This window comes from Ascidiella aspersa, chromosome 7, assembly GCF_963924565.1.
Source record: "Ascidiella aspersa chromosome 7, kaAscAspe10.2, whole genome shotgun sequence".
Taxonomy (NCBI): Eukaryota; Metazoa; Chordata; class Ascidiacea; order Phlebobranchia; family Ascidiidae; genus Ascidiella; species Ascidiella aspersa.
Window position 1 is genome coordinate 582,601 of NC_139453.1, and position 51,138 is coordinate 633,738.

Genomic DNA, 51,138 nt, shown 5'->3' on the forward strand with positions numbered 1-51,138 from the left:
CCTTTTACCAAACACTCGCTGTCACACTGAGAACAAAGCATTCGGCTGTTTCACATATGAATAATGTTATATCGTGACACATATTTTCGTTATAGATAAAAGTATTTCACCTGTGTGAACGCGTTATTGTTAAAGTTCCCGGCTGCCAAAAAGGCTTGGGTTATAAATCATTTCCGCTTTCTCGTGTCGCCTTCTATTTTTCATGCAAACTTTCAACTTGTATAAGCGAAACTTATATCAATATATATCCAGTCTTGTCTAGTCAATACAGTGAGTGGTTGTGCTTGCCGGCATTAGCCAGTTTGCCCATAATAGCCAACACAAACTGTGTGGAATTGTAATCAGACAACAGCAAAACTTATTGAAGCAATAGCGAGGTTGATTGCCGAGGCAAATTAGTTTAATGAGACTTACAATCAATCCGCATGCCTCAAATTGTTGACACGCGAGTGAGGAAAAAAAAAGAACTCTATTTCTTATGGCCAAGAAAAGTCGTCGAACAAAGCTCAAAAAGAAGATGTACCTTAATCTGTACGGACTACCTACAAACGACCGCCTGAAAGCTGCCATGTTTGGAACCTACAAGAAGCTAGCTGTTAGAAGAATTGATCTCGTCGAAGTATACGTCGAAAGACGCTCCATATCGTCAGCAAAGCATTTGCTTGGATTTCGAAATACTAAATACCAACAAGCGTTGCCGATAAGACATCACCACCGTTTGGAATCATGGAAAACGCAATTGCAAATGGATTTCACTATAACTGCGATTCTGCCTAGTTTATCAGGTGAAAAATCTATTATACTTTTAAAATAAAAAATATATTATATATATAATAAGTAAAAATATCGAATGAAAGGTCTGTAAATTGTTTTAATGCGACTTTTTATTAAACCATTATGTATCGCATTTCGCAAATTATGTATAGTCTATATCTATGAAGTCTAAGCTTAAACGTCGATCGCACGATCTTTTGATAAATGTTAAAAGAGCTTAATTTTTGTGCTTGGAGCTCAATAGTTTGAAATCAACGCGTTAAACTTGTGAATCACGACTTAATTTTGTTGTGCACGAAATAATTTCGTGTTAAATTTCCGAATTCTTTTAAACATTTGGTACGTTTTGGGTTTTTGTCTGTTTTTCTCTCATCACCCAGCCGCGCCGCGTTTACACACGAGTTTAAATACCTCGTATCAAAAAGCATAATGATTTATCCACACGTGAAACATTAGCTTTCAAATCACAACTTTAGGAACACCCCATTTCCTGCCTTTTGTTGAAAGCAATAGTGAATAAGCAACAACTTCAAAGCGTATTTTCTTGTGGTGCGTCGTTAGTTTAAAATTTACATTGAACGAATTGTGCAAACTAAAAAAAATGCAAATTTATAAGGAAATGTTGCTCAATGTTAAAAATCAATAGAATTTAATTCCGAACAAATAACTGCCTCTCCTTTATTTTGTTTTCACAGTTTCACGTTTTTTTTCATCATTTATGACGAAAGGACTGAACGAGACAAGGACAACAACAAAACGCCTGTCGTTCGTTGACTTATCGACAGAAGAAAACATCTTGTTGTTGAACGTGTTGCTAAAAGCTACAACTCGTGACTCATTGCCTTGTTCATGTTCATTTCGCTCAAATCGTATGAAGCACTTTCTAACAAACGTCAATTGTGTTAAAAAAATAGCAACCTTTCGGGTATATTGCGAAAAGCAGCCGCCGTGTTACATTCACGACGGCAATTCCTTTTGTGCTGGAGTGTCTGTAGCGTTATAAGTAATAATTAGTGGATAATTTGGAATTTATTGTATTGTGTATTTATCAAATATTTTATGATTTGTCCGTTTTCACGCCTTTTACCAAACACTCGCTGTCACACTGAGAACAAAGCATTCGGCTGTTTCACATATGAATAATGTTATATCGTGACACATATTTTCGTTATAGATAAAAGTATTTCACCAGTGTGAACGCGTTATTGTTAAAGTTCCCGGCTGCCAAAAAGGCTTGGGTTATAAATCATTTCCGCTTTCTCGTGTCGCCTTCTCTTTTTCATGCAAACTTTCAACTTGTATAAGCGAAACTTATATCAATATATATCCAGTCTTGTCTAGTCAATACAGTGAGTGGTTGTGCTTGCCGGCATTAGCCAGTTTGCCCATAATAGCCAACACAAACTGTGTGGAATTGTAATCAGACAACAGCAAAACTTATTGAAGCAATACCGAGGTTGATTGCCGAGGCAAATTAGTTTAATGAGACTTACAATCAATCCGCATGCCTCAAACTATATAGAATTCTGCTTTTGTTAAATAAAGTTGTTTTGGATCTTTTTTACAACCTTTGTGGTTTTGCTTGAATCTTACGATATAAAAAAGATCAACAACTAGAAATTTCGAAGCAGGCTTAGATCCCGATATTAACAAACAAATATTATTATTTCAACAAGAAATAACACATTCCAGATGGCGGAAATTAAATTTCGTAACCACGCGGCTTAAACACGAAACAAAAAACAGGAAATTTTGGACAAGTTTCAATTCGAAACACGATAAGCAAAATGCTGACAGTTTGAAAAATACATAGGCGGACGTTATGACGTCACGACCAGCCAGCCTGTTCGAACCGAATGACCTTGTCACAATTCCACATCGCTTCAGGAGTGACCCAAAAATAAACGTAAGCATAAGAGCGAAGATTTGGCGACTCAATTCTCCTACTGAAGGTTTGTAAGCAAACGAAACATAAGACATTGGCATGAAAGTTAAAATTTAAAATATGAGCCACTTCTTTGTATTTCTTTACAATTATCTTGACTTCATGGGTATTAGCAAAATCTTGCTCGTCGAAATCATCCTCAATAAAATGTAAAGTTCTTCAGTCGGCATCCATTGGAGAAACACTGGTTTAGTCCGAATGGAAATTTTTGCTTTTAGCACAATACGAAAGTGCACATTTAGGACGTGTATATCAATAGGGGAGACTGACCACCGTGCTATCTGACCATATTAAGCTAACCAGTTGCAAAATGGATAAGACATACCAGCTCAATGAGGGACGTTTATCGAAATAATGTCTAAATGGACAAAACAACGCCTGGAACTGTAGGGAGAGGGTATGGGTACGATCGGGGGATATGGTTATGGCATCGGCCGTTTTGGTGTTGATGTTCGGATGTGCGGCTGTTTTGGCAATATTTTTAGGCGACCCTGTTTGGGGTTAGTGGTGGGTAATTGTTGGGGCTGAAAATAAGATCGCGCTTTGCGTGGTTATTACACTTTTGAACAGTGACGTCACAATAAGGTAAATCGTGCCACCAAACGTCGCGCGCGGCTCAGATGTTTCCGCCAGTGCCTGGGTGGCCAGGATGTGAATGAATGAGGCGACTGGATTCTTGGAATAATTCGGTCAAATTAGTTGGAGTGAGGTTGAGTGGTGAATGTGGTTGAAGTTGTTGCTCACATGTTCCAACATGTTGTTGGTTGAGCTTCGAATCTTCTATCTATTACTCACCATAATCTTGTGGGTTACTAAAGTACATTCTGCAGGTAAGGGTTTTTTAACATATTTTTGTTGTGTTGTTTACTTTGGTTTAGTAAAATTTGCTTTGTGCCGCGATGAGGATAACAATGCAGTTTTGTTTTGTTAGATATTTTGTTTATTTATGCTTATACTTAAATTTGCAGTAAAGCGTAGTTTGAAACCAGGTGGATTTGATATGTATGCTCACGGGTGTATAGGTGGAACGTTTTTAAATAAACACTTCTACAATTTCAACATCATTTATGTTAAAAAGTTAAAAAACTTTTTCAAAACTTTCGCACAATATTACTGCCATATAACTTTAATATGTTATATTTATACAATGGCTAAGGCAAAGGTGAAACATTATAAAACATTCTACCGCAAATATAAATATATATGAAAGAAAATTAATTGATTTGACAAAGAAAATGGAAGAATGTGAATTGTGACGTCATATTAAATATACTTACTACTTAGCAATAAACCACAGGATAACGTCTTGTCAATGCCGTTTAGAAACCTCGTGTCCAACTGGCAAGGTCAAATGTTTGACCCCCGAACAAAGTGATGACTATAACACCTACAACCAACAGGGATACGATGCGAACAACTATAACACCGACACCGATTCTCGTTCCAATGACGGTTATTATGGCGACTACGCTTACAACTATAACACACCTACCGAAGGTGTAAGTGTCAAAGATCATGTTTAAAACTTTTGCACTAATATTCTAATGACGTAATATAAAATTCCAATGACGTCACATCTTTGTAACCGCCAATAAAAAATGGTGGATTTTCTTTTAATTTACAGCAAAAGTCATTTTTTCCACAGAACGCCAGCGTTCCGTCGAGTGACGTCACGTGCATACCGGTGACGTCATTGTGTGACGACGTAGTTGATTGCGTGGACGGTTGGGACGAGTGCGATTGCAATGGTTCGATGACGTGCAACCGATCGATCAACAATTGGTGAGTTTATTGATGTTTTTAGCGCGAAGATTAAGCTGATTGTCTAAAGTTAGAATGAATTTCAATTAATATGCTGGGAATGCCCGATAATATCGGATCGGAACCAATACTCGATGCCAAGTGGTATCGGTACTCGTCCGATACTAGGGTGGTATCGGTACTCGTCCGATACTTGGGTGGTATCGGTACTCGTCCGATACTAGGGTGGTATCGGTACTCGTCCGATACTAGGGTGGTATCGGTACTCGTCCGATACTAGGGTGGTATCGGTACTCGTCCGATACTAGGGTGGTATCGGTACTCGTCCGATACTTGGGTGGTATCGGTACTCGTCCGATACTAGGGTGGTATCGGTACTCGTCCGATACTTGGGTGGTATCGGTACTCGTCCGATACTTGGGTGGTATCGGTACTCGTCCGATACTTGGGTGGTATCGGTACTCGTCCGATACTTGGGTGGTATCGGTACTCGTCCGATACTAGGGTGGTATCGGTACTCGTCCGATACTAGGGTGGTATCGGTACTCGTCCGATACTAGGGTGGTATCGGTACTCGTCCGATACTTGGGTGGTATCGGTACTCGTCCGATACTAGGGTGGTATCGGTACTCGTCCGATACTTGGGTGGTATCGGTACTCGTCCGATACTTGGGTGGTATCGGTACTCGTCCGATACTAGGGTGGTATCGGTACTCGTCCGATACTAGGGTGGTATCGGTACTCGTCCGATACTTGGGTGGTATCGGTACTCGTCCGATACTTGGGTGGTATCGGTACTCGTCCGATACTAGGGTGGTATCGGTACTCGTCCGATACTTGGGTGGTATCGGTACTCGTCCGATACTAGGGTGGTATCGGTACTCGTCCGATACTAGGGTGGTATCGGTACTCGTCCGATACTAGGGTGGTATCGGTACTCGTCCGATACTTGGGTGGTATCGGTACTCGTCCGATACTTGGGTGGTATCGGTACTCGTCCGATACTAGGGTGGTATCGGTACTCGTCCGATACTTGGGTGGTATCGGTACTCGTCCGATACTAGGGTGGTATCGGTACTCGTCCGATACTTGGGTGGTATCGGTACTCGTCCGATACTTGGGTGGTATCGGTACTCGTCCGATACTAGGGTGGTATCGGTACTCGTCCGATACTTGGGTGGTATCGGTACTCGTCCGATACTAGGGTGGTATCGGTACTCGTCCGATACTAGGGTGGTATCGGTACTCGTCCGATACTAGGGTGGTATCGGTACTCGTCCGATACTTGGGTGGTATCGGTACTCGTCCGATACTTGGGTGGTATCGGTACTCGTCCGATACTTGGGTGGTATCGGTACTCGTCCGATACTAGGGTGGTATCGGTACTCGTCCGATACTTGGGTGGTATCGGTACTCGTCCGATACTTGGGTGGTATCGGTACTCGTCCGATACTAGGGTGGTATCGGTACTCGTCCGATACTTGGGTGGTATCGGTACTCGTCCGATACTAGGGTGGTATCGGTACTCGTCCGATACTAGGGTGGTATCGGTACTCGTCCGATACTAGGGTGGTATCGGTACTTGTCCGATACTAGGGTGGTATCGGTACTCGTCCGATACTAGGGTGGTATCGGTACTTGTCCGATACTAGGGTGGTATCGGTACTTGTCCGATACTAGGGTGGTATCGGTACTTGTCCGATACTAGGGTGGTATCGGTACTCGTCCGATACTTGGTTGGTATCGGTACTTGTCCGATACTAGGGTGGTATCGGTACTCGTCCGATACTAGGGTGGTATCGGTACTTGTCCGATACTAGGGTGGTATCGGTACTTGTCCGATACTAGGGTGGTATCGGTACTTGTCCGATACTAGGGTGGTATCGGTACTCGTCCGATACTAGGGTGGTATCGGTACTCGTCCGATACTTGGGTGGTATCGGTACTCGTCCGATACTTGGGTGGTATCGGTACTCGTCCGATACTAGGGTGGTATCGGTACTCGTCCGATACTTGGGTGGTATCGGTACTCGTCCGATACTAGGGTGGTATCGGTACTCGTCCGATACTAGGGTGGTATCGGTACTCGTCCGATACTAGGGTGGTATCGGTACTCGTCCGATACTTGGGTGGTATCGGTACTCGTCCGATACTTGGGTGGTATCGGTACTCGTCCGATACTTGGGTGGTATCGGTACTCGTCCGATACTAGGGTGGTATCGGTACTCGTCCGATACTTGGGTGGTATCGGTACTCGTCCGATACTTGGGTGGTATCGGTACTCGTCCGATACTAGGGTGGTATCGGTACTCGTCCGATACTTGGGTGGTATCGGTACTCGTCCGATACTAGGGTGGTATCGGTACTCGTCCGATACTAGGGTGGTATCGGTACTCGTCCGATACTAGGGTGGTATCGGTACTTGTCCGATACTAGGGTGGTATCGGTACTCGTCCGATACTAGGGTGGTATCGGTACTTGTCCGATACTAGGGTGGTATCGGTACTTGTCCGATACTAGGGTGGTATCGGTACTTGTCCGATACTAGGGTGGTATCGGTACTCGTCCGATACTTGGTTGGTATCGGTACTTGTCCGATACTAGGGTGGTATCGGTACTCGTCCGATACTAGGGTGGTATCGGTACTTGTCCGATACTAGGGTGGTATCGGTACTTGTCCGATACTAGGGTGGTATCGGTACTTGTCCGATACTAGGGTGGTATCGGTACTCGTCCGATACTAGGATGGTATCGGTACTTGTCCGATACTAGGGTGGTATCGGTACTCGTCCGATACTAGGGTGGTATCGGTACTCGTCCGATACTTGGTTGGTATCGGTACTTGTCCGATACTAGGGTGGTATCGGTACTCGTCCGATACTTGGTTGGTATCGGTACTTGTCCGATACTAGGATGGTATCGGTACTTGTCCGATACTAGGGTGGTATCGGTACTTGTCCGATACTAGGGTGGTATCGGTACTCGTCCGATACTTGGTTGGTATCGGTACTTGTCCGATATTAGGGTGGTATCGGTACTCGTCCGATACTAGGGTGGTATCGGTACTCGTCCGATACTTGGTTGGTATCGGTACTTGTCCGATACTAGGGTGGTATCGGTACTCGTCCGATACTAGGGTGGTATCGGTACTCGTCCGATACTTGGTTGGTATCGGTACTTGTCCGATACTAGGGTGGTATCGGTACTCGTCCGATACTTGGTTGGTATCGGTACTCGTCCGATACTTGGGTGGCATCGGTACTCGTCCGATACTAGGGTGGTATCGGTACTCGTCCGATACTAGGGTGGCATCGGTACTCGTCCGATACTAGGGTGGCATCGGTACTCGTCCGATACTAGGGTGGTATCGGTACTCGTCCGATACTAGGGTGGTATCGGTACTCGTCCGATACTAGGGTGGTATCGGTACTCGTCCGATACTAGGGTGGTATCGGTACTCGTCCGATACTAGGGTGGTATCGGTACTCGTCCGATACTAGGGTGGTATCGGTACTCGTCCGATACTAGGGTGGTATCGGTACTCGTCCGATACTAGGGTGGTATCGGTACTCGTCCGATACTAGGGTGGCATCGGTACTCGTCCGATACTAGGGTGGTATCGGTACTCGTCCGACACTTGGGTGGTATCGGTACTTGTCCGATACTTGGGTGGTATCGGTACTCGTCCGACACTTGGGTGGTATCGGTACTCGTCCGATACTAGGGTGGTATCGGTACTTGTCCGATACTAGGGTGGTATCGGTACTCGTCCGATACTAGGGTGGTATCGGTACTTGTCCGATACTAGGGTGGTATCGGTACTCGTCCGATACTAGGGTGGTATCGGTACTCGTCCGATACTAGGGTGGTATCGGTACTTGTCCGATACTAGGGTGGTATCGGTACTCGTCCGATACTAGGGTGGTATCGGTACTCGTCCGACACTTGGGTGGTATCGGTACTCGTCCGATACTAGGGTGGTATCGGTACTCGTCCGATACTAGGGTGGTATCGGTACTTGTCCGATACTAGGGTGGTATCGGTACTCGTCCGACACTTGGGTGGTATCGGTACTCGTCCGACACTTGGGTGGTATCGGTACTCGTCCGATACTAGGGTGGTATCGGTACTCGTCCGATACTAGGGTGGTATCGGTACTCGTCCGATACTAGGGTGGTATCGGTACTCGTCCGATACTAGGGTGGTATCGGTACTTGTCCGATACTTGGGTGGTATCGGTACTCGTCCGATACTTGGTTGGTATCGGTACTTGTCCGATACTAGGGTGGTATCGGTACTTGTCCGATACTAGGGTGGTATCGGAACTCGTCCGATACTTGGTTGGTATCGGTACTTATCCGATACTAGGGTGGTATCGGTACTTGTCCGATACTAGGGTGGTATCGGTACTTGTCCGATACTTGGTTGGTATCGGTACTTGTCCGATACTAGGGTGGTATCGGAACTCGTCCGATACTTGGTTGGTATCGGTACTTATCCGATACTAGGGTGGTATCGGTACTTGTCCGATACTAGGGTGGTATCGGTACTCGTCCGATACTAGGGTGGTATCGGTACTTATCCGATACTAGGGTGGTATCGGTACTTGTCCGATACTAGGGTGGTATCGGTACTTGTCCGATACTTGGTTGGTATCGGTACTTGTCCGATACTAGGGTGGTATCGGTACTTGTCCGATACTAGGGTGGTATCGGTACTCGTCCGATACTAGGGTGGAATCGGTACTCGTCCGATACTAGGGTGGTATCGGTACGTGTCCGATACTAGGGTGGTATCGGTACTCGTCCGATACTAGGGTGGTATCGGTACTCGTCCGATACTAGGGTGGTATCGGTACTCGTCCGATACTAGGGTGGTATCGGTACTCGTCCGATACTAGGGTGGTATCGGTACGTGTCCGATACTAGGGTGGTATCGGTACTCGTCCGATACTAGGGTGGTATCGGTACTCGTCCGATACTAGGGTGGTATCGGTACGTGTCCGATACTAGGGTGGTATCGGTACTCGTCCGATACTAGGGTGGTATCGGTACTTATCCGATACTAGGGTGGTATCGGTACTTGTCCGATACTAGGGTGGTATCGGTACTTGTCCGATACTAGGGTGGTATCGGTACTCGTCCGATACTAGGGTGGTATCGGTACTTGTCCGATACTAGGGTGGTATCGGTACTCGTCCGATACTAGGGTGGTATCGGTACTTGTCCGATACTAGGGTGGCATCGGTACTCGTCCGATACTAGGGTGGTATCGGTACTTGTCCGATACTAGGGTGGTATCGCTACTTGTCCGATACTAGGGTGGTATCGGTACTCGTCCGATACTAGGGTGGTATCGGTACTTGTCCGATACTAGGGTGGTATCGGTACTTGTCCGATACTTGGGTGGTATCGGTACTCGTCCGATAGTATCGGTACTTGTCCGATACTAGGGTGGTATCGGTACTCGTCCGATACTAGGGTGGTATCGGTACTTGTCCGATACTTGGTTGGTATCGGTACTTATCCGATACTAGGGTGGTATCGGTACTCGTCCGATACTAGGGTGGTATCGGTACTTGTCCGATACTAGGGTGGTATCGGTACTCGTCCGATACTAGGGTGGTATCGGTACTTGTCCGATACTAGGGTGGTATCGGTACTCGTCCGATACTAGGGTGGTATCGGTACTTGTCCGATACTAGGGTGGTATCGGTACTTGTCCGATACTAGGGTGGTATCGGTACTTGTCCGATACTAGGGTGGTATCGGTACTTGTCCGATACTAGGGTGGTATCGGTACTCGTCCGATACTAGGGTGGTATCGGTACTTGTCCGATACTAGGGTGGTATCGGTACTTGTCCGATACTAGGGTGGTATCGGTACTCGTCCGATACTAGGGTGGTATCGGTACTTGTCCGATACTAGGGTGGTATCGGTACTTGTCCGATACTAGGGTGGTATCGGTACTTGTCCGATACTAGGGTGGTATCGGTACTTGTCCGATACTAGGGTGGTATCGGTACTTGTCCGATACTAGGGTGGTATCGGTACTTGTCCGATACTAGGGTGGTATCGGTACTTGTCCGATACTAGGGTGGTATCGGTACTCGTCCGATACTAGGGTGGTATCGGTACTCGTCCGATACTAGGGTGGTATCGGTACTCGTCCGATACTAGGGTGGTATCGGTACTTGTCCGATACTAGGGTGGTATCGGTACTTGTCCGATACTAGGGTGGTATCGGTACTCGTCCGATACTAGGGTGGTATCGGTACTCGTCCGATACTAGGGTGGTATCGGTACTTGTCCGATACTAGGGTGGTTTTTGTACTTATCCGATACTAGGGTGGTATCGGTACTTATCCGATACTAGGGTGGTATCGGTACTCGTCCGATACTAGGGTGGTATCGGTACTCGTCCGATACTAGGGTGGTATCGGTACTCGTCCGATACTAGGGTGGTATCGGTACTCGTCCGATACTAGGGTGGTATCGGTACTCGTCCGATACTAGGGTGGTATCGGTACTCGTCCGATACTAGGGTGGTATCGGTACTCGTCCGATACTAGGGTGGTATCGGTACTCGTCCGATACTTGGGTGGTATCGGTACTTATCCGATACTAGGGTGGTATCGGTACTCGTCCGATACTAGGGTGGTATCGGTACTCGTCCGATACTTGGGTGGTATCGGTACTTGTCCGATACTAGGGTGGTATCGGTACTTGTCCGATACTAGGGTGGTTTTTGTACTTATCCGATACTAGGGTGGTATCGGTACTTGTCCGATACTAGGGTGGTATCGGTACTTGTCCGATACTAGGGTGGTTTTTGTACTTATCCGATACTAGGGTGGTATCGGTACTCGTCCGATACTAGGGTGGTATCGGTACTCGTCCGATACTAGGGTGGTATCGGTACTCGTCCGATACTAGGGTGGTATCGATACTTGTCCGATACTAGGGTGGTATCGGTACTTGTCCGATACTAGGGTGGTATCGGTACTCGTCCGATACTAGGGTGGTATCGGTACTCGTCCGATACTAGGGTGGTATCGGTACTCGTCCGATACTAGGGTGGTATCGGTACTCGTCCGATACTAGGGTGGTATCGGTACTCGTCCGATACTAGGGTGGTATCGGTACTCGTCCGATACTAGGGTGGTATCGGTACTCGTCCGATACTAGGGTGGTATCGATACTCGTCCAATACTAGGGTGGTATCGGTACTTGTCCGATACTAGGGTGGTATCGGTACTTGTCCGATACTAGGGTGGTATCGGTACTCGTCCGATACTAGGGTGGTATCGGTACTCGTCCGATACTAGGGTGGTATCGGTACTCGTCCGATACTAGGGTGGTATCGGTACTTGTCCGATACTAGGGTGGTATCGGTACTTGTCCGATACTAGGGTGGTATCGGTACTTGTCCGATACTAGGGTGGTATCGGTACTCGTCCGATACTAGGGTGGTATCGGTACTCGTCCGATACTAGGGTGGTATCGGTACTCGTCCGATACTAGGGTGGTATCGGTACTTGTCCGATACTAGGGTGGTATCGGTACTTGTCCGATACTAGGGTGGTATCGGTACTCGTCCGATACTAGGATGGTATCGGTACTCGTCCGATACTAGGATGGTATCGGTACTCGTCCGATACTAGGATGGTATCGGTACTCGTCCGATACTAGGGTGGTATCGGTACTCGTCCGATACTAGGGTGGTATCGGTACTCGTCCGATACTAGGGTGGTATCGGTACTCGTCCGATACTAGGGTGGTATCGGTACTCGTCCGATACTAGGATGGTATCGGTACTCGTCCGATACTAGGGTGGTATCGGTACTCGTCCGATACTAGGATGGTATCGGTACTCGTCCGATACTAGGGTGGTATCGGTACTCGTCCGATACTAGGGTGGTATCGGTACTCGTCCGATACTAGGGTGGTATCGGTACTCGTCCGATACTAGGGTGGTATCGGTACTCGTCCGATACTAGGGTGGTATCGGTACTCGTCCGATACTAGGGTGGTATCGGTACTCGTCCGATACTAGGGTGGTATCGGTACTTGTCCGATACTAGGGTGGTATCGGTACTTGTCCGATACTAGGGTGGTATCGGTACTTGTCCGATACTAGGGTGGTATCGGTACTCGTCCGATACTAGGGTGGTATCGGTACTCGTCCGATACTAGGGTGGTATCGGTACTTGTCCGATACTAGGGTGGTATCGGTACTCGTCCGATACTAGGGTGGTATCGGTACTCGTCCGATACTAGGGTGGTATCGGTACTCGTCCGATACTAGGGTGGTATCGGTACTTGTCCGATACTAGGGTGGTATCGGTACTTGTCCGATACTAGGGTGGTATCGGTACTTGTCCGATACTAGGGTGGTATCGGTACTCGTCCGATACTAGGGTGGTATCGGTACTCGTCCGATACTAGGGTGGTATCGGTACTCGTCCGATACTAGGGTGGTATCGGTACTCGTCCGATACTAGGGTGGTATCGGTACTTGTCCGATACTAGGGTGGTATCGGTACTTGTCCGATACTAGGGTGGTATCGGTACTCGTCCGATACTAGGGTGGTATCGGTACTCGTCCGATACTAGGGTGGTATCGGTACTCGTCCGATACTAGGGTGGTATCGGTACTCGTCCGATACTAGGGTGGTATCGGTACTTGTCCGATACTAGGGTGGTATCGGTACTTGTCCGATACTAGGGTGGTATCGGTACTTGTCCGATACTAGGGTGGTATCGGTACTCGTCCGATACTAGGGTGGTATCGGTACTCGTCCGATACTAGGGTGGTATCGGTACTCGTCCGATACTAGGGTGGTATCGGTACTTGTCCGATACTAGGGTGGTATCGGTACTTGTCCGATACTTGGGTGGTATCGGTACTTGTCCGATACTAGGGTGGTATCGGTACTCGTCCGATACTAGGGTGGTATCGGTACTCGTCCGATACTAGGGTGGTATCGGTACTTGTCCGATACTAGGGTGGTATCGGTACTTGTCCGATACTAGGGTGGTATCGGTACTCGTCCGATACTAGGATGGTATCGGTACTCGTCCGATACTAGGGTGGTATCGGTACTCGTCCGATACTAGGGTGGTATCGGTACTCGTCCGATACTAGGGTGGTATCGGTACTTGTCCGATACTAGGGTGGTATCGGTACTCGTCCGATACTAGGGTGGTATCGGTACTTATCATTTGTTTCGCGATACAGTTTGGTTAACAATGCATTTAGTTATCGGAATAAAATAATAAGGATGTCTAGACTGTGACGTCATATTCAGACGCATTATTTTATCGTCACAATAGGGGATTGAAATGCGTTCCACCGTCCAACATCTGTGACGACATAATACATTGCGCGGAAGGTGATGACGAGGTATGCGACTGGCATTTATGTCGTCATAATGGTAAAACGATCAAGAAATCGTCGCTTTGTGACGGAATAAACGATTGTCGTGATGCGACATCTAGCGACGAATGTGATTGTCCGAACACAGCTTTCTGCCGAGACAAAAGGTTGGGGGATAGTTTTAATTTTAAAGATTTTTTAATAATTTTTTACTAAAAATACCAAACAATTGTAATCATAAAAAAGTTGGCCAACTTTTTTTTCTGTTTTTCTTTTATTCTCTTCTTTTCCCTGCCGCAGAAGATTAAATAATAGAAAGTTGTTGTTGAAAACCACAAATTTGTTTCAGATGCATTCAACAAAGGCAGCTTTGTGACGGAACAAAGGATTGCAGCGACGGAAGTGACGAGTGTCATTGTGACGACATAGACACGGCTCTGATGTTTCATTGCGTGAAAACAAAGACGTGTGTCGACAAGGAGTTGATTTGCGACGGAAAAATCGATTGTGGGAGTTACGCAATAAAATCGAACGACAGGTGACAATTTCAACACCAAGTTTTAATTGAGTGACGTCATTTCTTATTTATTTATTTATGGAAGACTTAATTATTTCACGGTTGAGAAAATTGAATTCGGTAAAGCCAAAGCTTCGGCTCTCATGCTTTTTTTACATGATCAAGGATTTTTGTAAACAAGTCATTCGACAAAACGTGATGAAAGTGAAGTCTTAAAATATTTTTACAAAAATTAGTTAAATAGATTTCAGATGTAATAACCAGAGCAAACCAGACAACGCCCTGTTTGAAAACTAAAATGCTGTTAAATCCACTGCTAGTTTTCGGTGCTCGCCAAATCAGGGACGTCCTAAACATTTGGCAGGAAGTAAGCGCGATGTGCCGCTTCGTTTTCGATCGATAACGCGCGCGTTAATCGTCGGTTTCCCCTCCGCATCGAAAGCTAACGCGAATTATATGCGACTCCGCCGATTTTATGCTTGACTTACCTTACACGGGCAATAAATCACCTTTCATGAAAAGAAAGTTTCTTAAGTTAGAAAAACTAATGTTGGATCCAAATTTTTATATTAAGCAAAAACCTCTCTTCTGATAAATATTGCGCTCATTTCATCTTTTGTTTTTCCTTCGCCTTGGACAGGTTTCCGAAAAGTTGGTTGACAATGAAATTACCAGAGGAGATATTTTATCATTAATATAATGCCTGGAAACAACACTTTATAAAATTAAACTTATTTTTTTACCTTTCTAAAATTTTTTTAAATTATTTTGTTGTATTTTTTAACTTTTCAGTTTCATCTTAGCGCTTTTCCAACAAATCTTTCCAGAACCTTCTATGTGTTGGATTGCACCGACGAACAAATCCTCGGCTGCAACCGAACCTTCGCATGTGATGACGCAACACGACAGCTGCGAAGTGACGTCATCACTCGTGACGTCAAGACCTGCGTCATGGCGAGCGAGAGGTGCGACGGGAAGGCCGACTGCGCCGACGGGAGCGACGAGTGCGCATGCGCAGACTCCCTGCCTTGCCCCCCCAGACGCAGTGACGTCACCAGGAACGAGGAGAGGTTCTTCGATGATGACGTCATGCCAGGGGCGAGGATGGATCGATCTGCGCTCGAGATTTTCGGGATTGGTGAGAAATTGTTTTTTAAGTTTTGTTGATTTTATTAAGGAAGATATTTAAGGTGTTTTGCCGCTTCCAACCAACCACGGGTCACGTGTCAGTAAAATACGTCACAATACGTCACAAGGTAGATCGCTGTCGTCACAATGGCAACCACGATTTCTATTAAATTATTACACAAGTGGTCCCAGGGGTCCGAGAACCACGATTGGGAAACTCGGGATAAAATTGCATTTCCTCACCAAATGTTTCATTTCGTTATTTAACTGCGCAGCCATGTTTTATCTTGAATATTTCTATCTGCTCCCAATGGTTTTTATTGGTTATATAATCATTCCACAATGTTCTAATTGTCCTCCATTGTTTTAAGACAAACCACCGACCAAGTGTTTGTTACGTCACAACCTGTGTGACGGAGTGTCCCATTGTGACGGTGACAGTGACGAAAGAATATCGGGATTCGGCTTCAAATGTCACCTCAACGCTTCCAAGACTTCCGGTGATTGCGTCATTCCCCAGCTCATGGTGAATGATGACGTCATCGATTGCGTAGACAGCAGTGACTTATGCATGAGGGACGGCAAGTGGAGGTAGAATTAAGTTTGGTATTGTTGAGTAAAGCGTGAAGCGTGACGCTATTTTGTAAAAAATATATTTTTGTTTGAAACTTTTTGGGGTTATAACATTGCATTTTTTAGTCCCCAATGAAATTATTTTTTTTTTGTATTACAAAAACTATCTCATGTTTTTCACTGCTTCCAACTTAATTCCTTATTTTCTGCATTCTTTTGTATTCTTGTTTTTTTTTTTGTAAAATCGTAGTAAATAAATACTTCCGGGTAATCCCCTAAATACTCCCCAGGTGTTTCCGGTGCTTGGATGGTTCCATCACAATTTCAATTCACCAGGTTTGTGACGACATAATAGACTGCCCCGACCTGTCCGACGAATGCCTTTGTGACGAAACGAAACGACTTCCCATCTGTGACGTCATATGCGATCCTCATGACGTAACAACCAACTGTTCGCGAGGTAAGTAAGTTTCTTTCCAGGGATTTAACTTACGAATATTAAGTCAGACAATTGCCTGCGGTCGCAGAAAAACACAAAGACGGTTAAAACAAAATACTTGGTTTATAATAAATTAAAAGATTTGCAAACACAATAATTCACTCTGGGTCCGGACTAAGATGCGTTTTTAATGAATTCACATCAATAATTTGGCTTAAAATACTTTATTTGTTTTTGAAGAAGCTTTTAAAACAAAATATGCCTAGTTTTATTGATCCAAAATAGCTTTTAAACCAAAATCCTTTATGCTTTTATTTTAAAGCATTTTTTTACATTGTAATCCAGTGGTCTGAGAAACACTAAATATATGTTTTCAATATTTATCTTTTTTGCGAGACATATTATTTCTCACTCAACACAAAAAAACGATGTTTCAGGAACTATAAGCTGCAGCGACACCTTGTGGATTCCCTTCAGTCGAGTTTGCGATGGTCACGTGGATTGCGTCAACCACTCACAGGACGCCACGTATCAACACGCAGACGAGGATTACTGTGTCAAAGGTCATAGGGTCGACGACCACGTCATTTCCTGCCCGACCGGAAGCGGAACTGACGTGTTGAGGCCAAAGGTCGCCAACAAATGTGACCTCAGGTCAGCTGTTACATTCTTTAAGGAAATTCTTTACTATGGTCCGAAAGCTCATCAGCAAAATCTAGTTTTTATATTTATAAGGATTATTTAAATCTACAGACATGAAACAATTAGACTGAGGCAACCTGTTGTTTCCGGTGGAACTTGTGTGCAAATATAAAACTTAAATTGAGTCTAAAGTTTCTATTTTAAGTTATACACTAAGGTTTCTATTAGACCGTAAACCCCAAAACTAGTTTACGTCCCCCAAGTGGTTCACGCGTCCCAGTTTAAGGTAAACCGTACTTTCAACCACTTTATACTTGGGTGCTAAACCACAACGCGACAAGAAGGTTAAGTGTTGAAGCTGAGGTGTGACTTTTGTGCGTCCGACGCAGACCCGAGTGTTCAGACTTGTTCGATGAGTGTGAGGTTGTGTGTGACGTAACAGCTGGATATTGCCGTCACCTCGCCAAAGACTCGTCGTGGAGAGGGGAGAAGCGCTTCCACTGCTCGTCAGGTGTGTGACGTCATAATATCGCACAACATGACGTTATCAAGCAATACTGTATGACGTCATAGGAGGTGTGACTGGAATATTTCATAATCCATATCAGCGATATACCAGGAGCCTTAAGGAATATAGTCTTGCACTAAGCAAGCACGTGACGTCATCATGTAATCGGTATGACGTCATCACCCTACTGGGGTGTGATGTCAGTACTTAAATATGAATAATTTTTAAACCCAAAGTCATAATTAGTACTTTTTACTATATGTTGACTAACTAGGCGACTAAACTCGACGACTTAGTTTATTTTGTGGCCATGTGTATTTAAAGTTGTCAAGGTTTTAATATTTACTTTAGTTTAAGGTGTAACCTACTGCAATAATGCAGCCTCCTAATGATGACGTCACTCGCAGGTTTAAAGGAGGGTATGACGTCAGAAGGGATCGGATTGTTGGGGGGAGCGGTCTGCGATGGTAGGGAGGATTGCAACGAGGGGGAGGACGAAGCATTCTGTCCACACCGATTCAACTGCGATGCAGGTCGGTTTGGACGCCATTTTGTGTCACCAGCTGGAATGTTGAACTGATAAAATGCTGGTTTAAGCCGCAACTTGGATTGTAGTTAAACGAAACAACACAGATTGATGTTTGTGGTCCTAATTTAAAATATATTTATTTTCTTAACAATTCATTTGTTTGCAACAAAATAAATTTATTCACAACCTTTTGAGCAGTTTATTTACATTTTGTATTTGTGCTTGACAGACAATTTTATAATACATTGTACCAATGTGTTCGCTGTTTCGTTTATTTCCCAAGAATATTTAATTTTTTGTTTCATTACGTAGGTGATGACATCACCAGTGTTGACGTCAGACAGGTGTGTGACGGAACGTTGGATTGTTTGGACAGAAGTGACGAGCTGAACTGTTCTGAGGTTGATTTTTTGATGCTTTTTCTTTGTTTAAAAAAACATCAAAACTAAACAAGCATAAACACTTAACTATAATTGTTGTTGACCGATAATATCGCAGCAAGTGTACGATAACTGTTGTAATTATCGTTGCTCGTTCAGAACAACAATAATTTAAACTTTCCCAGGAAGCTATTTCGGCTTTGGAAAGTTAATTATTCAACTAAGGCCAACTGACTAGTACATAATTAATTTAATTAAGCCTTTTTTTATATGGAAGGAAGCAATGCTGAACAGCTGGGTTTTTAGTAATCATTTCTAACCTTATAACCATAATCTTCACATTAAAGGTGTTCAATTTTGGTTCCGCGTCACAACCTCTAAACACGACCGAATAAAATCCATTCGAATCGATTGTTACGTTGTTCCAGTACTTCTATTGTGAGGGCGGCGTGCCATTGTTCGTTCCGCGATCATCGATGCACGACGGCAAGGTCGATTGTGACGACATAAGCGACGAGTGTCCCAAAGAAGCGATGGCGACGATTTTCGCGTCAGCTCGTGAGATGATCGCGCTCCCGTTCTTCCGCGTCATGATCTGGATCATGGCCTTCCTCGCGCTTATTGGTGGGTTACAATGATGACGTCACGTCAGTGTTATAACGTCATACAAATTGTATGATTATATATAATATCATGAACTTATGTAAGTATGTTGGGCAAATATAAGAAATATGAGCTGATATAATAAAGTAAATGGCACTGGGATTTAATTAATAAGAAGTAAAAAGAAATAATTGAAAAAACATTCTTGTGTTCAATCGCAACAGCAATTGACCTCGTAATTGTACTTGAACTGGCTTATAATTAGGCAACTCGTCAGTGGCAACCCGACAGCTGTGGCTACTCTGGCAAGCGTCACAGAACCGGCACGTCAACAGCGTTGCTACTAGCAACCACCTCCTCATTCTAAATCTAGCGGTTGCTGATCTACTCACGGGGATTTACCTTCTCACGGTGGCTGTCCACTCGGTTAAGTTCTCCGGCATTTATTGTCAGATGGACAAAACATGGCGGACGTCGGACACCTGCCGAAATCTCGGCTACCTTAATTCGGTTGCCACGGAAACGTCGGTTGTTATTCTAACTATTATGACGTCAGTAAGGTAAAGAATGTTTTTTAATTTTTAAACAAACTAATATCCATTAATTATTCCTGTAAGTTCTTACTAAGAAACATAATACCGTTTCCTACGGCTTTCCAAAGACACCTTCTTAAAATTTTTCCTCTAAGGTTATTTAAATCTGAAAATGCTAAACCCTAATTAAAGCGTGTTTCAAAGTTAAATATTCATCACGTTTTTCGTTAATCTCACTTTCAAAAGGTGTACTGATCAAATATAACGGCACATGTTCTTAGTCAACCGGATGCATTGAGAAGGACAACCGGTAAAAGTCGATAGTAGCAATAAAAAGTAAACTCACAGTGAAAAGCTGCTTGAAATAAACTTGTGAGTGAATGTTTACAACTAACAGACTCCACTCAGTATATCTTCCCTTCAAACAATTCACATTTAAACAGACTCCACTCAGTATATCTCCCCTTCAAACAATTCACATTTAAACAGACTCCACTCAGTATATCTTCTCTTCAAACAATTCACATTTAAACAGACTCCACTCAGTATATCTCCCCTTCAAACAATTCATATTTAAACAGACTCCACTCAGTATATCTTCCCTTCAAACAATTCACATTTAAACAGACTCCACTCAGTATATCTTCTCTTCAAACAATTCACATTTAAACAGACTCCACTCAGTATATCTCCCCTTCAAACGATTCACATTTAAACAGACTCCACTCAGTATATCTCCCCTTCAAACGATTCACATTTAAACAGACTCCACTCTATATATCTCCCCTTCAAACGATTCACATTTAAACAGACTCCACTCTATATATCTCCCCTTCAAACGATTCACATTTAAACAGACTCCACTCAGTATATCTTCTCTTCAAACAATTCACATTTAAACAGACTCCACTCAGTATATCTCCCCTTCAAACAATTCACATTTAAACAGACTCCACTCAGTATATCTCCCCTTCAAACAATTCACATTAAAACAGACTCCACTCAGTATATCTCCCCTTCAAACGATTCACATTTAAACAGACTCCACTCAGTATATCTCCCCTATAAACAATTCACATTTAAACAGACTCCACTCAGTATATCTCCCCTTCAAACAATTCACATTTAAACAGACTCCACTCAGTATATCTCCCCTTCAAACAATTCACATTTGAACAGACTCCACTCAGTATATCTTCTCTTCAAACAATTCACATTTAAACAGACTCCACTCAGTATATCTCCCCTTCAAACAATTCACATTTGAACAGACTCCACTCAGTATATCTCCCCTTCAAACAATTCACATTTAAACAGACTCCACTCAGTATATCTTCTCTTCAAACAATTCACATTTAAACAGACTCCACTCAGTATATCTCCCCTTCAAACAATTCACATTTGAACAGACTCCACTCAGTATATCTCCCCTTCAAACAATTCACATTTGAACAGACTCCACTCAGTATATCTCCCCTTCAAACAATTCACATTTAAACAGACTCCACTCAGTATATCTTCCCTTCAAACAATTCACATTTGAACAGACTCCACTCAGTATATCTCCCCTTCAAACAATTCACATTTGAACAGACTCCACTCAGTATATCTCCCCTTCAAACAATTCACATTTGAACAGACTCCACTCAGTATATCTCCCCTTCAAACAATTCACATTTGAACAGACTCCACTCAGTATATCTCCCCTTCAAACAATTCACATTTGAACAGACTCCACTCAGTATATCTCCCCTTCAAACAATTCACATTTAAACAGACTCCACTCAGTATATCTTCTCTTCAAACAATTCACATTTAAACAGACTCCACTCAGTATATCTCCCCTTCAAACAATTCACATTTGAACAGACTCCACTCAGTATATCTCCCCTTCAAACAATTCACATTTAAACAGACTCCACTCAGTATATCTCCCCTTCAAACAATTCACATTTGAACAGACTCCACTCAGTATATCTCCCCTTCAAACAATTCACATTTAAACAGACTCCACTCAGTATATCTTCCCTTCAAACAATTCACATTTGAACAGACTCCACTCAGTATATCTCCCCTTCAAACAATTCACATTTGAACAGACTCCACTCAGTATATCTCCCCTTCAAACAATTCACATTTGAACAGACTCCACTCAGTATATCTCCCCTTCAAACAATTCACATTTAAACAGACTCCACTCAGTATATCTCCCCTTCAAACAATTCACATTTGAACAGACTCCACTCAGTATATCTCCCCTTCAAACAATTCACATTTGAACAGACTCCACTCAGTATATCTCCCCTTCAAACAATTCACATTTAAACAGACTCCACTCAGTATATCTCCCCTTCAAACAATTCACATTTGAACAGACTCCACTCAGTATATCTCCCCTTCAAACAATTCACATTTAAACAGACTCCACTCAGTATATCTCCCCTTCAAACAATTCACATTTAAACAGACTCCACTCAGTATATCTTCTCTTCAAACAATTCACATTTAAACAGACTCCACTCAGTATATCTTCTCTTCAAACAATTCACATTTAAACAGACTCCACTCAGTATATCTCCCCTTCAAACAATTCACATTTGAACAGACTCTACTCAGTATATCTCCCCTTCAAACAATTCACATTTAAACAGACTCCACTCAGTATATCTCCCCTTCAAACAATTCACATTTGAACAGACTCCACTCAGTATATCTCCCCTTCAAACAATTCACATTTAAACAGACTCCACTCAGTATATCTCCCCTTCAAACAATTCACATTTAAACAGACTCCACTCAGTATATCTTCTCTTCAAACATATCACATTTAAACAGACTCCACTCAGTATATCTTCTCTTCAAACAATTCACATTTAAACAGACTCCACTCAGTATATCTCCCCTTCAAACAATTCACATTTGAACAGACTCCACTCAGTATATCTTCCCTTCAAACAATTCACATTTAAACAGACTCCACTCAGTATATCTCCCCTTCAAACAATTCACATTTAAACAGACTCCACTCAGTATATCTCCCCTTCAAACAATTCACATTTAAACAGACTCCACTCAGTATATCTCCCTTTCAAACGATTCACATTTGAACAGACTCCACTCAGTATATCTCCCCTTCAAACAATTCACATTTAAACAGACTCCACTCAGTATATCTCCCCTTCAAACAATTCACATTTAAACAGACTCCACTCAGTATATCTTCTCTTCAAACAATTCACATTTAAACAGACTCCACTCAGTATATCTCCCTTTCAAACGATTCACATTTAAACAGACTCCACTCAGTATATCTTCCCTTCAAACAATTCACATTTAAACAGACTCCACTCAGTATATCTCCCCTTCAAACAATTCACATTTAAACAGACTCCACTCAGTATATCTTCTCTTCAAACAATTCACATTTAAACAGACTCCACTCAGTATATCTCCCTTTCAAACGATTCACATTTGAACAGACTCCACTCAGTATATCTCCCCTTCAAACAATTCACATTTAAACAGACTCCACTCAGTATATCTCCCCTTCAAACAATTCACATTTAAACAGACTCCACTCAGTATATCTTTTCTTCAAACAATTCACATTTAAACAGACTCCACTCAGTATATCTCCCTTTCAAACGATTCACATTTAAACAGACTCCACTCAGTATATCTTCCCTTCAAACAATTCACATTTAAACAGACTCCACTCAGTATATCTCCCCTTCAAACAATTCACATTTAAACAGACTCCACTCAGTATATCTCCCCTTCAAACAATTCACATTTAAACAGACTCCACTCAGTATATCTCCCCTTCAAACAATTCACATTTAAACAGACTCCACTCAGTATATCTCCCCTTCAAACAATTCACATTTAAACAGACTCCACTCAGTATATCTCCCCTTCAAACGATTCACATTTAAACAGACTCCACTCAGTATATCTCCCCTTCAAACAATTCACATTTAAACAGACTCCACTCAGTATATCTCCCCTTCAAACGATTCACATTAAAACAGACTCCACTCAGTATATCTCCCCTTCAAACGATTCACATTAAAACGGACTCCACTCAGTATATCTCCCCTTCAAACAATTCACATTAAAACAGACTCCACTCAGTATATCTCCCCTTCAAACAATTCACATTTAAACAGACTCCACTCAGTATATCTCCCCTTCAAACAATTCACATTTAAACAGACTCCACTCAGTATATCTCCCCTTCAAACGATTCACATTTAAACAGACTCCACTCAGTATATCTCCCCTTCAAACAATTCACATTTAAACAGACTCCACTCAGTATATCTCCCCTTCAAACGATTCACATTTAAACGGACTGCGCTCTGCTGCGCCATCGGGTGGGCTTTCTCCATCACAACAATGCTACCCCCAAGGTTGCACATGTAAGTAGAGCTGTGGCGTAACGTAGTTGTGGCGCTAAAGAGTTTTTGGATAATACAATAATTTGATTGTTTGGTGTTTAAGAGTAAATGTTTCACATCGTTGCTGAAGAAATCCAAATCCCGCGTAATATTATTTTGATTTCTAATATATATTTTTGAAGATCATTATTAAATGTTTCAAAGTTGTTTAATATGTTTTATGCTTTTTTACTCTAGTTTAAATGAGTGGAACAAATTAAATTTTCTTTTCCAAAAGCAAACTGAGCTTTCAAATGAATTTTTATCTTCAGGTTTTCCGACTATTTTTCCGGGTCTGTGTGGTATTTCTCTCCCTTCTATTCTTCCGACATTGTGACGAAACAATCGCTCGTTCAAACAATCCAGAGATTTCACGTTTTGGCCAACGACTCTGTTATGCCACCTAGAGGTAAGTTGAGAACACTTTAAACAACTTATTTGAATTGTGACGTCACAGACCAACGCTCGCAATTAACCGCATGCGATAATAACATGGGCATAGGGTCCGATAGAAGCGGGGGGCGATATTCTGGGGGAATTTAACTTAATTTATGAAATAGGGTTTGAAATAATTTAATGACAAGAAAAAAAATACTTTTTTAAGAAAGAAATGTTGCTGAGTCACCCTCACCTTTTCCTTTGACCGGATGACACAGCAAAACCAATTCGATTTTTACATCCCGGAACATTTTTTATCGATTTTTTCGTCAGATTGGAGCTGGGACTCAATCGAGCGGTTCCTGTCCCGGTACTTCCCCCCAAGTGATAGGTTCTCTAGGGTGGGTTATTACGGGAGCCACAGTGTGTGTATCCCCAACATGCTCCCCCGGCCAACTGACCCCGCTGTAGGGTTCTCCGCCGCCGTGAACCTTTTTAACCTCGCGGCCATGGCCTACGTCATAATAGCGTACGCGATGATCTACAAGAAAGCGACAAAAGCGAGTAAGCTGATGGCAGGACAAGGTAAGATTTGCACGCGCGCACACACAAGCACGCGTTTGTTGCGCATGCGCTTGTCACAGAAGTGTGTGTGTGTGTGGGTTTTGTTTTGTGTGTAACATGGAGAAAGGATAGTGTTGTGCCTCTGCCCTGATACCAAGATCCAATACAAAGGTAATTTCCACATTTCGGTCAAAGTTCACAAACCAACTGAACGTTTCCACTTTTGACCAATGCTAAAAGTAAAATATGTTTTACCGAAATCGCACGAAAATTTTCATGAAATTATATCATAATGTGCTTTTAGAATAAAACATGCAAACCACCGCGAACCACTCACACTATGTGTTCATCACAGAACGAGGAGGTCGCCAGTCCAAAGCTCGAGCGCTCGCCATGCAAAGACGAATATTCCGTCTAGTGGCAAGCAACCTCGCCTGCTGGCTACCTGTCACTGTCCTGGCACTTGTCAAGCTGGCAGGTGTCAGCATGTCACAGCAGGTCTACGCTGCCGCTGCCATCATCTTGTTGCCAGTCACCAGCGCGCTTGACCCGCTGCTCTACTCCGACTTGCCACAGCTGTGCAGTCGCACTTCGAGGACTTCCCCTGCCCTGAGCAAGTCGACAACGGCAACAAACACTTGAAGTTTATTGTTTGTGGGATTCTTCAGCAACGCCTTGTACAAATAAAAACCTCAGGGTGTAATGGCTGGAGGTTGTGGTTAAAGATGGAATAGATTACAGCTCTGTACATCCATTATGCGCCCAACTAACTACATGTTTTAGTCATTATCTTGAGATTAATGTAAACGTTAACAAAATGCTACCTACTTATGTATGAGCTTTGATATTTATTTAAACCATTTTGTCAAATATTTCAGCTTAACGCGAGTTAACCTTTAATTTTTCTGAACATTTCTGCGTGTTCTAGTAAATAAACATTATTTTGTTTGTGATGTTGTTTGTTTTTTGCTTTCTTTAATTATTTTGAAGCTTTTCAGTCTCTCACAAAGAAGCGTTTAATTTAAAGCTTGGTTAATGGTAAATGTCTTTAAAATTTCTGGAATTAGTTAAATATTTTCTATTATTGTTTTACCTTTGTGCGAATTAAACGCCTGCGCTCTGCCCAACACATGTGCATCAACGATTTGGAAACTTGAAATTTTAGCATAGATAAGCATAATACAGTTGTGTAAATTGGTTAAAAACATAGTTATATTAAGTTGCAAAGTATTTCGTTTTACATTTCTTAAATAAATTTTGTTCTCCAAATTGCCACAAATCTAGCGCCAACCAGTTAGAAGAGTTCTTGTAGGTTTCTAAAACCTTTATACCTATTTGACTGGTCTATTTACTACTCTACACCAAAGTGGTAGAATTAATTTATCCTTGGATTAAGACCTTTTATCTGCTTTGGTGATTACAAACCTCAAATTATGTTTAAGTTGTCACTTTATGTGGGCAATGGCTTTAAATTAGTTCAAATAAAAATAAAAAAACATTTTAAAAGTCACTTAATTACCTTCATTCATTATAACACTTACCGAATAGCAGGCAATTTATAAGTTTAGGGTGTGTTATATTTCTGTGTTCCCTTTGATGTTTCCTTACGTCGTTATTTTAAAAGTGAACTTCCAACGTGGGAAAAAAACGCAATTACTGACTTCCTGCCATTTCTAACGCTCAAGGAGGACAAATATTGAGAAAATTTGAACGTGTTAATAATACAAACACAAACAAAATATAAAAAAACTACAAAAGTGTAAAATCTGCAAAACACAAAGTGCAACACAAAATAAGGTAGATTCAAACACCGGAAAGCAAAATGATCTGGCAAAATTGCGTCTTTGCTGCTTCATTAAACTTTGCTTTGCATGAGGGAAAAACACATTGTTAAACAAAAAAAAACATTGTGGAGCATAATGTTAGGAGGTTGTAGTAACACGTGGAAGAATGGGTAACATTGTGTGAAATTTTTAAATAAAAAGTATTTAAACAAATTTAACAATATTTATGGATTCACACACACAAAAAAAAACTTTGTATGCTTTTAATCTATTTTCAAATCTCATTGTAGTTTAGGTTTAACTTTGAATATTGCATATTTTCGGGTCTGTTTCTGGTTCTGACGTTCATTTCGCAACTTCGTGTGAAGATTCGTATCCCGCACATTGCTGTAAATACAATTTGTAACAACAACTTAGAACCGGATTCACAAAGTGATTCACTTGCCTCACAGGGGAGCAACTATACCTAGGCGGGAAAGTGTAATTAAGGGGTCAAATAACCCCTCTGCTTTAGAATATGCGCCAAAACAAAAAATGCTCTCTACAATGTGCAGCAAGTTGTAATGAGATTTGAGTGTGAGTACTCATGTTTTTCTGGCCGTGGTGTGTAGTTCAGCGGGTCCACGCGTCAAACCACTACGACAACAGGAACGAGTGCAAGATTTTGGTTTCGGGCCATGAAACTTTTAGAATGACGTCACAATTTAGTCATAAATCAATTAATACTAAAAACATGACCCAAAATTAAAATTATTAGCCACACTTTTAAAATACTGTAGAATGAATGTACGGCTACTATACAACAGCTCGCGGCCCACTAAAAATAACTGCAAGGCCACTTTGGGGCCGCGACCACACTGTTTGCAACCACTGGTGTAGTGCAGTGGTCGGCAATCTGTGGGCCATGGCCCAAATGTGGGCGGCAGAGCCATTTTTAGTGGACGCAAGTTACTTTTAGATAGCTTGGTGTTGTCATGTAGTTGTGAGTCGCGTGATAGCCGTACATTCATTGCACTTTATTTTAAAAGTTGGTGTGGCATAAATTTTTAAATTGGCTCAGCTTGGAAAGGCCCACTTGTCAAATGTGGTCCTGAGAGCCCGTCGAACTATATTTTTTGCCACCTTTAACTGTGTGTAAACGCAAAATTTTTCGCGCCGCGCGTACAATTTTTATATTATGTTTTCCTAAATCATAACTTTTTAAGGTTATTATGATTTCTTTATTTATAGTTTAGGCCTTAAGGGGACTATTTAGTTTGGTAACAATTCTTATTTAAGTACAGATAGCGTTTCATTAAGAAAAATTTGTTATTACAACGACAAATATCTTATAGTCTAAGGTCCAACCGAATTGAACCTTCTGAAACTTACTAAAGTTCTGTTTGTTCACTTACAAAGTAAATGACTGGTTTACAATGGAAATGTGTTACGTCATAGTCAGTTAAACAAGTGAAATCGCGCGTATGTATTTGTCCCAACAAGATGCCACTTATATTTGTAAGCTACCTCGCGCAGAGAATCCACATCAGCTTCATCGATGCCGCATTCATCTAACCCCAGCTCTTGTACATTGTGGGCACAAGTCCGGAGGAAAGCGAGTCCTTGCGATCCCAACTCGTTGTCTGTCAGGTCCAACTTCCTCATCTACATAAGCACAACATAATGTTAGATACAAGCACGTGTTTGGCTGCATAAAGGTTTCGATACTAAAACAGATCGTGTAATATCAGCCCGTAATATCGGTACTTTCTACCGAGTCTAGGGTCCGATTCCGCAGCCCCTCTTTTAACGAACTCATTATCAGCCCGTAATATCTCCAGAAATTTTAAGATCTTTTTATTGTGTCTGATCTGAATTGCTAGCTTTGCTAGAGTATTTTGCTGTCATAGAGTTTAAATAAGCACAAATACAGTTTGTGGAAGGCCATGGCTACAAAGTTCCACTAGATCCGGCCCCTGGCCCAGGATTTCTCGCGAACAAACAGGAGTGCTTCTTAATGACTCATCCAATTGTCGCAGCGAGAAATCCCGCGAGAATGAAATAAGTACGAAGGATATGGATTGAGGCTCCACAAAAGCTAAGTAGTTTTTTTTTTTTGTTTTTTTTAAATATGGATTTCTACCGAGTCTAGGGTTCGATTCCGCAGCCCTGCTTTTAACGTACTTATTTTTTTTTAAATCTGTCGCCACTTGATGACGTAATTAACATGCAGTGACGTCACACTTCTATATTTTACCGGTCGATCCATTCGTGAGATGGCGTCAGTCAGAGGTTGCAGATCGGATCCAGCGATTTCGCAACTCACCAACCACAGCTTGTTTATGTTGCTTACACTTGTTGCCAGGCAACTCAACCCACGTGACCCCAACTTGTTTCCACCCAGGACCAAAAGCTCCATCTATAAAACAAGAAAGTTGAGTTATTACACACTCGCCCTCTACAGATGCGCCACGTTGTCTTAAAAATAAGAATATATTTTTTAAATTGTGAAGCGATATGAAAAAAATTATTAAATGTGTGAAATTCAATAAAAATGTTGATTTCCAAGTAAATGGTTTGGGCTGCCATCAGAGCCGCCGGAGTGGCGACAGGTACGGGGTCTGCTGGTCTGCCAAGTTTATGGAACCAACTAAATCACAATAAAATAATGTCATTGATTGTCCGCTGGTCGTCGGCATATGTTCCCATAAAAAGACAGATAGAGCAACATCGCTCACACTTCTCCGATAATGGAAAAACTGCTTGACAAGCGAGCGTCGTCGCAATACTCACAAACATGGTCACAGCAATTTTCACTTTTAAACGGTCACGGGTTGAAAGCTTATTTACTTCTTACAGTACAGTATGTTTGACCTCGCAAATTTGATAGAGTTCGCAAAATATGACGTTTGTTGAAGGAGTTTAGCAATTTTTACTTTTAAACACGACACGATTATTTTACGTTGTATGTCATTTTGTACTGAAATTACGTGTTTGCTTGAATATTATTTAAATTGAACAAAATAATTTAGTGGAATTATAAGGCGTAATCAGCAAATTTGCGGATTAGTTTGTTAATGATAAGCGGCTTTAAAAAAACTACTCTGCATTTGTGTTAAATTTCTGTTTGCCAAACGTGTATCGCCGTGTAGTGCAACTTTAAGGGCGATATATGTTGAAGGCTGTACATGAGTTACCGCATCTTTAATAAACCTATCCAACAATAACGCAATATACAATATTGAATAACAGCATAAAATATTGCTTCATTTTGTTTAACCACGAAAAATTTAGGTTTATTTCGCAAATTGTGTGTTTAATTGACTTAGCCGGTACAATAAATTAGTCCTTTATCAGTTAGAAATTCTATTTAACTTTGGCAAAACGCCAGGCATTTCATTTAGTAACAATAAAATATATTAAAAGAGTTACTTTATATTTTACGAAATATTTCACGAATTTGCGCAAATGTAAGAAGGTTAGTTACTGAGACGTAAACAAATGTGGGAACATTTTGAAGCCTTATAATAATTAATTAATTTGTGTTGATTTACGGGCCATGAACAGAGTTCCAAACTAGAAAAGACAATTTGGAAAAAGACACACATTCCATCTTTTAGCATAAAATACATTTCTTATTTACCATTTTGCATAATTTGTGCAAATTGTGTTATTTTAGTAAAAAGCTCCCGCGGCCAGACTTGGTGGTAATATTTACAAATCCTATTTATTGGATTTACGAAATTTTTAAATTAAAATCAGTTGGTTTGCATTGTGGTTGGAACGCGTGGAAACAACGTTACCACAACATTTTATTTCCCCATTCCTTAAACCAGAGCTTCCCATGCTGGGACCGCTAACGAGTTTTAGGGGTCGCGAGTAGGTACATCGGTTTAACACAAAGTGCAATTATTCTGTGCAATTGTTATTTGTCTAGAAAAGCAAATGTTAAAACGAATGTTTGCTTTAAGATAGACGTGCAGAAACAGACAACGAGAAATGTGTTTATCATTGTCGATGGGTCGCAAAATATTTAATAAATTATGAAAGAATCGCAGATTACAAAGTTTTGCAATAACAATAATGACTTAATTAACAGGTGGTGACGTCACACTTCCAACAACCGCAACTCTGTTTAATATTTTACCGGTCGATCCATTCGTGAGATGGCGTCAGTCAGAGGTTGCAGATCGGATCCAGCGATTTCGCGACCCTCCAACACCAGCTGGTTTATGTTGCTTACACTTGTTGCCAGGCAACTCAACCCACGTGACCCCAACTTGTTTCCACTCAGGCTCAAAAGCTCCATCTACAAAACAAGAAAGTTGAGTTATTACACACTCGCCCTCTACAGATGCGCCACGTTGTCTGAAAATAACCACGACATTTTGAGTTAATGACGTCATGATTTATTTTCCCTAATTAATGGAAATAAAGAGATTTATTGAATGCGTCGCTATTCACTTTTAACGGACACATTATATCTTGACATAAAGTTGAGAACAAATAATTTTCTTATTTTACGTATTATAGTTTTCCCATGTAACGAGTAACTAGAATAAGTTAATAACAGGATACAAAAGTAAAAGATGCATTTTTATACCTTACTGAAAACATAAGACATTTCACACATATACCGTCGTAAAATAAAATAACCTTAAAATGACTGCAAATGGTATACTAATAATTGTTTAATTGTAGGTTAGGAAAACAAAATGGTGGTGCCGAAATTCCAGCGATTAAATAAAACATTAAATGTGTGAAATTCATTATAAATTGTTGATTTCCAAGTAAATGTTTGGCTGCCATCAGAGCCACCGAGAGTGGCGACAGGTACGGGATCTGCTGGTCTGCCCAGTTTATGGAACCCAATCAAATCACAATAAAATAACTGGAGGTTTACGTTATATTTAATAAAAATATTTCATGAATTTGTTGCAAATGTAAGAACGTGCAGTTACTGAGACACTTTGGCTGAAGGGTGCACACAATTTGTAATTTAAACAAAAACGAAACATTTATAGATAATATACTTTTACTATTTTGTATGTTTAGGACCGATTATTATTATTTCTTATTTAAATGAACGCCAGCTGGTTTGTATTGCGGCGGGAACGCGCAGGAAAAACATTCCCATAGAATTTTGTTTACCTATTCCCTTAATGACGTAATTAACATGTAGTGACGTCACACTTCCAACAACCGCAACTCTGTTTAATATTTTACCGGTCGATCCATTCGTGAGATGGCGTCAGTCAGAGGTTGCAGATCGGATCCAGCGATTTCGCAATTCCCCAACCTCAGCTGGTTTATGTTGCTTACACTTGTTGCCAGGCAACTCAACCCACGTGACCCCAACTTGTTGTAACTCAGGTCCAAAAGCTGCATCTATAAAACAAGAGAGTTGAGTTATTACACGCTCGCCCTCTACAGATGCGCCACGTTGTCTGAAATATCAGAATATTTTTTTTTAATTGAAATATGATTTATTTTTTAGAATTGGAAAGAGTTATAAAAATATTTTTTAAATGGCATTTTAATATAAAATTGATGATTTTCAAGTAAATAATTTGGCTGCCATCATAGCGGCCGAGAGTGACGACAGGTACGGGGTCTGCTGGTCTGCCCAGTTTATGGAACTAACTAAATCACAATAAAAAATGTCATTGATTGTCCGCTAGTCGCCGGCATATGTTCACATAAAAAGACAGACAGAGCAACATCGCTCACACTTCTCCGATAATGAAAAAACTGCTCGACAAGAGAGCGTCGTCACAATACTCATAAACATGGTCACAGCAATTTTCACTTTTAAATGGACACGGGTTGAAAGCTTATTTACTTCTTACAGTACAGTATGTTTGACCTCGCAAATTTGATAGAGTTCGCAAAATATGACGTTTGTTGCAGGAGTTTAGCAATTTTTACTTTTAAACACGACATGATTATTTTACGTTTTATGTCATTTTGTACTGAAATTACGTGTTTGCTTGAATATTACCCAAATCGAACAAAATAATTTAGTGGAATTATAAGGCGTAATCAGCAAATTTGCGGATTAGTTTGTTAATGATAAGCGGCTTTAAAAAACTACTCAGCATTTGTGTTAAATTTCTATTTACCAAACGTGTATCGCCATGTAGTGCAACTTTAAGGGCGATATATGTTGAAGGCCGTACATGAGTTACCGCATCTTTAATAAACCTATCCAACAATAACGCAATATACAATATTGAATAACAGCATAAAATATTGCTTCATTTTGTTTAACCACGAAAAATTTAGGTTGATTTCGCAAATTGTGTGTTTAATTGACTTAGCCGGTACAAACAAGTTAGTTCTTTATCAGTTAACAACTCTATTTAACTTTGGCAAAACGCCAGGCATTTCATCTAGTTACAATAAAATAAATTAAAACATTTACTTTATATTTTATGAGACATCGCGAATTTGTCGCAATTGTGAGAAAGCGCAGTTATTAAAAGAAAACAAATGTTAGAAACATTTTGATGCCTTATGATAATTAATTAATTTGTGTTGATTTACGGGCCATGAACAGAGTTTCAAACTAGAAAAGACAATTTGGATAAACACACACATTCCATCTTTTAGCATAAAATATATTTCTTATTTACCATTTGCATAATTTGTGCAAATTCTGTCATTTTAGTAAAAAGCTCCCGCGGCCAGACTTGGGGGTAATATTTACAAATCCTATTTATTGAATTTACGAAATGTTTCCAATTGAAACAAGCTGGTTTTTATTGTGGTGGGAACGTGTGGAAACAACGTTACCAATGATTTTCCATATCTTAAACCAGAGCTTCCCAAACTGGGACCGCTAACGAGTTTTAGGGGTCGCGAGTAGGTACATCGGTTTAACACAAAGTATTACATCTGTGCAATTGTTATTTGTCTTAATAAGCAAATGTCAAAACGAATGTTGCTTTAAGATAGACGTGCAGAAACAGACAACGAGAAATGTGTTTATCATTGTCGATGGGTCGCAAAATATTTAATAAATTATAAAAGAATCGCAGATTACAAAGTTTTGGAAGCCTTGCCTTAATGACGTAATTAACAGGTCGTGACGTCACACTTCCAACAACCGCAAATACTCTGATTAATATTTTACCGGTCGATCCATTCGTGAGATGGCGTCAGTCAGAGGTTGCAGATCGGATCCAGCGATTTCGCATTCCACCAACAGCAGCTGGTTTATGTTGCTTACACTTGTTGCCAGGCAACTCAACCCACGTGACCCCAACTGGTTGTAATTCAGGTTCAAATACTCCATCTATAAAACAAGAAAGTTGAATTATTACACATTCGCCCTCTACAGATGCGCCACGTTGTCTTAAAATAACCACGACATTTTGAGTTGATGACGTCATGATTAATCTTCCTTAATTAATCGAAATAAAGAGATTTATTGAATGCGTCGCTATTCACTTTTAACGGACACATTATATCTTCACATAAAATTGTGAACAAATAATTTTCTTATTTTACGTATTCTAGTTTTCCCATGTAACGAGCAACTAGGATAAGCTAATAACAGGATACAAAAGTAAAAGATGCATTTTGAAACCTTACTGAAAACATAAGACATTTTACATATATAGCGACGTAAACATAAAATAACTTTAAAACGACTGCATATGGCAGACTAATAATTGTTTAATTGAAGGTTAGGAAAACAGAAAGGTGGTTACGAAATTCCAGCGATTAAATAAAACATTAAATGTGTGAAATTCAATAAAAATAGTTAATTTCCAAGTAAATGTTTGGCTGCCATCAGAGCCGCCGAGAGTGGCGACAGGTACGGAGTCTGCTGGTCTGTCCAGTTTATGGAACCAGCTAAATCACAATAAAATAACTGGAGGTTTACGTTATATTTTACTATTTTGTATTTTTGAACTGATTATTTGATTTTTTTCTCAATTTAAATGAACACCAACTGGTTTGTATTGTGGCGGGAACGCGTAGGAACAACACTCCCATAACGTTTTGTTTACCTAATGACGTAATAAATGTAGTGACGTCACACTTTCAACAACCACAACTCTGTTTAATATTTTACCTGTCGATCCAGTCGTGAGATGGCGTCAGTCAGAGGTTGCAGATCGGATCCAGCGATTTCGCAATCCCACAACCACAGCTGGTTTATGTTGCTTACACTTGTTGCCAGCCAACTCAACTCACGTGACCCCAACTTGTTTCCAAGCAGGAACAAAGCCTCAATCTATAAAACAAGAAAGTTGAGTTATTACACACTCGCCCTCTACAGATGCGCCACGTTGTCTTAAAATAACTACGACATTTTGAGTTAATGACGTCATGATTTATTTTCCTTAATTAATGGAAATAAAGAGATTTATTGAATGCGTCGCTATTCAGTTTTAACGGACACATTATATTCACATAAAATTATAAACAAACAGTTTTCTTATTTTACATATTATAGTTTTCCCATGTAACGAGTAACTAGGATAAGCTAATAACAGGATACAAAAGTAAAAGATGCATTTTTATACCTTACTGAAAACATGAGACATTTTACACATATACCGTCGTAAACATAAAATAACTTTAACATAAAATAACGACTGCATATGGCAGACTACTAATTGTTTAATTGTAGGTTAGGAAAACAAAATGGTGGTGCCGAAATTCCAGCGATTAAATAAAACATTAAATGTGTGAAATTCATTATAAATTGTTGATTTGCAAGTAAATGGTTGGCTGCCATTAGAGCGGCCGAGAGTGGTGACAGGTACGGGGTCTGCTGGTCTGCCAAGTTTATGGAACCAACTAAATCACAATAAAATAAATGCAGGTTTTTACGTTATATTTAAAAAAAATTCATGAATTTGTCACAATTGTAAGAATGTGCAGTTACTGAAATAAAAATGATATCTTTATAAAACAATCAGCAATAAATATACGTGTTCTACACGACCACCTTTCAAAGTATGAATCGTCGCGAATTAAGATTACTTTATTAATATCGTGCTCGCACAAGCAAAATATCATATTTATACGTAAAAGCTCGATTTTTTAAGTTATCTGGCCAAAAATTATCTTTAACCTTAGAAAATATATTTTTTACATTTCAAGATAGAATAACTGCATTTCCGCAAATACAAATACATTCCGATAGAAGAGTGAAGTCATTGCTAAGGCCAATTAAGCAAAAATAAATAAATTAATTAATAATTGCAATTAATTTTCGGTGCAGGCTATTACGCAAAAAAATATTTTGCGTTACAAAGTCTTATTATCTTGTTTTTTCAATGAACTTGTTTGTATATTTCTTTCTTTAAAAATAGAAACTCACGTTGAAAACACGGAAAAAGTTATTAGTTAAAAAAAACACCTTGTAAACATTGAGCTCTTTCAATAGAGGATAACAAAACATTGCTTGTACTACCCTTTAATAAGTCGAAAAGACGATTTAGTTTGGGAAACTATTTTTTTACATTATTAATATTTCAGATTACGTCACTGGAATTCATTCATGCGTAACTGGCACGTATTGCGTAGGACAAACCTTGTGATTGGTGTGCGTCATTGTATCCATCAACATTTCTAAACCGGTAAATGTGACATGGCAAAAGCTCATGACCATCTCCCTTTGTGTTGCTCGAAGCACGTGACAGAGACTTGACACTTCACTGGAACGATCGTTCCACCCTCTATATGAAGCTTTCCAGGGAAATAATCAGCCAGAGACCTCGTGATGTCTTCATCATTGGATTCCTGTGCTAAATTGCAAAGCTTAAACAATTGGGAGTTAAGGCTGTCATGATCACATGTTGAAAGTTGGGACCCAAGCGAAGTGATTAGATCTTTAAGCAAACTTTTCTTCCTGGCAACATCAGCAGAAGAGATTTTAAATATGGGCTTTAGCTTACGATGGATTTCAGTGTTCAGCAACCCGAAAAGAAATCGTAGAACCATCTCCCACTCATCACTTTTCATGCTTTGAAGCTGTTTAGAAAAAGTGTCAAGGTCTGTATCGAACATCAGATGGAGTGCTGCAAAAAATTCATGCCAAAGGAGGTGGATAAAGAAGAAAACTTTGTCCCCCTCCAGTATTTTGAGGTCAGGGTCTGTGGAAGAAACTTGCATGTTGATAAAATCTTCCAAACCAGCAGCATTAAGATTAGCTTTGGCAAAATCATCCATGTCAAAGTTAACCTTGTCATTGAGCATTCCGATAACAGCCAAATGCGAAAGTTTATGTAAAACATTTGGGTTATTTTCAAACTTTGGGGAGTGAATGCAATTGTTAACAAACGAGGCAAAAACATCAGTAAGAGTGAATGAGTTATCATTTGTGCAATATTTCATGATGTATGGTGCTATAGTTTTGGCAAACATTGGAATAAAACACAAAGCATTGGCTGATGGGTTTTGTTCAAGTGATTTTTTAATCTTGTCATAATCCTCTTGGTTTGGATAAATCTTTCTGAAGTACCAATCTTGGGAGATTTCATTAAAACCAATTACCCGTACTGGAAAGTGGGGCTTGCAACTTGGGTGTAGCTTGTGATAAGCCCCCGGTCGTGAAGCAAGCAGCTTGTGAGCATTTGGAAGAATGCCGCCTCGTAGAAAAAAAAAATTTTTTTTTGGACACATGTTGTTTTTATCCGAATTATTTTTTTTTTTTTTTTTTTTTTTTTTTCAGTCACTTTTTTATGGCTCACTTTTGACAAGGAAAAAAACGTAGTTGGAACATGAAATTTTCACAACTGTTAAATACCCTCCCAAAGTTGTTTCTAATATAAAAAAAAATTGCCTAGGTTCTAAGGGGTGGTTTTTAGGGGGGTAAAACTGTCATTTTCTGTTAATTTTGGTTTTCGGCACTTTTCAGAGATGAAAAAATGTAAAAAAAATCTGATATATTTATGGATGATGGATACATGACATATACAATGCTAAGTAACAAAATTTTAAACCTTACCCCTGAACTGTTTATCCGGGGGGTCAAAATGCACAACACTTTAGGAAATTTCAATGATATATTTACACAAGAAGGAAATGACATAAAAATCTGAAAATTTCACAAATGTTAGAGAACCATTTAAAGCTGATGTTAAAATAAACATTTTACCTCTTGAAAATAGGGGAGCATTTTAGGGGGGCAAAATTGAAATTCGGCCATTTTTGTGTTTAGAAGTGTCTAAAAAACTAAAGAAAACATTGTTAAATAGTTTTCAATTATAAACACAAATTATAGGTTGCTTCACAGCAAAATTTTGACCTTCAACTCAAAATAATTAACCCATGGGGGAAAATAATTAACCAAAAATATAGAAATTAAAGTGATTTTTTGATGGAAAAAAAATTGCAAATAAAGTGGTGTACACTGCCTGGCAGATTTTTTATTTAGACTTGCGGCGGTAAAATATGTTGTTTTGTAAGAGCAATAAGTTAATTCACTAAGACGAGACACTTTGCACAATGGATGTTGCACGCGCTGGACAAAAAAAGCACAGCAGGGAGCCAGCCGCTTCGCGGCCAGAATAAGGCAAGCGATATGAACAAATTCTGCATTGAAGGTTTTCTGCCGCTAGATTAGAGTAGATAGCTGTAAAGAACTAAATCGAACACATCACACTATTGATTTTTGTCCCCAATTAGAGGCGTATAGGGGTGCAAGAAAAAATTGTCAAATATTTTTCAATTATAAAGACAAGTTATAGGTTTGCTTCGCAGCCAAATTTATATTAAGACCACTGGCAATCAATCTTGTAAAAGTGCACCATGTCCAACCTATAACACGCAACTTCGGGCCACATCCGCTTTTGCCTGCTAAAGCACCGAAACTGGAAGCACAACATTGGGAGTATATGGACACTGACAAATAAGACCCGTTGAAAGAATATAGAATAACCAAGGAATAACACCCTGGTAAAGTATAGTAGAACTGCGCTGTACCCCCCTGGTATAATATAGTAGAACCGCACCATACCCCCTGATATAATATAGTAGAACCGCGCTATACCCCCTGGAAAAATATACAAAAACCGCACACCCTGTCTAGTTATTATTTTTTTTTTTCAGTCAATTTTTTATGGCTCACTTTTGAAAAGGAAAAAAACATAGTTGGAACATGAAATTTTCACAACTGTTAAATACTCTCCCAAAGTTGTTTCTAATATAAAAAAAAATTGCCTAGGTTCTAAGGGGTGGTTTTCAGGGGGGTAAAACTGTCATTTTTTGTTAATTTTGGTTTTCGGCACTTTTCAGAGATGAAAAAATGCAAAAAAAATCTGATATATTTATGGATGATGGATACATTACATATACAATGCTAAGTAACAAAATTTTAAACTTTACCCCTGAACTTTTCATCCGGGGGGTCAAAATGTAAAACACTTTAGGAAATTTCAATGATATATTTACACTAGAAGGAAATGACATAAACATCTGAAAATTTCACAAATGTTAGAGAACCATTTAAAGCTGATGTTAAAATAAACATTTTACCTCTTGAAAAAGGGGGAGTATTTTAGTGGGGTAAAATTAAAATTCGGCCGTTTTTGTGTTTGGAGGTATCTTAAAGACTAAAGAAAACATTGTTAAATAGTTTTTAATTATAAAGACAAATTATAAGTTGCTTCACTGCAAAATTTTGACGTTTAACTCAAAATAATTAACCCAAGGGGGAAAATAATTAACCAAAAATATAGAAATTAAAGTGATTTTTTGATGGAAAAAAAATTGCAAACAGAGTGGTGTACAGTGCCTCCACAATTTTTCATTTCAATCTGCGGCGGTAAAATATGTTGTTTTGTAAAAGCAATAAGTTAATTTACTAAGAGAAGCCTCTTTTTAAAAGGCAAGTCGCACGCGCTTAGTTTCACTGAGACGAGACACTTTGCACGATAAATGTTGCACGCGCTGGACAAAATAAGCACAGCAGGGAGCCAGCCGCTCGCGGCCAGAATAAGGCAAGCGATATGAACAAATTCTGTATTGAAGCTTTTCTGCCGCTAGATTGGAGTAGATAGCTGTAAAGAACTAAATCGATTACGTCACACTATTGACTTTTGTCCCCAATTAGAGGCGTATAGGGGTGCAAGAAAAAATTGTCAAATATTTTTTAATTATAAAGACAAGTTATAGGTTTGCTTCGCAGCCAAATTTATATTAAGACCACTGGCAATCAATCTTGTAAACGTGCACCATGTCCAACCTATAACACGCAACTTCGGGCCACATCCGCTTTTGCCTGCTAAAGCACCGAAACTGGAAGCGCAACATTGGGAGTATATGGACACTGACAAATAAGACCCGTTGAAAGAATATAGAATTACCAAGGAATAACACCCTGGTAAAGTATAGTGGAACTGCGCTATACCCCCCCTGGTATAATATAGTAGAACCGCACCATACCTCCTGATATAATATAGTAGAACCGCGCTATACCCCCTGGAAAAATATACAAAAACCACACACCCTGTCTAGTTTTTTTTTTTTTTTTTTTTTTTTTCAGTCAATTTTTTATGGCTCACTTTTGACAAGGAAAAAAACATAGTTGGAACATGAAATTTTCACAACTGTTAAATAACCTCCCAAAGTTGTTTCTAATATATAAAAAAATTGCCTAGGTTGTAAGGGGTGGTTTTTAGGATGGTAAAACTGTCATTTTTTGTTAATTTTGGTTTTAAGCACTTTTCAGAGATGAAAAAATGTAAAAAAAATCTGATATATTTATGGATGATGGATACATGACATATACAGTGCGAAGTAACAAAATTTTAAACATTAGACCTGAACTGCTTATCCGGGGGGTCAAAATGCACAACACTTTAGGAAATTTCAATGATATATTTACACTAGAAGGAAATGACATAAAAATCTGAAAATTTCACAAATGTTAGAGACCCATTTAAAGCTGAGGTTAAAATAAACATTTTACCTTTTGAAAATAGGGGAGTATTTTAGGGGGGCAAAATTAAAATTCGACCGTTTTTGTGTTTAGAGGTGTCTAAAAAACTAAAGAAAACATTGTTAAATAGTTTTCAATTATAAAGACAAATTATAGGTTGCTTCACAGCAAAATTTTGACCTTCAACTCAAAATAATTAACCCATGGGGGAAAATAATTAACCAAAAATATAGAAATTAAAGTGATTTTTGATGGAAAAAAAATTGCAAATAAAGTGGTGTACACTGCCTGGCAGATTTTTTATTTAGACTTGCGGCGGTAAAATATGTTGTTTTGTAAGAGCAATAAGTTAATTCACTAAGACGAGACACTTTGCACAATGGATGTTGCACGCGCTGGACAAAAAAGCACAGCAGGGAGTCAGCCGCTTCGCAGCCAGAATAAGGCAAGCGATATGAACAAAGTCAGCATTAAAGGTTTTCTGCCGCTAGATTAGAGTAGATAGCTGTAAAGAACTAAATCGAACACATCACACTATTGATTTTTGTCCCCAATTAGAGGCGTATAGGGGTGCAAGAAAAAATTGTCAAATATTTTTCAATTATAAAGACAAGTTATAGGTTTGCTTCGCAGCCAAATTTATATTAAGACCACTGGCAATCAATCTTGTAAAAGTGCACCATGTCCAACCTATAACACGCAACTTCGGGCCACATCCGCTTTTGCCTGCTAAAGCACCGAAACTGGAAGTACAACATTGGGAGTATATGGACACTGACAAATAAGACCCGTTGAAAGAATATAGAATAACCAAGGAATAACACCCTGGTAAAGTATAGTGGAACTGCGCTATACCCCCCCTGGTATAATATAGTAGAACCGCGCTATAACCCCCTAGCAAAATATACAAAAACCGCACACCCTGTCTAGTTTTTTTTTTTTTTTTCAGTCAATTTTTTATGGCTCACTTTTGACAAGGAAAAAATCATAGTTGGAACGTGAAATTTTTACAACTGTTAAATACCCTCCCAAAGTTGTTTCTAATATAAAAAAAAATTGCCTAGGTTCTAAGGGGTTGTTTTTAGGGGGGTAAAACTGTCATTTTTTGTTAATTTTGGTTTTCCGCACTTTTCCGAGATGAAAAAATGCAAAAAAAATCTGATATATTTAAGGAAGATGGATACAGGACATATACAATGCTAAGAAACAAAATTTTAAACATTAGCCCTGAACTGTTTATCCGGGGGGTAAAAATGCACAACACTTTAGGAAATTTCAATGATATATTTACACTAGAAGGAAATGACATAAAAATCTGAAAATTTCACAAATGTTAGAGAACCATTTAAAGCTGATGTTAAAATAAACATTTTACCTCTTGAAAATAGGGGAGTATTTTAGGGGGGGAAATTTAAAATTCGGCCATTTTTGTGTTTAGAGGTATCTAAAAAACTAAAGAAAACATTGTTAAATAGTTTTCAATAAAAGACTAATTATAGGTTGCTTCACAGCAAAATTTTGACCTTCAACTCAAAATAATTAACCCATGGGGGAAAATATTTAACCAAAAATATAGAAATTAAAGTGATTTTTTAATGGAAAAAAAATTGCTAACAAAGTGGTGTACACTGCCTGGCAGATTTTTTATTTAGACTTGCGGCGGTAAAATATGTTGTTTTGTAAGAGCAATAAGTTAATTCACTAAGACGAGACACTTTGCACAATGGATGTTGCACGCGCTGGACAAAAAAAGCACAGCAGGGAGCCAGCCGCTTCGCGGCCAGAATAAGGCAAGCGATATGAACAAATTCTGTATTGAAGTTTTTTTGCCGCTAGATTAGAGTAGATAGCTGTAAATAACTAAATCGAACACATCACACTATTGATTTTTGTCCCCAATTAGAGGCGTATAGGGGTGCAAGAAAAAATTGTCAAATATTTTTCAATTATAAAGACAAGTTATAGGTTTGCTTCGCAGCCAAATTTATATTAAGACCACTGGCAATCAATCTTGTAAAAGTGCACCATGTCCAACCTATAACACGCAACTTCGGGCCACATCCGCTTTTGCCTGCTAAAGCACCGAAACTGGAAGCACAACATTGGGAGTATATGGACACTGACAAATAAGACCCGTTGAAAGAATATAGAATAACCAAGGAATAACACCCTGGTAAAGTATAGTGGAACTGCGCTATACCCCCCTGGTATAATATAGTAGAACCGCGCTATAAACCCCTAGCAAAATACACAAAAACCGCACACCCTGTCTAGTTATGTTTGTTTTTTGCTTTCTTCCATTATTTAAAGGTTTCACAAAAGAAGCGTTTAATTTAAAGGTTGGTTAACGAAAAGGTGTTTCAAAAATTAGTTAAATATTTTCAATTATTGTTTTACGTTTGTGCGAATTAAACGCCTGCGGTCTGCCCAACCAATGTGCATCAACGATTTGAAAACTTTAAATTTTAGCATAGATAAGCATAATACAGTTGTGTAATTTGGTTAAAAAATCATAGTTATATTAAGTTGCAAGTATTTCGTTTTACATTTCTTAAATAAATTTTGTTCTCCAAATTGCCACAAATCTAGCTTCTTGTAGGTTTCTAAAACCTTTATATTTGACTGGTCTATTTACTACTCTACACCAAAGTGGTAGAATTAATTTATCCTTGGATTAAGACCTTTTATCTGCTTTGGTGATTACAAACCTCAAATTATGTTTAAGCATTTTATGTGGGCAATGGCTTTAAATTAGTTCAAATAAAAATAAAAAACATTTTAAAAGTCACTTAATTACCTTCATTCATTATAACACTTACCGAATAGCAGGCAATTTATACGTTTAGGGTGTGTTATATTTCTGTGTTCCCTTTGATGTTTTCTTACGTCGTTATTTTAAAAGTGAACTTCCAACGTGGGAAAAAAACGCAATTACTGACTTCCTGCCATTTCTAACGCTCAAGGAGGACAAATATTGAGAAAATTTGAACGTGTTAATAATACAAACACAAACAAAATATAAAAAACTACAAAGTGTAAAATCCGCAAAACATAAAGTGCAACACAAAATAAGCTAGATTCAAACACCGGAAAGCAAAATGATCTGGCGAAATTGCGTCTTTGCTGCTTCATTAAACTTTGCTTTGCATAAGTGAAAAACACATTGTTAAACAAAAAGAAACATTGTGGAGCATAATGTTAGGAGGTTGTAGTAACACGTGGAAGAATGGGTAACATTGTGTGAAATTTTTAAATAAAAAGTATTTAAACAAATTTAACAATATTTATGGATTCACACACACAAAAAAAAACTTTGTATGCTTTTAGTCTATTTTCAAATCTCTTTGTAGTTTAGGTTTAACCTAAAGGTAATTGCTGCAAATTAAAGCTGGACTTAAGCTGATTGCTGCAAATAACTTAAACTCTTGATTGGCTTGCGTGCGCCAGTGAGTGGATATTACGTTGAACGAGAACTTACAAATATTCTCACATGAATCGCCAGCTTAATCCAACCAGCTCAGAAGCTTGCTTTTGTCTTATTTCTGTGTTTTGGTTGTTGGCAATCTGGAAATGTGAATATGCGCGTGATGTCATAAGAGCAATATTGTTTCATTAATCCTCATTGAATATTGCATTTTTTGCGTCTCTGTTCCGGTTCTGGCGTTCATTCCGCAACTTCATCGGAAGATTCGTATCCCTCATATTGCTGTAAATACAATTTGTAACAACAACTTAGAACCGGATTCACAAAGTGATTTACTTGCCTCACAGGGGGCAATTATACCGAGGCGGGAAATTGTAATTAAGGGGTCAAACAACCCCTCTGCTTAAGGATATGCGCCAAAACAAAAAATGCTCTCTACAATGTGCAGCAAGTTGTAATGAGATTTGAGTGTGAGTACTCATGTGTTTCTGGCCGTGGTGTGTAGTTCAGCGGGTTCACACGTAAAACCACTACGACAACAGGAACGAGTGCAAGATTTTGGTTTCGGGCCATGAAACTTTTAGAATGACGTCACAATTGAGACATAAATCAATTAATACTAAAAACATGACCCAAAATAAAAATTAGTAGCCACACTTTTAAAATACTGTAGAATAAATGTACGGCTACTATACAACAGCTCGCGGCTCACTAAAAATAACTGCAAGGCCACTTTGGGGCCGCGACCACACTGTTTGGAACCACAGGTGTAGTGCAGTGGTCGGCAATCTGTGGGCCATGGCCCAAATGTGGGCGGCAGAGCCATTTTTAGTGGACGCAAGTTACTTTTAGATAGCTTGGTGTTGTCATGTAGTTGTGAGCCGCGTGATAGCCATACATTCATTGCACTTTGTTTTAAAAGTTGGTGTGGCATAAATTTTTAAATTGGCTCAGCTTGGAAAGGCCCACTTGTCAAATTAGGCCTGAGAGCCCGTCAAACTATATTTTTTGCCACCTTTAACTGTGTGTAAACGCAAAATTTTTCGCGCCGCGCGTACAATTTTTATATTATGTTTTACATTATGGCATGGTAGTGCTTTGGCATCAAGGCTCCGTAAAATATTTATCTAAAACCAAATATCCTGAATCCGCCACTGTTTTCGTGGTGGTTTTACGCAGTGGGCCTTCCATAACTTTGAAATAAGAACTTCGGGCCGCGACAAAAGAAAGTTTGCCGACCACTGGTGTAGTACATACACTGGGGTACAGAGGGAAAATACCCCGGGTATCCATCCCCAGGGGCATCCAATCACCACAAACGACTAGCGTTGTCATGAAACCAGTGTTTTCAACCCCAACGTTAGTTAAATTACAGTGAGAATACAAACAAAACACTTGATCGTTGTTTGTAATAAGAAGCAAAATGTATACCCATTCCTAAATATAACTTTTCAAGGTTATTATGATTTCTTTCTTTACTTTTAGTTTAGGCCTTAAGGGGACTAATTAGTTTGGTAACAATTCTTATTCAAGGGCAGATTGCGTTTCATTAAGAAAAATTTGTTATTACAACGACAAATATCTGAAAGTCTAAGGTCCAACCGAATTGAACCTGAGGCAACTTATTTAAGTTCTGTTTGTTCACTCACAAAGTAAATGATTGGTTTACAATGGAAATGTGTTACGTCATAGTCAGTTAAACAAGTGAAATCACGCGTATGTATTTGTTCCAACTACATGTCACTTATATTTATAAGCTACCTTGCACAGAGAATCCACATCAGCTTCATCGATGCCGCATCTATGTAGCCCCAGCTCTTGTACATTGTGGGCACAAGTTCGGAGGAAAGCGAGTCCTTGCGATCCCAACTCGTTGCCGTTCAGTTCCAACTCCCCCATCTACATAAGCACAACATAATGTTAGATACAAGCACGTGTTTGGCTGCATAAAGGTTTCAATACTAAAACAGATCGTGTAATATCAGCCCGTAATATCGGTACTTTCTACCGAGTCTAGGGTCCGATTCCGCAGCCCCGCTTTTAACGAACTTATTTTTTTTTAAATCGGTCGCCACTTGACGACGTAATTAACATGCAGTGACGTCACACTTCTATATTTTACCGGTCGATCCATTCGTGAGATGGCGTCAGTCAGAGGTTGCAGATCGGATCCAGCGATTTTGCAAATATCCAACCTCAGCTTGTTTATGTTGCTTACACTTGTTGCCAGGCAACTCAACCCACGTGACCCCAACTTGTTTCCACTCAGGTCCAAAACCTCCATCTATAAAACAAGAAAGTTGAGTTATTACACACTCGCCCTCTACAGATGCGCCACGTTGTCTTAAAAATAAGAATATATTTTTTAAATTAAGATATGATTATTTTTTTAAATTGTGAAGCGATATGAAAAAAATTATTAAATGGTATTTTAATGACATATTTCTGAGTTTTAAGTAAACATTTGGCTGCCATCATAGCGGCCGAGAGTGGCGACAGGTACGGGGTCTGCTGGTCTGCCCAGTTTATGGAACAAACTAAATCACAATAAAAAATGTCATTTTATAAGGCGGTCGTCGGCATATGTTCCCATAAAAAGACAGACAGAGCAACATCGCTCACACTTCTCCGATAATGGAAAAACTGCTCGACAAGCGAGCGTCGTCACAATACTCATAAACATGGTCACAGCAATTTTCACTTTTAAACGGTCACGGGTTGAAAGCTTATTTACTTCTTACAGTACAGTATGTTTGACCTCGCAAATTTGATAGAGTTCGCAAAATATGACGTTTGTTGAAGGAGTTTAGCAATTTTTACTTTTAAACACGACACGATTATTTTACGTTGTATGTCATTTTGTACTGAAATTACGTGTTTGCTTGAATATTATTTAAATTGAACAAAATAATTTAGTGGAATTATAAGGCGTAATCAGCAAATTTGCGGATTAGTTTGTTAATGATAAGCGGCTTTAAAAAAACTACTCTGCATTTGTGTTAAATTTCTGTTTGCCAAACGTATATCGCCGTGTAGTGCAACTTTAAGGGCGATATATGTTGAAGGCCGTACATGAGTTACCGCATCTTTAATAAACCTATCCAACAATAACGTAATATACAATATTGAATAACAGCATAAAATATTGCTTCATTTTGTTTAACCACGAAAAATTTAGGTTGATTTCGCAAATTGTGTGTTTAATTTACATAGCCGGTACAACTAAGTTAGTCCTTTATCAGTTAGAAATTCTATTTAACTTTGGCAAAACGCCAGGCATTTCATCTAGTTACAATAAAATAAATTGAAACAGTTACTTTATATTTTACGAAATATTTCACGAATTTGCGCAAATGTAAGAAGGTTAGTTACTGAGACGTAAACAAATGTGGGAACATTTTGAAGCCTTATAATAATTAATTAATTTGTGTTGATTTACGGGCCATGAACAGAGTTCCAAACTAGAAAAGACAATTTGGAAAAAGACACACATTCCATCTTTTAGCATAAAATACATTTCTTATTTACCATTTTGCATAATTTGTGCAAATTGTGTTATTTTAGTAAAAAGCTCCCGCGGCCAGACTTGGTGGTAATATTTACAAATCCTATTTATTGGATTTACGAAATTTTTAAATTAAAATCAGTTGGTTTGCATTGTGGTTGGAACGCGTGGAAACAACGTTACCACAACATTTTATTTCCCCATTCCTTAAACCAGAGCTTCCCATGCTGGGACCGCTAACGAGTTTTAGGGGTCGCGAGTAGGTACATCGGTTTAACACAAAGTGCAATTATTCTGTGCAATTGTTATTTGTCTAGAAAAGCAAATGTTAAAACGAATGTTTGCTTTAAGATAGACGTGCAGAAACAGACAACGAGAAATGTGTTTATCATTGTCGATGGGTCGCAAAATATTTAATAAATTATGAAAGAATCGCAGATTACAAAGTTTTGCAATAACAATAATGACTTAATTAACAGGTGGTGACGTCACACTTCCAACAACCGCAACTCTGTTTAATATTTTACCGGTCGATCCATTCGTGAGATGGCGTCAGTCAGAGGTTGCAGATCGGATCCAGCGATTTCGCGACCCTCCAACACCAGCTGGTTTATGTTGCTTACACTTGTTGCCAGGCAACTCAACCCACGTGACCCCAACTTGTTTCCACTCAGGCTCAAATACTCCATCTATAAAACAAGAAAGTTGAGTTATTACACGCTCGCCCTCTACAGATGCGCCACGTTGTCTTAAAATAATAAACACGGCATTTTGAGTTAATGACGTCATGATTTATTTTCCCTAATTAATGGAAATAAAGAGATTTATTGAATGCGTCGCTATTCACTTTTAACGGACACATTATATCTTGACATAAAGTTGAGAACAAATAATTTTCTTATTTTACGTATTATAGTTTTCCCATGTAACGAGTAACTAGAATAAGTTAATAACAGGATACAAAAGTAAAAGATGCATTTTTATACCTTACTGAAAACATAAGACATTTCACACATATACCGTCGTAAAATAAAATAACCTTAAAATGACTGCAAATGGTATACTAATAATTGTTTAATTGTAGGTTAGGAAAACAAAATGGTGGTGCCGAAATTCCAGCGATTAAATAAAACATTAAATGTGTGAAATTCATTATAAATTGTTGATTTCCAAGTAAATGTTTGGCTGCCATCAGAGCCACCGAGAGTGGCGACAGGTACGGGATCTGCTGGTCTGCCCAGTTTATGGAACCCAATCAAATCACAATAAAATAACTGGAGGTTTACGTTATATTTAATAAAAATATTTCATGAATTTGTTGCAAATGTAAGAACGTGCAGTTACTGAGACACTTTGGCTGAAGGGTGCACACAATTTGTAATTTAAACAAAAACGAAACATTTATAGATAATATACTTTTACTATTTTGTATGTTTAGGACCGATTATTATTATTTCTTATTTAAATGAACGCCAGCTGGTTTGTATTGCGGCGGGAACGCGCAGGAAAAACATTCCCATATAATTTTGTTTACCTATTCCCTTAATGACGTAATTAACATGTAGTGACGTCACACTTCCAACAACCGCAACTCTGTTTAATATTTTACCGGTCGATCCATTCGTGAGATGGCGTCAGTCAGAGGTTGCAGATCGGATCCAGCGATTTCGCAATTCCCCAACCTCAGCTGGTTTAGGTTGCTTACACTTGTTGCCAGGCAACTCAACCCACGTGACCCCAACTTGTTGTCACTCAGGTCCAAAAGCTGCATCTATAAAACAAGAAAGTTGAGTTATTACACGCTCGCCCTCTACAGATGCGCCACGTTGTCTGAAATATCAGAATATTTTTTTTTAATTGAAATATGATTTATTTTTTAGAATTGGAAAGAGTTATAAAAATATTTTTTAAATGGCATTTTAATATAAAATTGATGATTTTCAAGTAAATAATTTGGCTGCCATCATAGCGGCCGAGAGTGACGACAGGTACGGGGTCTGCTGGTCTGCCCAGTTTATGGAACTAACTAAATCACAATAAAAAATGTCATTGATTGTCCGCTAGTCGCCGGCATATGTTCACATAAAAAGACAGACAGAGCAACATCGCTCACACTTCTCCGATAATGAAAAAACTGCTCGACAAGAGAGCGTCGTCACAATACTCATAAACATGGTCACAGCAATTTTCACTTTTAAATGGTCACGGGTTGAAAGCTTATTTACTTCTTACAGTACAGTATGTTTGACCTCGCAAATTTGATAGAGTTCGCAAAATATGACGTTTGTTGAAGGAGTTTAGCAATTTTTACTTTTAAACACGACACGATTATTTTACGTTGTATGTCATTTTGTACTGAAATTACGTGTTTGCTTGAATATTAGCCAAATCGAACAAAATAATTTAGTGGAATTATAAGGCGTAATCAGCAAATTTGCGGATTAGTTTGTTAATGATAAGCGGCTTTAAACAACACTCTGCATTTGTGTTAAATTTCTATTTGCCAAACGTGTATCGCCGTGTAGTGCAACTTTAAGGGCGATATATGTTGAAGGCCGTACATGAGTTACCGCATCTTTAATAAACCTATCCAACAATAACGCAATATACAATATTGAATAACAGCATAAAATATTGCTTCATTTTGTTTAACCACGAAAAATTTAGGTTGATTTCGCAAATTGTGTGTTTAATTGACTTAGCCGGTACAACTAAGTTAGTCCTTTATCAGTTAGAAATTCTATTTAACTTTGGCAAAACGCCAGGCATTTCATCTAGTTACAATAAAATATATTAAAACAGTTACTTTATATTTTATGAGACATCGCGAATTTGTCGCAATTGTGAGAAAGCGCAGTTATCAAAAGAAAACAAATGTTAGAAACATTTTGATGCCTTATGATAATTAATTAATTTATGTTGATTTACGGGCCATGAACAGAGTTTCAAACTAGAAAAGACAATTTGGATAAACACACACATTCCATCTTTTAGCATAAAATCTATTTCTTATTTACCATTTGCATAATTTGTGAAAATTCTGTCATTTTAGTAAAAAGCTCCCGCGGCCAGACTTGGGGGTTATATATACAAATCCTATTTATTGAATTTACGAAATGTTTCTAATTGAAACAAGCTGGTTTGTATTGTGGTGGGAACGTGTGGAAACAACGTTACCAATGATTTTCCATATCTTAAACCAGAGCTTCCCAAACTGTGACCGCTAACGAGTTTTAGGGGTCGCGAGTAGGTACATCGGTTTAACACAAAGTATTACATCTGTGCAATATTATTCTTTGTCTTAATAAGCAAATGTCAAAACGAATGTTGCTTTAAGATAGACGTGCAGAAACAGACAACGAGAAATGTGTTTATCATTGTCGATGGGTCGCAAAATATTTAATAAATTATAAAAGAATCGCAGATTACAAAGTTTTGGAAGCCTTGCCTT

At 39.5% G+C, this 51,138-nt stretch overlaps 1 protein-coding gene across 1 annotated transcript; it reads left to right on the forward strand.

The window, feature by feature from the left end:
• Nucleotides 1-478: 478 nt before the first annotated feature.
• On the forward strand, nucleotides 479-25,734 carry LOC146137174 (uncharacterized). The gene is made up of 18 exons (XM_083393741.1): nucleotides 479-619; nucleotides 2,588-2,726; nucleotides 4,043-4,218; nucleotides 4,365-4,501; nucleotides 14,224-14,397; nucleotides 15,204-15,514; nucleotides 15,876-16,095; nucleotides 16,368-16,537; nucleotides 16,954-17,170; nucleotides 17,548-17,669; nucleotides 18,074-18,199; nucleotides 18,508-18,596; nucleotides 19,004-19,199; nucleotides 19,444-19,738; nucleotides 24,019-24,132; nucleotides 24,423-24,559; nucleotides 24,862-25,113; nucleotides 25,448-25,734. Exons 1-18 carry the CDS (start codon nucleotides 479-481, stop codon nucleotides 25,732-25,734), a joined length of 3,303 nt encoding a protein of 1,100 aa, XP_083249867.1.
• The last annotated feature ends 25,404 nt before the right edge of the window (nucleotides 25,735-51,138 follow it).

Bases quoted from the DNA above. Each gene is read 5' to 3' on its own strand.
- LOC146137174 (XM_083393741.1), top strand. From the start codon at position 479: ATGGCCAAGAAAAGTCGTCGAACAAAGCTCAAAAAGAAGATGTACCTT. The intron at 16,538-16,953 runs GTAAGTAAGTTT...ACGATGTTTCAG, and splicing joins AACAACCAACTGTTCGCGAG to GAACTATAAGCTGCAGCGAC. The intron at 24,133-24,422 runs GTAAGTAGAGCT...TTTTATCTTCAG, and splicing joins CTACCCCCAAGGTTGCACAT to GTTTTCCGACTATTTTTCCG.